Consider the following 72,089-nt stretch of genomic DNA (forward strand, 5'->3'; position numbering starts at 1 on the left):
GAATAAATATTTTGCCTTTTATCGTCGTATTTGCCGGAAATATCGTCCTCTTGAAAGTGTTCATGTTTACAGGTCCTTCATCTTCCACAAATATTCCAACATTACAATACAATTATTACTACAAAAACATCATTCGGATGGTTCCTGTGAGAATTTATCAGGATACTGAGCTGGATAACCCCAAGAAAACACGCACATTATTACATACAGTACTATCTCGATAATCCGGACACCCTTAATGTTAGGGTTCGTCCGGATTATGGGGGTGCCCGGATTATAGATGATTTTTGTTTTTCAACTAAACGTTGTTTTTTTGAAATGAACATAACGCAATTCAGATGTATGTATGTACATAAATAGTTTTATTAAATACAGTACAATCATACTTACATAATAATATGTACATCTGTACATAATCAAACATTTTTTTTATTTAGTATGTACTATTTCATTTCACATTTAGTCGCGAATTTTCTAATGGCATCACGTTTCTTTTTTATGTCAAAAACAGTAGATTTGTTGACACCAAATTCTGTTTCAAACCATCTTAATGATTTTCCTTTATCAAGGAGATCTAAAATTTCACATTTTTTCTGAAGAGTAAGGGTTTTATGAGCCCCTTTATTAAATTTTCCACTGCTCATAATAATAATGTCCACTCAATTCAGTTTGTCACTAAAGAATAAACACAACGCGTGATTTATGCTGTTGCATTTCGTATACATGTATTGTTGTTAAAGTACTGCTATTTTACGAAAAACTCACAAAGCAAATTAAAAATTAAAATACATATGTATGTACATATTGCGAAGCAAATTTGAAAAATGTCCGGATTATAGAGTAAAAAATGTTAAACTGTCCGAATTATGCAGTTGTCCGGATTATAGATGTGACCGGACTACCGTGTGTCCGGATTATCGAGATAGTACTGTACATTTAAATATGTACATGTCGGGGACAACCGCCGAAATTATTGGCCAAATCTAGTACTTCGCGCAATTTAGCATGTATTCCATCTTCGGGATCAAAATCAGGAAGACTCAATTTTTGAAAATCTGTTTTACGGAAGCACTTTTGGATTGCTGTCACTTCTATTTTATCTCAAGTTGTTCAGATGAAATTCACAGCCTCAAGTACAACAATGGTTTTTGGCAACTCTGAGGTTGAGCTTACAGCATCAATTTTAAGTATTAACTGCGTTAAAAGTAAGCCTCTATAAAAAATTGTAGCATTTTGGATCAAGGGGTTGGCTTACTGCCCTTTTGCCTGGAGATTAAGAAAAATATTTATATTAGTTAAGTTGAATGCCCTTGGATAAAATGCAGTGTTATTCCAAAAGGATAATATTTTCTTTTCTAGGCTTACATTTTCTTGCTTGCTAGGAATTTTTTTTTAATTTTTCCTGCTTATGATATCTCTTGATGAAAATGGCTTGAAACATAGTGTACGCGTTCGGTTATTTGGATAATATCTGTATGGAAGAGTTAATGAGAAATCTTTGTGCACGAAATTTGTTATCTCATTGAAGCTGTTCATTCATAAGAGCTGCTCGTAGTAAGGAAGTACTTCTAGTAGACATATCTTAAATTTTAATTTAGTCAACAATAGATTGAGCGTAAATTCGTTTTCAATTGAATAATTTGACCTTGAGCCCGCTTCTGAATTTGTACATAAATATTTGCATATGTTTTCATGTTTTTCCGTTTTCACAAAAACTGTTTGCACCTCCAAATACATACATTTGTATATAAACAAACACGTACGTATACATATTTCTCATATTCACCTGTCATAATTCTCCGCTTAGTTCCGGCAGCGGACGCGCCTTCTTCCGCTTAAATATACGTATGTTTGCATGTGCGCGCATAAGCGCAAAATGCTATCAAAATAGAATATTCATAAAGCGTGCAAAAAACAGCCATAACACTTCGCGCAGAGACTCCGCGTGAGCGCAAAAAAACGCTAACCAAACATACAAACAAAAAAGAATACTGCTTCCCGAAGCGAAAGAAAGCGTTGCTGTGCCATTTGTGTACTGGTATATACACACATACGTACATTAATGTTTACTAGCTACTGGGCAATTGGCAACTGGCGATTGGCGAAAGAACAGAGGAAAACAAAAACATTTTTTATGAGTTTGCAAATTTTTACAAGGCAACAAAAAAGCATACATACAAACATATGTACATATAAACTCGTGCAAGAAACGCGAAATACGCGAGCAAAACAAAGGCGGTATTGTTGTTTACAACGCAGACGCCGACGACGAAACTGCGCATGCCACAACCAAGTCGAAATCGAGCATGTTTGATAGTATGAGATGGGTACGAACATGCAACGCGTAGCACACAGCATGCAACATTCAAGTGTGCGACGTGTTTGAGCACAACAGTGATGTCGTACGCCGGCAGCGAAAGTGCCTCGGACACGCCAGCGCTAGCAGCGAGTGCACTTCTTGTCAGAGTAAATATATTTTAAGGTATTTTAAGTAAATTTTTTACTATGCCAGAATTAAGCAGTGATTAGGCTGAAACTGTATTTACCTGCATTTTATGCTTTTAAGGACCGAAATCACACAAGTACTGCTGGTATCCGCTTATTTCATGCCAGTAGCTTGCGCAACTCAGATTCGTATACTACTCTTCTATGTAACCCTGTGATGTGCGAGCGATAAGTACGTTGGGAGGGAGCGAGATACACATAGCAATGTCGGACGAACGAGTGGAACATGTTGGGTGAGACGTTTTGGAAAGTGAACACTTGGTCGGTCGGCCATTTGTGCGAAGAACACAAATGTAGATTTTTAGTTTTAGATTTTTCATTCGTGTTCGAAAGACCGATGAGTGTGGATATAATATAATAGTGCTGTCGTTTTGCGTTTCTGATAGAATTTTCACACACACACAAGTGACATGTGTGTACGCGTATGTGTGTGACTATATAAATTTTTATAATTGGCGCGTAGCAAACTCAAAGAAAATAGTTACATTAGAAGTAAGAAAAAGCCAAGTGACTAAAGCAAATTGGTCCCATAAACGTTCAAGTTAAACAACAAAGACGCGGCACAAAAACGCAATTGAGTGCAGTGCAAACGTGAATAATACAAAGTGAAAATTGCCCACGACCAGTGAAAATCGCAAAAGTACCTTCATATAACACATTGCTATAGCATCAAGAAAAAAAAAAACAAAAAGCAAAAAGAAAATAATTCAACAGAGTACAGTGAAAAATTTGGGAAAATCGAATTGCATGCATGTTTTATCAAAGTAATATTGAAATAGAAAAACTCGCGTTCAAAACTGTAGTAGAAATGGCACCCTGCCAAGTGCATCCAGTTATAATTCATACGAGCAGCAGTACCGTCAGTGCTAGGATTCCCCCAGTTCGTCCCAGTGGAGGGGTGCGCAGAAATCTCTTCGGTCAACCCGACCAGCGTGAAATGGTGCGCCATTTCGACAATGAAAATGCACGTCAACGTAAACGTTTGGATAATTACAAAATTATTGAACCGATCGCGCTGAGTAAGGAAAACAATAAGGAATCTGAGACTGGCAAAGAATCTTTCCCTGGCCTAGTCGCCACGGAGTTGGAGGCACATGAAAGAGATTTACAAAAACAAAAAGATAAAAATAATAGCGATGTGCTGTTATTACGTCGGGAGCAGCTCGAGACGACACCTACGTTGTCCGCAAAAAATAAACTAAGAACGCCGCTTACCAGCAACCGCATCACCACCGACGCGGGCACTGAAGATGCGCGTTACAAACCCTACACCAAGCAGTCATTAATCACTGGTGAGTCAAATTGACGAATCTAATTATTTTCCAAACCAAATAGTTAGTTTTTATACGACGCCCTGCGCGCCAATAGCAGTTAAAGGACAAAAAAAATAAATAGTTTTTATAGATTTCATCATAACTGTTAAATACACCGCGCTAGATTTCTAGCAATAATATGGCAACTCGCAAAACACCTGATTCATCATTTCATTCCCTTTTTCTTTGGCGCGCAGAGACTTCCTTGCAAGGACGTAACGAAAACGCGCAAAGAAGGTAGTTTTGTTTAATTTGTTGGGTTTCTGCTAAGATTTACCCGAAGCGTCAGCGGAAGGTGCGCGCACTCTGCTTGGCGGTAATTTTTTTCCATTTCAACCCTTGTTATGAAATCAATGTCGCAGTGTTGCCACAACATACAATAATTATTTTGTTTGAGTCTCAACTTGAAAATTTTTTTACTTAGCGCGAGTGAACGCATTTAGGGCGTGCGTTTATTCACCAATAGAGAAAGTTTATTTGGCGAAAGCTTTTTTTTCAGAATGTTTTGCTATGGCTTTTAGTCGCACTAAATTATTTATCCGAACATAAATTGTGGAAATAGTGCTGCTATTGAAAAGTACGAAATAAATGAGCGAATGAGTGTTTAATTTTTAATAACCTTTTTTTAATCTTATAAATTTATATTTATAATTTTTATGAATTAATAACTTTTTATTTATCTTATTTATCTTACAAATTTATATTTAATACAATTTTTTAACATTTTTTGTCGGTAACTTTCTTTTACTATTTTATTATACAATATAATATAGCTTGACATTTTTATTTTATTTATTTATTTATACAATAATAAATTACAGTACAAATTTGTATTTTATTATTATTTTACTATACAGATATAAGTTGATAAATGACCTATTTACCATACGTAGGCGCACCAGTAACACAGATCGTCAGCTGGCAGGTCACATTTTTTATTTTTAGTCATCATGCGCTGATAGCCCTGGCAGCTAATGATCATTAGTAAATTTTTAGCAAGTTAATTTACTTAATTTTGTCAATAAATTATAATAATAAAATAATATTTTTAGTCATATTCAGATATACTGGAGAATTGCCCTCAATCTAAATCGCACTACCTCGAGATGAATTTTTTTAGCCTTGTCAATACTAAATATTTCACAACCTTTACAAAGTTTTTACTCTCAACAATTTTTAAATATTCTGAAGGTATACAGTGTCCAAAGATATTCCTGTGGAGTTTTTTATTTTTTATAGTATGCAAGATATGTAACTTGTTATAATGCATTATTGTAGTTGTTGAATAATAATAATATATATTTTATTTAAATGCATTTAACTTCATATTGCCTCATAAAGTTTTATTTTGTTTAATTATTATTTTCTTATTAAATTCACATATTTGATATTCCTGTGTATGCATGTCGTTTTTTATATCAATATATGCATATACACATACAAATGCACATATGTATTTATAGTGTATATACACAGATTTCATAAGACTCACTTAGATAGATATATAACTTTTTTATATTTGTTTTTAATTTTTTTATATAAATATTTTTTTAATTTGTTTTTATGTATTAATTTTTTTAATTTGTTTTTATGTATTAATTTTTTTATATATTTTTGTTTTTATATATATATTTTTTTATTTCTATTTTTCAACGATTCTGAGACATTTTTGAGAAGCGTTGCATAATTGCAACTAATATATCGATAACGATTCATTTAATAATTGACCTTGTTTTAAGAAAGCATTTTAATCGTCTTTAAAAGAAGAATTCAGCCGAATTATGCTGGATGCTGCATCGTTGACATCCTTTTTTAATCGCTGTTTGTGAGCTAAGGCAAATTGCTTCATTACTTCACTCAAAGTCATATATAGAGTAGAATGGGGTAAGATAGGTCATTTTTTTTTGGAGAGCTCTTGCTACGGTGTTTTTGCATTGATTTTGAAAAATAAGCAAGATTTTGAAAGGTTATTTATCTGCTAACATTTTGGTTATACTGACTTATGTTTGGCTAAATATTTTGGAAGCTGCATTCAATAAGACAAAGGTACTTTTTTTTCGATATTTTCAAAATCGGGGGGCACGATAGGTCACTATATGTGAGGGGAAAAGAACAATGTACATGGCTTGGAAATTAACGTTTTAACTTTTATTTATAGAGTATGAATACTGCACATGTTATAAAAGTTAGGAATTTTTCTTTAATTCATCACGCGAGCACGTAATGTTTCGAACGGAATTTTAAATTGTTTAGAGGCTGATCGAACACTAGCGCCATCTCGGACTGCCGCGATTGCGTTTTTTGCGTCCTCTTCACTTCGTTTCGGCGTTTTTTGCACATAATTACGCACCATTTTGCTGCAAAAACAATTAAAATTTATTTTATTCAATTAAAAGTAGTGACCTATAATGCCCCCAGACGGCTGACCTATAGTGCCCCCAAGCACATGTTTTATGTTAGTGTCGATATTTTTTTTTAAAACAATAATATCAAAAAACTAACACATTATTCGTGTTCAGCATTATTTTCTACGTAAAATAAAACTCACCTGACAAATATTTACATGCATTAAATGCAGTGCACCGTAGAATAAAAAAAATGCTATGTCGGAGAAAAGCTCACAAAAAACTAAACGACGGCAGAACTAGGATAACCAATCAATGGTGACGGCCGAAATGACAGTCGCGAACGTTGTTCCCCACCACGTATTCAATTCACATAAGACGAGTTACCTCTGCAAAAACAGTGCGACGAAAACCCCACCTACCTATTGTGCCCCCATACCTATCTTACCCCATTCTACTCTACGTTTATACATACTCGTACATTAGTATGCCATTGAATATTCCTGTGAGTATTCATTATAAGAATTTTTTCGCATTAACATGTTTTTTTGCTTGAAACTTTTCTTATGTCCTTTATAGTCCTTTACAAAGGCTTAGCATTCAAAATACACTTTTATTAATATGCATATATTAGTTTAGGGGAAAGAAATGCATTATTTTTGGTTAAAATTTTTGCGCAAAGTCGATGCAAGTTGTTCTGCTAGAAATCCACAAATTCGATTCCCTCTTTTCAAGTAGTGAAAAGCTACGGGTTTAGCTAAAGTATTAAATTCACCCCACTCACCTCGAAGTTCCAATTGGTATGACTTAACCCTATTACCGACCTCGGCGATACCTTAACCAATACAAAATGCATGTAAATGAGCTAAAATAATCATAAAAATGTACTTATAAATATGTTTAAATGTATATAAGTTTCAATTTTAGTTCAAAATTCAAAAAAATGTATTAATTTTCATCAAAATTTCACATTTCATATTCAGAAATTGCACGTGGTACATTTATGTTATATAATTCAATTTTCATTCGAAATTTAGAAAAATTTTAAATTTTCCTCTAAATTTTTAACTTTTAAATCTTTATATTTCAAAAATTTTTGGGGTATGCAGTAACATGGCTAATGAAATGAAATGTAGCAAGATCTAGATGGTTTAAAAATCGTGTTGATTTCTAATAATTTTTTTTTTGTTTGGGTTCCTTCCCCTAATTTAAACAAAATATTTTTTTAACTATACTGCGCATTTTCTAACACAAGAAATTAATTATCATAAAAACAAAACCGTCACCTTAAATCTTGTACTTATTTTACCGAAATTTCATAACCCTTATACATAACTGCGTACCTGAAAATTGTTTAAAGCTTATATGGAAAAAATTATTAAAAATTAACGCGAATTTTGTGCCACCACAAACTTGCATTTTATTGCACTAAAATTTAATGGGCTATAAAACTGCACACCAAAAAATATCATAAAAATTAAAACAAAAAAAAATGTTTTATTAAAATTTGTTATAAAAAATTGAAAAGTTCAAAATTAGTAAAAATCGACGGGAATTTTTGCCACTACGAACTTGCATTTTATTGCACTCAAAAATTTAAGCGGCTATAAAAATGCATACCAAAAATTAAAAAAAAATACATTTTATTTTAGTTTATTATAAAAAATTAAAAGAATAATTTATTTAAATTTATAATAAAAAACTAGAAGCTTCACAATGTTGATGAAAATATATCGAATTTTTGGAAATCTTTAACAAATATTTTTTATGCTACTCATTAAAAGTATCAAATTTTAATGAAAAATTGAATTAATATGGTCTTTGTTATATATATATTAGAATCAACTATAATTTTATAAACCCGTAGCCGAATGAGTTGGTGCGTGATTGCCATTCGGAATTCACAGAGAGATCGTTGGTTCGAATCTCGGTGAAAGCAAAATTAATAAAAACATTTTTCTAATAGCGGTCGCCCCTCGGCAGGCAATGGAAAACCTCCGAGTGTATTTCTGCCATGAAAAAGCTCCTCATAAAAATATCTGCCGTTCGGAGTCGGCTTGAAACTGTAGGTCCCTCCATTTGTGGAACAACAGCTCGGCCAAACACCTAACAGAAGTGTACGCGCCAATTATTTATTTTTTTTATTTTTAATAATAATAAAATAAATTTAAAAAAATAATATAATAAAATTGTATTGTATAATACAATTTTTTAATATTATAGTAAAATTTTATATTTTAATTTTATACTTTTTATTATAATAATAAATAAAGTTTTATAATAATAATATTTTGATTTATTACCTTCAAAACTTCACTTATAAGTTTATTTTTTTGAGCATTGCCCAGTCGTTGAATTATCTATACACCTAATAATTCTCTCTTTACACGATCTACATATATTATATATTCCCAAAAAAAATCGTTTTAAAAGGAGATTTTGTGAAAACAATATTAAAAAATTATTTTTAAAGTTCACTTAAGAACTTATTTTGTGCTCCCACATTTTAATTCATTTATAAGAAGTAAAAATCTAAAAAATCTACTTTTCCTGAAACTAATTTTAACGCTTCGTACATGCGTCGAAAAAGTAGATTTTTCTATAAGATTCAAGAAAAATTCATAAAATATTGAAAATCGTGCTAAAGCAAAACAATTCGTGTAAAAAATGTTCATTTTTTTTTAACCGGTGTTAAATCAAATTCGTGTAAAAAGAGAATTAGGCGTACTCTTGTTATTTGCTCCCTATTAACATTGCGCAGGCTCTCTACTATTTTTAATAATTTCTAACTTCTCTTGTTTTTTTAAGGTATTCATCTACAGTTTATATATATTCAGGTTGTAAAATGTATCAAATTATATATTATAAAAAATATGCCAAACGAAAATTTTTATTTGCTGAATGTATGATATTACAGATCTTGTAAGACTGTAGAAAGAAATAAAAAATATTTGAATTAAAAATAAATATGTGGTAATGTTATAGCTCTGCTAAGTAAATATATGTATGTATATGTACGCGTATGTATGCAAACAGGCTAATGATTCAAATTCTTCGTATGCTTTTGGCGGGCATTACTACTACATTCGCCTTTTACATATTGCATCCATACATACATTTGCATTTACGCACATGCCCGTGTAAATCTTTGTTTATTTCACATTTGGAAATGTGTGCACATCAATTCATTTGGCTGTCATGCATTACACTCAATAGTACATATTCCTTTACAAGGTGCATTCACTGAGATTATATCTGCGCACATACATACATATACATACCTAGGGTATTTTCTTTTGGGCGCCAAAAATCGTAAAGCGTTTTTATGAGTGCGCTATTTGTGTGGTGGTGCTATTGGTTGTTGGTTTGGTAGTGCCTTTCCGAGTTCAGGTGTCCTCTTTTCATTTTCAAATATATTCTACATACATTTCAACACATTTACAATTTTGTTTGTATACGCGTAGTTTTGAAATTCTTTTTGTGTCCACTCAAACTAACATGTGCATTTTCGTACATATGTATGTACATACTATACATCTCTATGTACGTAAATAAACGCATGTATGCTTGGTTTTCGCGCCCGAAATAATTCCCGCCTGAAAATCTTGCCGGACACATGCTTGCCGCCACACAGCCTTTTTTACAGCTGTTATTGATGGTGTATTCCGCTGCCGCCACTGCAGCTCACCACTTGACATATGTACGTACACAAGTACACACTTCGCCAACTCTTAAGAAATTGTCAATACAAAATTTGGCGGGGAGATGAAATTCCCATACCATCAAAAAGTGAAACAAACACATACGAAAAGACACCGTAACGAATGTTTTGAATGTTTTTGTCACATTCTGCTTGTCCGACTATTCGCTGCGCTCTGTATACGTTTTTGTTACATTTATTAATTTTGTTTTGCTCGGCTGTTGCCAATTTTATTGGCGGTCCGACGATGCGTGGTCACATCTACATACATACATACATACATACATTATATGTATGTTTGAATGAATGTAGCGATGAATAGTTTAAAAATATGTTACAAAATACAGATAATTAAATTAGTTTGTATCGGCATACGGATTTGAAAGGGGAGTGAAGAAAGCGGACATAGGCGTAGATTGAATTTGATTAATATTTCGGTTATAGTTGATTATTTCAATGTTTGTATTACAATTCAGTAGAGAGTGACTAGTATTTAAAAAATTATATTTTTTTTTCTATTTTTAATAAAAAAAATATATATGTAGAGTAGAATGGGGTAAGATAGGTATAGGGGCACAATAGGTAGGTGGGGTTTTCGTCGCACTGTTTTTGCAGAGGTCATCCGTCTTATGTGAATTGAATACGTGGTGGGGAACAACGTTCGCGACTGTCATTTCGGCCGTCACCATTGATTAGTTATCCTAGTTCTGGCGTCGTTTAGATTTTTGTGAGCTTTTCTCCGATATAGCATTTTTTTTTATTCTACGGGGCAGTGCATTTAATGTATGTAAATATTTGTCAGGTGAGTTTTATTTTACGTAGAAAATAATGCTGAACACGAATAATGTGTTAGTTTTTTGATATTTTTGTTTTTAAAAAAATATATCGACACTAACATAAAACATGTGCTTGGGGGCACTATAGGTCAGCCGTCTGGGGGCATTATAGGTCACTACTTTTAATTAAATAAAATAAATTTTAATTGTTTTTGCAGCAAAATGGTGCGTAATTATGTGCGAAAAACGCCGAAACGAAGTGAAGAGGACGCAAAAAACGCAATCGCGGCAGTCCGAGATGGCGCTAGTGTTCGATCAGCCTCTAAACAATTTAAAATTCCGTTCGAAACATTACGTGCTCGCGTGATGAATTAAAGAAAAATTCCTAACTTTTATAACATGTGCAGTATTCATACTCTATAAATAAAAGTTAAAACGTTAATTTCCAAGCCATGCACATTGTTCTTTTCCCCTCACATATAGTGACCTATCGTGCCCCCCGATTTTGAAAATATCGAAAAAAAAGTACCTTTGTCTTATTGAATGCAGCTTCCAAAATATTTAGCCAAACATAAGTCAGTATAACCAAAATGTTAGCAGATAAATAACCTTTCAAAATCTTGCTTATTTTTCAAAATCAATGCAAAAACACCGTAGCAAAAGCTCTCCAAAAAGAAAATGACCTATCTTACCCCATTCTACTCTATATATTTTTTATGTCATGCATCACTTTTACATAGATAATATATACTTTTTCCACTTTTTAATAGAAAAAATATATATTTCTTTTACTTTTTAATAGAAAATGTATATATTTTTTTACTCCTTTATAGAAAATATATTTTTTTTTAGTTTTTAATAGAAAACAATATTTTTTACTTTTTAATAGAAAATAAATATTTTTTTAATTAAATATTTTTTTTTTTACTTTTTAATAGAAAATGTGTTGGTTTTTTTACTTCTTAATAGAAAATATATACTTTTGTTTTACTCTTTAATAGAAAATCTATAATTCTTTTTTTTACTTTTTAATAAAAAACTTATGCATTTTTTTTTTGCTTTTTAATAAAAATATATATGTTTTTAATTAATTTTGTTTTCTATTTTTAATAGAAAAATATATATTTTTTTTTTACTTTTTAATAGAAAATAGATACTTTTTTTACTCTTAAAAGAAAATCTATAATTTTGTTTTTACTTTTTTATAGAGAATCTATAATTTTTTTTTTTATTTTTTAATAGAAAATATGTACTTTGGTTTTACTTTTTGATAGAAAATTTGATATAAATATATACTCTATATTTAATAGAAAATCTATATTTTATTTTTTACTTTTAATAGAAAACTTCTATTGTTTATTTACTTTTTAATAGAAAATACATTTAAAAAACATTTTTTTTTTACTTCTTAATAGAAAATTTTTATTTTTTTTTTGTTATTTTTTATGACTTAAAAAATTAAAATTACTTAGACTGACGCGCTTTGTTAAACTCGGCCGAAATCACTTAAGCGGTTATCGCACCAATCAAAAAAAAAAATAATAATAAGCAGAAAATAAAGTAACTTAGAGTTTTTTCAAACCAGCGACCTCTGCTAAACTCAATTTTATGTATGTATATATGTAACTTTTTATATTTAACAGCAGCAGTAGCATGGAGAAAATAATAAATTTTTATTTAAATAAACTTGAAAAGTTATTTGGAATTGCAAATTTTTGCATTTTTATAATTGAATTTTTATATAATTTTATAGCATTATAAGCCTTGTACAACTTTTTCCATACCTCACTAATAATTGGCCGAATATCGGCTCTCAAGTCGACAATTGTAGCAATTGACAAACCAGTCTGTAATAGTAAACTGCTAGAACAACAACAACATGTGTCCAAAGTAGTCCCAAGGCGTCACGCCACATGAGCTAGGAGATATTTTTTCAATGTAATATTCAGCAAATTTTTTTTATTACCTGTTAAGATTGAAATGAAGCTAAGTCCTGGCTGCATTTCCTTATGTATTTCACCGCAAAAGTGTTGGTGTATGTAAGAACTGAATTCCCAAACTTTTACAAAAGCCTTCCTGACCGAATTTTTGTTTCCAAAAATTAATCAGCTAAACATCGACCACATTTGGTTCCAATAAGACGGCGCAACTTGCCATACAACGCTTACCATCCGATTTTTTGCAATATTCAAGCCACCATTGACGCCTTACGGCCAGATTTATTGGAAGAAGTAGTAAAAAATTGGACTAATCGAATGGATTAAGTATGTCACTAGTAGCCGCGGCGGACATACGTATCCCGGATATCATATTAAAAAAATTCATGCCATGAAATTATCTACCAGAGTATAAAAACAAACTCATTCCAACAATATTTCTGTCTTCTATTATCATTTTAAGTTTTAAGTTCTCAATCTCTTTAAAAACCACCCGATATAAAAGTATATTAAACATAATTTTTACAGATATTTCTAGGGGAAGTAGTTGCTTCCTAAAAGGCGATTGTTAGAATATTTCTATAATTAAATTTTCACCACCCTATATATAGTGAGCATATTGAGGAAGTTTTTTTGGCAGACTTGAGGTAAAAGTAGACTCTAAAAGAATATCGTCGATTTTTGAGTACTTTTCATGACCTGTTAGAACTTATTCAGCGAAATCGAGCATTTTTATTTCAAGTGTTTGGGTATGCAAACATTTTATTAAAAAATTTCCATTTTAGAACTGAATTTATATTCCAAGCCTTGATAGAGTTTTAATTTAATTGCCTGTAAAATTTAATTTGCATGCGCGCGTTCGCCACCGCCTTTGATAAAAAAATATTCCTTTGATTTAATGCACTGGCCCCGTAGTACAGTTGATCTTCAGTTAGTGGCGCACGAATTATTATTCATTAAGGGGTTAGGCCACTCTAGGATTTTCAAAATATCGAAATTTTTTTTTTGCTTAAAAGATGCTTTAAACTCTTTAGAATATAAAACAAAAAGTCCTATGCGTGAAAAAAATGTTTATCTCTAATATTTCGCACTTTTGCGCGAGCGCCTCTGACGTCTCTGACACGACTATTCAAATTTAAACCGTGTTTATCTCAAAACGTGATTTTTCAAAACTGCACGCAGCATAACACAAACAATTTTTAATATTTTCACTTGTAATTGTGCAAGGATCTTTAGAACATTATTCCGCACTGAAATACGTACGGATTTTTTTATTAATTAATTAGACAAATTTTTATAAACAATTAACGGTTCCATTTTAGATGAAAAATTCTACTTTTGACTTCAAACATCTGCAAAATACACAAATTTCAATATTTCTAAAATCCCGTACGTATTTCTACAGCTATACTCACGTCGATTGAGAAGAATTTTTTTAATTTGGTTTAGGTGGACATTTACGTCAGTTGTACTGCGTGCCGTGAAGTGCCTTTTTCGCAGGGCGCGTTCAGAGATTCACTCCAAAGGCGCCATTTTGTAATATTTTTCAATAAAAATATTTGTAATTACACTTAAATACATGCTTAATAATATACTTAAAAAGTTTTTTCCTAGCACCTTTCTTTCAATGTAAAAAAAATCCTTAAAAAACTGCTTTTTTTACAGTAGCTAGAGTGGCGTAACCCCTTAATAACTACTTGCCCGCTTCCAAACAGATATGTGTGTATGTGGTTTTATATGATTAATTTACATATATACATACATATATGCCTACATGCATACAAGCGTGCGTATTGATTATGTTTCTGTTTTAAAAATATGTGGCCTGACTTGTTGTTGATCTGACTGCGTCTTCGGTCTTCTGCTCTTAGTTTAACTGTCCGCAGCATTGTTGGTTTGCTCATTTGTTTGCATATCTCTTCTACATTCGGGCAGTATTGACGTCGATGAGTGAGCCCGCCTTTTTATCCAATGCCACTGTTGTTGCAAAGTGTTGTCACCAATAAAATGCGCTTAATTTTTTGGCAATCATTCAAAGCATATAGCAAAAAACAAATCATGAAAGAAATATATAGTATGTATGTATGTGTGTATAAAAAATAGAATAAAAAATGCATAACAAACACAAAACTCAAAACTCAAAATCGTTAAGTAAGAAAGGTCGAACAAAAACAGAAATTGCAAAGACTACTTCTGTGGGTATAAAAATAAAAGTTACTTTTTCGTTGGCTTCAAAAACAAAAACGTCATTACGAAGAGTGGCATAACGCGCTCGTCGCAGGTTTGCTGTATATGTATGTATGTATGTATGTATGCAAAAAACCACAATCACAATAACATCGAAGTGAGTATGAAAACAAGCAGAAAATTTGTCAAATGAGCGCCAAAATATTTGATAGCAATTCATTCTAGAGTCGCGTACACATGAAACGTAATTTTACTTTTTGCGTAAACAAGTCACAATTCCGCCAACAACAGCGTTGATAATCGCTATTTTTCGGCTTCACATTGACGCTACTATGGCTGTGCTGCCACGCCATGATTGCCTTAGTTATTAGATGCTTGGTTATAATTGGTCTTATCAGTTTCTATTTTGGAGACTTTCTTTTCAGAATTTAGCAATGTCTTCCCGCCACTTGGCAGTGTTTGGGCTCAATGCGAAAGTATGTGTGTATGTGTATGTATTAAGTGCTGTTGTATTTTTTATTAGTTGAAAGTTTATCAGTATTGTTTGACTAATTTTTTTATTTTATTTTTTTGTTTTTTAAATCGCAAGTAAGATGAAAGTGCCGAGTCTAGTAAAGTTTCAGGTAATACTGATACATACATCCATATGTATGTTGTATGCAAATACAGTGATGTATAAAAGTCTACATACGTTTTCGTTGATTTGATAGTCTGACACATTTTAAAAAAAGTTTCATTTTTTAATTGCAATGAACTACAAAATCCATTATTTAACATGAAATAACAAAGTTATGGAGGGAAAACGCAAAAACATTCTCGACAAAAGACTACTTAAATAAAAGAAAATAAATAATTGGAGCGTGCAATTTTGTTTAGGTGTTTGGCCGAGCTCCTCCTCCTACTTGTGGAATGCGTCTTGATGTTGTTCCAGATATGGAGAGACCTACAATTTTAAGCCGTCTCCGAACGGCAAATAGTTTTTTTTGAAAAGTTTTTTCAGAAATACTCTTGCAGGTTTGCTATTGCCTGCCGAGGGGCGACCGCTACGCACCAGCCATTCGGCTACGGCGGCCTACGTACAGTACCAAAAAAAAAAACTTACTTTTGTGTGAAAACTTTACTTAAGCCCAGATAATGTTGCTTTTTTTGGCATTTAGTTGGTCCGTTGTTTGCACCATTGCCCACTTGAAGCCGACATGACATCTAAACAACTGAATTTGTCAACTCTGTAGACGTTAATTCTGTTCCCAGCTTCTATTATGCGCTCTGTGAGTACAACAGTGCTAGAAACCTGGGTTTTGCGTTCCAAAATTTTCAGTAAATGTTCCAATATATTTAAATGTTGGCTTTGCTGTAGTGTGCATAATCGTCGTGGTGCATAGTAAAGCAGCCAATTCTTAACAAATTGTGTGTGTCTGTGTATATTTTTTCTTCCAAACTTTTGCTCTTCTATCGCTGCTATATTTATTAACCCCTTGCCTTATGAAAGATTTTCTCGTGCGTAAAAACAATATCGTATTTGATACGACACTTTTCGCAAAAAAAGTCATCACGTGTCTAACGTGTTTAATACGAAGCTCTCACTTTAGGCACGAAAGTAAGATTACGGCTGCCACACGTTATTTTAAAACAAAAGGGTTAGACTTTGACTCATTTCTAAGCAAAACTTTTTGCCAAAAACCTGTCCATTTTTCTTTATGTGCTTTGGCGAACTCCAAGTGAAGTTTACGGCCTTTTTTTTCAGATATTAGGGGGATTTTGCTTGGTGTTCTACTGTGGAAACCATTATTGTTTAGAATCCTTCAAATTGTTATTGGATGGGCATGCTTTTCTGATATGATTGGTACATATGTTTTGCTAATTTTGAAGTATGTATTAACTTTTGGATTTTTGTCCCCTTCCATGCGAATCAAATGGATGTCTCTGCGAGATAATTTCTTCGGGCGGCCACTTTTGTCCATCACTGTACGTCACACTTTTTGTTGTTGTCAAATTTCGATTTTCTGAGAAAGGCTAAACACGCGAATAATAGTCAGCCTGGTAGCTGACGCTGTAACCTAACTATTAAATTTTGTGAAATGTATTAATAAATTAAATTTAATCCATAATTATATTTAAATCAAAATTTAATTTAATTCAATAAATAAATAAATATTCCTCAAGTCTGTGCATCCCTACTGGCTTAAACCAGTTTGAGTGCACTTATTTTCCATCAAAAGTATACTTCTAAACGTAATGCAAATTGAAAATTTCATGAAGGAAGTGTTTTTCAAATAATAGGAAAAGTTTCCAATTATGGAAAATCGAAGGTAAGGGTTAAATTTTGGGGTTTTAGGGGCTTTGAGGGAAAAAACATTACCATTTTTATTGCAAATATTTAAACATTTTTGTAACTTGCAACTGTGTAGAAACTTGTAGCCGGATCGGAACGGAAGATATGTACGTAGATATTTTATGAGAAATTGTATAACAGCAGAAATACACTACATAATCAAAAACATATGTACGAATGCGTACAAGTAAAAATTCTTAAAATTTTTGTTTCAGCTCGATTAAATATGAAAATGAAAATTTTTGAAAAGTTGCGATTAAATGTATTTAAGGGGTTAGGCCACTCTAGGATTTTCAAAATATCGAAATTTTTTTTTTTTGCTTAAAAGATGCTTTAAACTCTTTAGAATATAAAACAAAAAGTCCTATGCGTGAAAAAAATGTTTATCTCTAATATTTCGCACTTTTGCGCGAGCGCCTCTGACGTCTCTGACACGACTATTTCAAATTTAAACCGTGTTTATCTCAAAACGTGATTTTTCAAAACTGCACGCAGCATAACACAAACAATTTTTAATATTTTCACTTGTAATTGTACAAGGATCTTTAGAACATTATTCCGCACTGAAATACGTACGGATTTTTTTATTAATTAATTAGAAAAATTTTTATAAACAATTAACGGTTCCATTTTAGATGAAAAATTCTACTTTTGACTTCAAACATCTGCAAAATACACAAATTTCATTATTTCTACTCACGTCGATTGAGAAGAATTTTTTTAATTTGGTTTAGGTAGACATTTACGTCAGTTGTACTGCGTGCCGTGAAGTGCCTTTTTCGCAGGGCGCGTTCAGAGATTCACTCCAAAGGCGCCATTTTGTAATATTTTTCAATAAAAATATTTGTAATTACACTTAAATACATGCTTAATAATATACTTAAAAAGTTTTTTCCTAGCACCTTTCTTTCAATGTAAAAAAAATCCTTAAAAAACTGCTTTTTTTACAGTAGCTAGAGTGGCGTAACCCCTTAATATATGTATATATTTTTTTTCAAATCAAGGATAACGCCAGTATTTATTTACATATATATATATATAACATAGTATACCTTCTGCTCAAATATGAACGAGACTTTATCAATAAAACGCTCCGCGGATGACATATGGCAAAAATAAATTTTTTGTTTTATGGTAGGACTGTTATAAGCTTACATGGCAAATTTCAGCGTGATATGTCACATAGTTTGTTTTCTGTGCTACTGTAAACAAGTCAAGCTCGAGTGTGTTCTTCGAATTTAACGATGGAAATTCAAGTTGAACAAAGAATTTGTTTGAAATTTTGTTATTCCAACAAAATTTCGGCTTCAGACGCCTTAAAAATGTTGCAGACAACCTATGGGGACTCTGCTCTATCGCGTGCACGTGTTTTCCAGTGGTACAAATCGTTCAAAGAGGGCCGTACATCAACCCAAAAAACCACGCCAAAGTCGCTCAAAAATTAAGGTTATGCTGACTGTTTTTTTCGATTTCGAAGGTGTGGTGCTGAACGCTGAATAAAGATAAAATAAAAATTGAACAATAATTAACCGTTTATGTTTTATTAAATCAGTCTCGTTCATATTTGAGCAGAAGGTATAGTGCCTGAATGTATGTTTCTATATCTAAATAAATATATTTGGATATGTGCCTCATACGAGTATTATAGGTGTGGTAGCATTCATTTAAGTTTAGTATAAATTTCTCCTATTAAGTATTAAAGCCGAAATATGTATGCACATGCATGTATGTATGTATGTACTATATGTACGTTTCTATGTTTTCGATCATGCCTATAAACGTCAGATCATTCAAACAAACATAAGAATGACGGACAAAGCCCATAAATGAACAAAAGCTGCACGATGGAGCAAATCTCGTCACAGTTTTCGGCGCGACTACGCACAGTTAAACTGTACCACCATCTCGTCAACAGCGGTCGCTCAGCGAGCCAGATTGTTTGTCTGTTGTTTTGTACGTACATATGAGATACTCTTCTACACCAGCACATGAAACGAAATTCTGTAGAGAAATCGAATGAATAATAGGAGTTATTTATTTAATTTATTTCATTTTTATTTCATCAATATTTATATTTGATTAGAGGTCGTTGAGACATTTGCGTATATTTGTAACAATTTACTTAAGTAAGAAAAGTAATACTATTCCATATCAAGTGCAGTGATTTAAATATTAATTTAATTCCACTTTTTGCCATAGGTAATACTGCCTTTTAAACACCAGTTTTTAAATACAAAAATATGCGCTGAAAGCTAAAGGTAAAATTGCAGAATTCACATTGAGAAAGAGAATGTATGTATGTATGTGAGTGAGTAGGAAGAACAAGAGAGAGAAGTCATAAAATATTCAAATGGTGCACTGGGGTTCATGCGTTTTTCGACGTGTTTGTCGTAGTCGACGTCGCCGTTTTTTTTCCTATTTATTTATGTTCTTTCGGTTTCAACTTTTGCTGTTATTCCTGCTTTTTGTTATTGCTATATAAATTGTATTTTAAATCGTTTTATTTGTGTGCTTTTTGTTCTTGTCGTCATCGTTATGCAGTCGCATTCGTATCTATATTTGAGTGATTATTTGTGCATTTGCAAGCACCACAGTCAGTATGGCAACGGCAAAGGCAAAGTCACTGAGTAGTGAGTGGCCGTTGCAGCGACGGCGGCAGAGGTAGCCGCACCCACAATACACCACCAGGCGCACCATAGCTAGCTATCAGACTCCACCACGTCTGTCACCCTCTTTCATTCTACTGCGCAGAAATATAATACACAATCGTGCTTTCATATTTATTTGTGCTGGCTATATGTACGAGTAGATATTCTTCGGGTATTGCGTTCGCGTGTTATTCCAACAAAATAAAATGAAGAAAAATACGAGTGTAAAAAAGCGAAAAGGCAACTCTCCACTCTGCTTGTGCTGGGTGCTGCCATACTGTGGAGTTTTCTGTATGATCAGTGATTGAATTTTATGTATTTTTTAAATAATAAATAAAAAATATTAAATATTTATAAATTTATAAAATATAATATTCATACATATTAAATATTAAATATTTATTTACTCTTTATTAAATATTATTATATTTATATAATATTATTTATTATTTATAAAATATTTAATATTATATATTACATATATTTTATTATCACGCATTTTAAAAATAATACTATTACATTAAATTAGAATAAAAGAGAGCGTTACTTTTTACTCTTAATCATTTGCGTTACTGTTATTTGTACACATAAAATATACAGTATGTATTTACATTCTTTACATGCATATACTATACCGACATATACATACATACATATGTATGCGTATCCAAAAAAAATGTTCTCGCTTACACCTGCTCCAAATGCCATTTTTACTCTTTCAAAACATTCATATAGCGACTTGGGTAGTTGTGATTTTTGGCGGGAAATCTTGCCGCTGACGACAATACGCACAATAGATAAACATGTTCATACATGCGCAAATATAAAAATATGTATGTATATTTCCACATACGCACTATTTGCGGGTACATATCTACATACAAACTTATCTACATATATCGCTAGCATACTGCTAGGTTGTGAGCTATGCATCTACATACATATGTATTTAAAAGATATATTTCCTCTCATGCTTTTAAACCCATCATTTCTCTCGCACGCTCTTTTGCCTGTTTTTGGTTTTTTGTTGTTTGTGAAATCGCACTTGTATCGCTCATTTACATAGGCACGCAGTTGTTTTGTATAATTTGTTTATTTCATCAATTGCTCCGTGTACTGTTTCTCCACTTCGAACGGCCTTCGGTCGATCTGTACAGTTTTTTTTATTTTTACTTTAATTTATTTTTTAAAGCGAATGTTTAAATACGATACGCATAACCAGCTTTATGCGTGAACATTCTAGTTAGATGTTTTTGTGTGGGTGCATGGATTATAGCTGAAGATCATACCGTATTACCCAATAGGAACTATTTACGATAAAACGTTTTTAATTCCACTGATTATTTTGAAAATCTGTGTGGACAAATACGTAGTTTTTAACTAATACAAAAACAAAAAAGTGGTTGATCGTGGTAATTCGACGCGCTCATATTATTTTGAACACAGTTGTGTATAATTTTCATAGCTACCTGCCACATTTTATTAAAAAATAAGTACCCATAAGAATTTTATTGACAAATTCCCTATATTTCGTAACCTCTCGACTAAATGTGTCTGTACATCTGTACATCTGTAAAATTTCTGTTTTGACTCTGCTCAATTTCCTTATGTGGGCACCTTTGCTGTCTTAATATTTCACTTTCAAAACGGCATCAAACAAACAATCTGTATGCGCGCATACAAATGGCACGGCAAAATGAAAATTGAGTTCTCAAACTAAGAAATAACAGCAGATGCTAAAACAGTGATGACAAGAAAATCTATGAAATTCGTCGTCTCCTCTTGACAATTCTGTTTTAACAGAGCCTTTTTAACACAATGAGATAGTGTAGATGATACCAAAATGTTCTTACATTTTCAGAACCTTTGCGAATACAAGTTTTCGTGGTTTCACTGTATATATAAACTGAAATGATAAATTAAATGACCAAAATCAAGCAATATAGCCTAGTGAGACGGTGGCGTTAATCGGGATTACAGGCCCAGTTAATTCTTATTAAAATTGTAGTGTGATAGTTTTGTCAGTAAAAGTTGGACCGCAGGCAACAAATACGGTTATTACTAACAAATAATTATTTATTTTACTGCTGCGTTAGTTTGTAAGTTTATATAATAATTGTATTCTTATGTAAACTTTTATAAAAATAAAAAAAAATATTTATTTAAAAAAAATTTTCTACTATTATTTCTCAAATAGCTCCTTAATATCAAAACTATTAATGTTATTTCGAACGTATTAGTGCAAACTAGCCCAGTCTTTCTTATTCTTCTCTTTAAAAGTTGCATTACTTTTCATTCATAATAGATATTAACTGTAATTTTTCGGCAATGTTGCCATCGAAAATTCCTCTAATCCGCTGTAATTATGAGAATTAAGTCTAGTTGTCAATCCGCATTAGTTACCCTTAATTCTTGAGATAATTCCGAATCAAGCCGTTAATGACGATTAACGCCGTCGTCTAGGCTATTAGTCTATTTCGCATGGGTAGTAACCCATCAAGGCAAACCTTAAAATTCTAAGCATGTGTAGGTATTCAAGTGTGTTTGTATTCGATGTTATAAGTTTTTGTTGTTTTTCGTTTATTTTGGTTTTAGCAGTGGTCCTATTAGTAAGTCAACCAGAAGATAAAAGACATCACCAGTCTGCTGTGAATGAATTGAATTACATCGTTTATTAGTCGAACAGAAGATGGCCTTTAAATTTCACCTTCAGACCAACACACCAACCGCAATATCCCTTTCTGAAATGCGCTTTTGAATAAAAACACCTATAAATGGATTTGTATGCATGCGGAAATGTATTATGCATGTATGTGTGTATGTATTTACGCGGAAATGTATACAAACAAACAAAGCGCTGACTGTAATGCTTTGCAAGCGATATCGAATGTTATAAGAGTTTGAGTTTGGCACTTCACTATTTTTATAATTTTGTGTGGTTTGTTTTGATTTTGGTTTCTAATTTCTTAATTTAGTTTACTATTTTCCGCTTGACTTTCGTAAACACTTATAATCGTCAGAATAGTAAAATTCGTAAGAAGCGCTCGCGGTCCATAGTACGAATGACCGCAATGTTGACGATTACGACAGCCACGATTATGGCTCGGTGGGAATGTACATACATACATACATATATGAATACATGGGTATGTGTATGCAGGTGAGAAATGACATTTCACTGTACTATTAACAGTAGTGAAGAAAGAAAGCTACGAACGAAAGCAGTTCGCTGTCTGTGCCAGTGCATTGAATCACAACAACACAGCTGTACGTATTCGCGTCGTTGTCGCCGACGTCTTGAACCCGAGGTTTTTGTGCAGCTTAAAGTGGTTGTTGCTATTATTATTATTAATATTATTGCCGTTAACGGTGAGTAGTAAAAACAAATGTTTTTTGATATTTTATTTGTCGGTCATCATTGTCTTCGCATATTTTGTGCATTAAATTTTTGAGAAGAGAAAAGGGAGAAGTGAGGTTTGCCTTAGTAGTGATGTTGTTATGGTTAAGGGTAAGGGGGCGTGAAAAAGAAAAACAGACTTTGTTTACCTTCATGCCAGCACGTTCATCATGTTTTGGTCGAGCATGGCCATCACGAATGCAAAAACAACAAAACCTACATACATAAGTTGCTTACCTACCCATCGCCTAACTGGCTCTTTCACTTTTTCGCTCGTTTAGTTCCTCAATTGTTTGAGTGACTATTGGTTGGCTTTTTAAGTGTGCCCCAGTTATGAACTTGTTGTTGTGTGTGTGTGTGCATGCCTGTGTGCCAGTCGTTGATTTGGATGGTTGGTTCAAAATAGCGTTTTGTCTGCAGAAATAATGGTGAAAACTGGCAACTGCCTGCGAATTTGAGGTTATATTGTTATTAGTTAATTAACTGTTTGTTTATGGTTTTATTTTTATTTTTGTAAATGGAAGTGAATTGCTAATTGCATGCAGAGAAAACTTGCTTTGAGGTCTTTGCGTTTTCGAAAGCAATAAGAGTTTTTACATTCGGTTAAATCCTTTAAGAAAAAGTAGTAAAGAAGTCAATACAAATAAGCCATTTTGAGGAGGTCTTACTTTTGATTTAGAGGCACAGTTTTTCGACTTGATGAAAACAAGGGTACCAATAATATAAAACTTGACCGGCAGTGGCCAAACCCGTTCGACGAAGTCTATTTTCCATTACCCTGCTCAGGAAGTTTGTTATAGAAATCTATTAGAGAATTGAGGCAACATCATATCATCCGATTCCTCAGAATTGTAAAAATGAGGGCGCAGAAGAACAAAGATGAAAAATCAATAAAAACCGAAGATTTCCTTATTGATTAAAATACTTTAAATTTTTATGTAGAATATATGGACAGGCCTAAATAACTAATAATGCGTTTTGGAAGTTATCTGAGCTGAGGATATATCCAAGAATTTTGGTTCCAAGATATAACTTAGACTTTTCACTTCTTGGAAAAAAGTTTAAAAAGCGAGCAGTCCATGTGTACTAATACTCCCATTTCTGAAGACAGTAATACCATGGCCTTAGCATATAACTTTTAAAACTGTTTTAGCACTCAAGGAACAAAGCCTCACTTCTTCTGGTTTTATTCGTCTCGAGAGCAAAATAATATTCCTTCAGAAATCAGGTTCAACTTACCGAACCGACCAGGCTTTATATCCGAAGGTCCGGATACACACACACCCGGTGCATTTTATGTGTTTTGGGCGAGCTTCTTCTATTGGTGGCATACATACGTCGCGCTGATGCTCCACAAATGGAGGGACCCACATTTTCAAGCCGACTGCGAACCGCAAATGGATTTTTATGAGACGCTTTTTCGTGACGGAAATACATTCGGGGGTCCCTGCGTGGCGACCGCTATTAGAAAAAACTTGGTCTATTATTTGGTGCTTCATGCACGGAGATTCAAACCTGCGCACTTCTGAATGGTAGTTGCGACGCACTAACCCCATTTGGTTATGGCAATTTCGGCATTATACAGAACATTTACTTCAACATTTTTTCCAATCTTCGACACATTTACTAAAATAAACTTCCAAAATGGCCTGGAAGATGCGATGCGTTTCAGACTTTATTCCTTAATCGTATCGGAACGGTGTCCCCGTCGCGGCTTCTTGAGCTTGAGGAATAGCCGGAAGATATTTGTTGTATTTTGAACAATATGCTCCATGAGAATTTATGACAAACGGAATGCGTTTTTTTCTAAAAATAAAACATCTTTTAGTTCAGTTCTCAGTCGTCTATTTCCTGTTCAATGCTTTTCGAGTGCTTTACTAATATTTACTTCCATTAAACCTCGAAAGCGTTTTGAGCCATTCGAATAGTTTCACTATGAAACAATTGGAAATAAATAAATGACACAAAGTAAAATTTTACATTTGCAGCAAATAGTTCCTAAAATAGTTCCTTGCTCAAATCATTTTTTTCGCTAAGTGTTGATCACTGAATTATGAATTAAAATTTGAAAATTGCGAAAATCTAATTAACATAGAAGCATACGAAGAGCCTTTCATTTAATTTTAATTTTTTTAAGGTAATTTCAAATCGAATAGCAAAAATTAAATACCATAGACGTAATTGCGTATACGCACAAATACTCATATTTTCTGAGTTTAAATGAAACATATTGGCGCGATCTTTTATTTTTTGTTTTTGTGTCCACTGCAGTGGTGAGATATCATGGGGTGAATTACATCATAGCAGCTCTTCTGTGTCAGAGTCCTCCCCTCAATGCAAACTACTTGCAGTCGCCATCGATCGATCGATGGCTAATTGCATTCTCCTATTTCTTCATACTCGGGCTTGTTTCGAATGGCGTAGTATTTATAAATGTATATACATATCTATTTAAATACTTATGAAAGTAAGTATGTATGTATGGTTGTATGTAGGTTCGTGTCTGTTTTTGTGTGTATGTGGTTTTTAGATTGCATTTCGATTTCGTTCGTCTCCTTATCAACAGCTGGCACAATGCTGTGCATTTTATTGCTATTTCTGCGTCGCAGGTAATGTGACATGTTTGCTCTACTATTTGTTGTTGCTCATCGTCCACTTAAACGATATTTGTGCAGTGTGTACTTTTGTGGAATGAGATGATAAGCGTTTGCATTTGGATGAATGTGAATGGACTTGCAAGCTATTATGAAGGTCATTTGCCGTACGCCATCACACAACATACGATTTTGTAATAGGAGAAGAAGAAAAGCGAAATAATAAAGTAATATACTTTAAGCATTATTAACCAACTATCAACTAATAATTATAAATAAACTATTAATTATTATCTACAACTGTTCAAAACTTCATTGATTAATACTGATTTTTTCTCTTTCTCTTTCCTTTATGTTTACTTTTAGATACAATGCAGAAGCGAAAATCAATACCACCACCATAGATGCTGATGCTGCTGCTAATGACGACGTCGACATCGACGTCATCGACGTTGACATCATTTCGAGCACCCATCAAATCGCTTGAAATTTTGTCGGCTGAAGTTTTTGTAAAGGGTGTCATGATGAAAGTGGTGCGTTAAGAGCGTTTGCAGTTTTATTTGGATAGGAGCGCGCGTTGATGCTGCTGCGAGTACAACGAGTAGCGGTGTGATTTGCACTGAAAGAGTGTTGGTTTTCTACATGGTGATAAGATGCTTAGAGGTGTGGCCACGATCAGAACGTGAACTGGCTCTCAGCGAATTTGATGGAATTAGTTGATTGGCTGACGTAGCAGGGGTCATGATAGCGGTTTGTTTACGAACAAAACGAGATTGTGTGGGTGATTGACGAGAAGCACCAACACAACCATCGCTCATTTTGCTTCGTTGCCGTCTAAACAACGATTGATTGCACGCATGGGTGAATATGTACGTGTTAAATGAGCGAGCAGCAATTTGCTGCCGAGTACCCGATGAGGTGGCAGCCGAAGTTGTTCGCACAGTTTTGTTGTTCACCATAGCTGATGGCCAATCCTGGTAATCTATCATCCTGGGTTTTCTAAAAGTATTTCTTATTTACATATCAATATAATTGAAGACAAACTTTGCGGCAAAAAAGGAAAAGCAGAGAAGTAGAAGAAATTTGAAAATATGCAAATATTGTTGCAATCAAGAATTATTTAGAGATCATTGAAAGTGTTTGCAATTATTATTATATCTTTTAAAACGTTTAGTAAATTTTATATGTTGGCAATTGGATGGTAAGCTGTCGCTATTAATTATTTTGAGTAGTTAACTAAAATTGGTTTCATATTTTCGTTAGCGGCTTTTTAGAAGATTATTGACTTAAATTACGGCACTCAGAACATTTACAGCACGCTACTGTTTGCTGGACTGCGGTATTCTATTCTAAAAATTTAGTTAAATATTAATAAATTATATAGATATTTATATTACTTTGAATGAATATGCAAGGCCTTTTTGATTCGCCAAGCGTTTAGCAAGTGGGGAATAGATGAAGCAACTGGTATAAATAAAATTATGTTCGTAGCGCAGGAGAAGAGCTGCCAAAAATATGAGTATTTGTAGGACTGTGTTCATAGAGGTCAACTTTTATTGCTTCAACTCGTTACTTGTGACTAAAAATGAACAATTCCAACTTGTGTGAATACGACGGGTAACGTCAAAAGAGAATTGCAAGGTTGAAGCAACAAAAGTCTCCCTGTATGAACGCGGCCTAATGAAACTCTCTTCAAAGAGAGTTGGCAGCATTGACAATAGTGAGTTATACCAGTTTTGTGAAGTGCAACCGTACTCGTTTACGGCGAATCTTGCTAGATAACTTTGTTGTTGCGTTCACGTGCAAATTTTTCGTCAGATGAGCGGAGCCCAGAGATAGCGAGCAGATTAGTGGCGAATCGAAGGCGCTAGTGCTGTAATTTAGTCTCTAGTTCAGCTAGTTAAAACTGCGGGCAGTGTACAAGTCTGCAAACTAAAGAAATTACCTAATACCGCTAATATTTTGAGGTTTACTTAGTTTTCAATAGTATGAAACGAATTTTAGTTAATTATGAATTCAGCAATATCTCGAAAATCACAATATTTGCTTGAAACTTTTTGCAAAAATCAAAATTTACGAATTACATACCTTAGCGAATATAAATAAAAGCATATGTTTTCAAAAATGTGACTAAAGTGAAATAATTACATGAAAATTTCTCACTTAATAGGACAATTTTCACGTATTTGTATGTATGTATAGCTGACAAAGTAGTCCACAGCCGAATTAGAGAAATTATTGTATTAATTTGCTTAATTTTATTATTATTTTTTATTTTTTAAACATTTTTATTTTTTATTTCTTTTTGAAATATTTTTATTTTTTATTTTGTTTTTATTTTATTTATTTATTGTTGTTTGTTTTACAAGAAAACCCTCCTTTCAATGCTGGAACCAACGCGCTGTTTAATATTAAGACAAATATTGACGCAATCACTTAGCATTACCTAATCATTACACAGGCCAACAAAGTGCAGCCGATCGTTCTAAATGGCTAAATGATCGATGGGCTGTAGAGCGCACATATAGAGTAGGTAATAAAATAGTAACAGAAAACAGCAATTTTGTGCCCAGAGCAGCTGGCCAGTGCAATTTTACTTTTAGCAGCGCCTGCACATTTTTGTTTTGTTTTTCGAATGTTTTAACATTTTTAAAATGTAATTTTAATTTTTTGTTACTATTAATTATATTTTTATTTTTTTTATTTTTACAACTTCATTTTTAATATACCAACGCGCTAGTTGTTGTTCTCCACCATGTCAATCGTTCGATTTGTTGGCCTGTGTTATTAACCAAAACATTCATACAAAACTTTGGAATGATCTCACTTATGCAATGATGTAGTGTGTGTATTAGAGTATTATTTTTCCCTTTTAATAAAAAATAAAAATTACCAAAAAGCACAACAAACACTACATTTTATAAAATCTAATTATTTTAATTGAACGTTAATCGAATTTGTATTTTTATGCGTAAAAAAGCTTACAAAATTTTTAATTAAATGAAATTTTGTTTTAATTTACTCACAATTCAAAGAATTTCCAAACATAGTTGAAGCAATAAAACGAAAAATTATAAAAAGAAAAAACAAAAACAAAGTATGTGAAAAACAACTTTGCATTGACATAACTAATAATTTAAAACTAAGCAAAATCACCCAAATTATTAAATATCCATATACTTTTTTGTGTTGTATAAAATGCACTGAAGCATATGCACGATTAAGTGCAATGACAATAGACAAAAAACCAAAATACAAATACAAACATTACAACAAAAATAGCAAACAAAGGAATTACAAAAATCCTAGCAATTATGTTTTTGTAGGCATCATTTTATTTACATAACTATATAATTTTGTTTTGCTGCTATGCATTAAGCAACTTCAGAGTCTTAAATTTGTTCATACATTTTATTATCGATCAATTACTATATAAATACTATTTTAGTTCTTTAGTGACAATTTTTTAAGGTATACGTATATTTTAAATTAAATTTAAATTTAATTTGTTTTATTTAATTTTTAAATATTTTTTTTTCGTTAATTTGTACATAGATACGACAAACTATGCTATGTATGTAGTAGTAGTGCATATGTATGTATATGTGTGTTTGTGTGCATATGAGCTGATCGTTTGTGCTTCAGTGTGTTGTGCAAGTGGAAACCAGTAAACAGCTTACAACTGTAGATATTCTTATGTATGTAAATTATGAAAATTTTAAATATAAATATTTGATCAACAATATGAGAAAATGTAAAAATTACTTAAGAATATATGTAATTGTAATTACAACATCTTTTGTTATTGGAAAACAAAAAATTTAATATAATGTATATTTGAAAAAACAAAAAAAAAAGCCATGCGTATTATTTGTATTCAATAAAAGAAGGTAAGTAAACACTCCAACCGTTGTATCAATGTGGGCATGTGGGATAAACGGCTACATCATGAAGAGTATGGTTGTACAACCGATCTCCATGTTGGTCCAACGATTGTATGAAAATTTAAATGTTTTCATTTTTGGTGGGTGGAGCTAGCGGTTGTATGATGAGTTGAATTTTCTTTTTAGTTACATATGTATGTACACAGAAAAAAAATTAAGAAAAAATAAATAAAAAAAAAACTTAATAAAAAAAATTTAAAAAAATAAAAAAAAAATTTAAAAAATATGTAAAAATAAAAAATAAAAAAAAGAAGTAAAAGAAAATTTAAAAATTAAACAAAAACAAGTTATAAAAACATGAAAAAAAGTTAAAAAGAATTTTAAAAAATTAAGAGAAATAAAAATATAAAACAACCATGAAAAATAAAAAAAAAAAACGGAAACAATTAAAAAAAAATAACAAAAAACGAATAAAAAGTAGGAAAAAAATAAAAAAGGAATTAAAAAACAAAAATAAAATAAAAATAAAAAAACGAAGAATTAAAAAAGAAAATTATTAAAAAAGCTAAAAAGAATTTAAGAAGAACTAAGAGGAAAAACAGAAATTCAAAAAAAAAAAACTATAAAAATTAAAAAACAGAACGAATTAAAAAGAAAATAAAGAAAAAATTAAAAAAAAAATAATAATAAAAAATTAAAAAAATAATAATAACAAATTAAAAAAAAATAATAAATAATAAAATAATAAAAAAAAATTAAGAAGAAATTAAAAAATAATAATAATTAATAAAGATAAAAAAATTAAAAACATAAAAATAAAATGTAAAAAATTAAGGCACAATTTTTTTTAAATACATAAAAAATTAAAAAAAAAAAATTCATAAAATAAATGCCATGAAATTATCTACAAGATTATAAAAAAAAATCATTCCAACAATATTTATGTTTTCTATTATCATTTTAAGTTCTGAATCTCTTAGAAGAGCACCCGATACATGCTACATGCTAACATACCTACATACATACTATGTGTGTATGTATATATGTATGTATGTATACTTAATGAGTCGATAAGTGAATCACTTATTTTAAATCCAAATTATTTTCATTGAAATTTGGTTCCTAGCGAACGTCTCTTAGTCTAGCACTTCACTTCTAAGCTTCTCCTTGATGGTGTGTTGTAGCATCGCAAGGAACAGGTCGGGTCGGATTAGTAAGAAGACCGCAGCCACTCTAGATCTGTATCTCCTCTCTACATCTGCTATTTCGTTTCCAGTAATAGCCCTGTGTTCTGAGCCACACGAGCCCCATATGCATAACAGGTAATATGAAGGCGCATAAGTCAATTATTCGCACTTTTCTATGTATATATTCGATGGTTCTCTTGGTAAACCGGACACCAATTTTTGTGTTATAAAGGGTGATCAAATTGGAGGTACTTTTTTCAATAGGGTTCTTTTGACAGATCACGCGTGGCCTATGGGCTGGAATCATCAGCCAATATTTTTTTGAAGACGAGACTGGCGCCAATGTAACAGTGAACGGCGAACGCTATCACGCCATGATAAACGACTTTTTGATGCCAAAAATTGAAGCCCATGATCTCCACAATATTCCCTCATTGGTTCCAACAAGACGGCGGTACTTGCTATACAGCCGGTGAAACAATGGTTTTACTGCGACATCAATTCGGAGCAATTGACCACGAAAATCGTGTGATATCATCCCTTTGAACTTTTATTTGTGGGGGTATGTAAAGTCTAAATGCTTTGTGGACAAACCAGCTTCAATTGAGGTATTGGAAGCCACCATTAGTTTGGATGAGGCTTGCACTTCGACCTCAAGATTTTTTGTGCCCTCTACTTATCACAAAACCTCATCCAGACCCAGCTCCCTTATTAAACTCAGGATGGAGCTGGGTTGGATTGAGCTGTGTGCCTTTCTTCTGGTTGCAGTTGGTCAAGATATCTCAACTTTCTCCGTGCTATAGCGTTGTATTCCAGGAGAAGTCTTGGAGGCTCCTGAGATTGGTCGCCGAAACGACAAGACAACGGAAGCCAATATTACTAAAGTTATTCACGAGCTACCGACCGAAGTGTTCCAACGAGTCAGTCAAAATTGGTGTTTACGGATGGCCGATTTACGGCGCAGTTGCGGTCAACATTATCTTTCAAAAATAAATATTGTGAACGGTTCTACACAAAAATATTAAGGATTGCTCAATCAATTTGAATTTTTGTTGTTTTATTTTAATTTAAAAATACAAATATGATTAGCCTTTATCCCTTATACATACATATCGCACCCTAAATACAAAAGGGGCACAACTCAAAATTTTCCACACTCGAGCTTGACTTGTTTACAGTAGCACAGAAAACAAACTATGTGACATATCACGCTGAAATTTGCCATGTAAGCTTATAACAGTCCTACCAAAAAACAAAAAATTTATTTTTGCCATATGTCATCCGCGGACCGTTTTATTGATAACGTCTCGTTCATATTTGAGCAGAAGGAACATTTTGAGTTGTGACCCTTTTGTATTTAGGGTGCGATATGTATAGGTGTTTATAGCAGGCTCGTGAAAAAATGGGCTTGAATAGTTTCCTTGATAATCGCAAGTACCGTTGGAGTTTCTCTTTATCTCCCACTGGGAATATATATATATATGTACATTCATACACACATACATATATATATATATATATATAATTGTATGGTATGTGTGTATGAATGTACATATATATATATATATAATTGGCGCGTATACCCTTTTTGGGTGTTTGGCCGAGCTCCTCCTCTTATTTTTGACGTGCGTCCTGATGGAGGGACCTACAGTTTCAAGGCAACTCCGAACGGCAGATATTTTTTATGAGGAACTTTTTCATCGCAGAATTACACTCGGAACTTTGCCTGCCGAAGGGCGACCCCTATTAAAGAAAACTTTTTCTTAATTTTGGTGTTTAACTGTGATTCGAACCTACTTTCTCTCTGAGTTCCGAATGGTAGTCACGCACCCACCCATTCGGCTACGGCGGCCGCCGTAATAACAGAATTGGTGATTAATTTTGCGCTACCTTATGAAAAGCATTAAATATAATATATGTAAATTTCGGACTTTGCGACTTGCGTTTGAAGTGGTTTGCTGCCGGACTAAGTAAACATAAATGATTTCTGACCATTGACAGGAAAAGTGACATACTTATAGATACACACATACTTACACCTTACCTTGTTGCATGAAAGCGCGTTAATGCTGCAGATATGTGGGCGCTTTCCAAGCCGCCAAACGAAGACTAGAAGTTATTTCTAAGCAGTCACACGATCATCTGTATTACATTACGTTGGGCAGATATGTTCGGCAGGTTTATATCTTCCGTAGAGGCCATTAAAAGCTAAGTGTTTGCTAATTCAAGAGGTTTTACTTCCATTACGACGATATTTGGCCAGCAGCTTTGGTCTCATTTTCATTTCCGACGCATAGCAAGAAGCTTTACAGAACATGTAAGTACACACACACATACACAAATGCTGCATATTTATGTATATTTCTTGGGTATGTAAGTTGAAATAACTACATATATGACTGCTTTATTACTTTTACCGTTATTTGGTAAAGAAAATATAATGAGATAATGGCCATGAAAGAGGAAAACGGCAGTTAAGTGCTGTAAGGGAACGAATGGAAATACACGCAAATGAGCGATATACGAAAAAATGTATGTATGTATGCGTGTATGTATGTTTATGCAACACATACTTATGTACATACATACATGCATGCTTAGGTAAACATAAGCTTCCCCACATGCATAACTATGAGTATAATTACCTTGTCTTGTGAAAGTTCAAAATGCTAGCTACGAAGGCCTGGAACAAAATTTCACACTAAATTGGGAGTTTTAGGGAATGCTTTCACTCGGCTCTCAGCCATTTATTACGACATGCACATATGTACATAGTTTATACGCTTGTTTTTCCAACATAAAAGCAAAGAAAAAATGTCTTTTAAAATTTTATTTCTGCAAGCGCAAGCAACTATGAAAATGCTTTAAAACTTGTATGTCTTTTTTTGTAAGGGCGAAATTATTCCCCTCAGTCCAGCACATCTTCTACAGGTAAGTAATGAAATAATATATTAAAAAACTATACGAGGGTTGCTATTTATATTTCTGGCCCTGGTCTCTTCAGAACGTTTTGCCTTGTGCGTCATATTAGTCCAACAGAATATATGTACTTAAGATATTCTCATTTCACCACAAAAAGTTTTCTCAAAGTCCAAAATCTTAAATTTTATCACACTATTCCTCAAGATGGTACGGCTCACGGAAGCTCAGGTATGCTGATTAAGAAAAAATCAACCACTTGGAATCAAATGCATATTCATCATCTTTTGGCTCTACAGCTTTTTGTGAGCTTTGGCCTGCTGCACGTGGGACCTCCATACGTCTCGAACGCTTGCGACTTTTTTCCAGTTCGTTATCCTAAGTTTCTTGATTTCGTCCTCTAGTTCGTCGGTCCATCTTGTTCTCGGCCTTCCTCTTGCTCTAGTGTTGAACGCTCTGGCTTCTACGATTTTCTTCTGCGCCCTCGTACCGTCCATTCTTGTAATGTGACCCAGCCATCTTAACCGCTGCGCTTTGATGAAACGTATAACATTTTCGCCCTTTATCAGCTGATCTTGTTCGTCGTTCCATCTTATCCGCCACTCGCCGTGATCTTTGATTGCTCCGAAAATTCTTCTGAGTACTTTTCGTTCGAAGGCTTGCAGTTTTGTTTTATCTGCTTCAATTAGCGTCCACGATTCAGCTGCATAGCATAATACTGGTCTAATAATGGTTTTATACAGAGTCAATTTGCATTGTCTGCTTAGTAGTTTTGATTTGAAGAGTTTCGTTAACGACCCATACGATCTGTTCGCTGCTAGAATTCTCTCATCGATGGTGAGGTTCACTGAATTGTCTCTACTCAGTTTGAAACCTAAATAGGTAAAGGATGCAACGATTTCAAAAGAAAGATCACCAATTTTCAGTTTGCCTGATGTTGGTTTATTTTGTCTGGACATCATCACATATGTCGTCTTATCTTCGTTGATTTTAAGACCAATTTTACTAGCAGCAATTTCAATATCAACGAAGGTTTTGGTTAGGGCGTGGATATTTTTGCTGACAACTGCTATGTCATCTGCGTATGCGCATAATTGGGTAGTTCTGTTTAAATGCATATTGCACAAGTGAAATACAAGCCACAAACATTGTAGTATTTGACCATTAGGGGCAATTGGTTATAACCTCTGTATACAGCCCACCCAAATATGCGATAAAACCAGACCTATACAGGGTGTTCTTTAGAACTCTTGGCAACAGATTTATAGCTGGCGCTGATTCAACGCTAAACACAACCAATTGGGATCCCGCCTTAAATCACAAAAAGGGCACCAGCTACTCTCAGCAATGCAAATACTGAGTCTTAACACAATCTGCACTGGTAAGCCAACTTATTGACCCTCTTATATAAAAGAGAAATCTGATAGATTTTTTTCTTTACTAAATGCACACATCTCTCCAATGCATTATGCAAGCCTTGACTTGTCATTATACCACTCACCCATAATCCTCACTCTCCAAATATCCTTGCACAATATGAGTCAAAAATGAGCTAACTGCAACAACAAAACTAATAGGACTATGAATAAGTTCGTGCGGTTTTTTTCGAAATTTTAAACTTTATTGACGTAAAATGGTTACAAATTTAATATTCAAAATATTGTCCATCGCTTACTACTACTTTTTCCCATCTTTCTGGCAATTCACGGATTCCCTTTGTGAAAAATTCGGTCGGTTTTGCCGCAATCCACGAATCGATCCATTTTTTGACTTCATCGTAATTACGGAAGTGCTGGTCAGCCAGGCCATGTTGCATCGATCGGAAGAGATAGTAATCGGATGGCGCAAGGTCTGGACTATACGGCGGGTGGGGTAGGACATCCCATTTGAGCGTTTCTAAGTATGTTTTGACCACTTGTGCAACATGTGGCCGAGCATTGTCATGTTGCAAAATAACTTTGTCGTGTCTATCGGCGTATTGCGGCCGTTTTTCTCGCAGTGCTTGGCTCAAACGCATCAATTGTCGTCGGTAGACATCCCCCGTAATCGTTTCATTCGGTTTCAGTAGCTCATAATACACAACACCCAGCTGGTCCCACCAGATACACAGCATAACCTTCAGGCCATGAATATTCTGCGCCGACGTCGATGTTGAAGCATGGCCAGGGTATCCATACGTTGCCCGACGTTTTGGATTGTCGTAATGGACCCACTTTTCATCGCCAGTCACAATTCGATGCAAAAAACCCTTTCTTTTGTGCCGTTGAAGCAGTTGTTCGCATGCCATAAAACGGCGTTCAACGTCTCTTGGCTTCAATTCATACGGCACCCAATGGCCTACCTTTCGGATCATTCCCATGGCTTTTAAACGTTTGGAAATGGTTGATTGATCAACTCCCAAAGTTTTTGCAACCTCTTCTTGCGTTTGAGCCGGATCTTGATCGAGCAATTCCTCCAATTCGGTATCCATGAACTTTGGCGGCGCACCCTCGCGTTCTTCGTCTTCCAAGCCAAAATCACCACTTTTAAAGCGTGCAAACCACTTCTGGCACGTTCGCTCAGATAGAGCATGCTCACCATAAACTTCCACCAAGATACGATGACTTTCGGCTGCTTTTTTCTTCATATTAAAATAATGAAGAAGAATTCCCCGCAAAAACACATTATTTGGCACGAAATTCGACATTTTCAAGTGTGGTAAAAATATTGTTGTTTACCCTTCAAATAAAAAACTTATACTGACGTTTGTGCCTTACGACAGTAGCTCTCCAATGAATGTTTGGAAATGTGGATCGATGGAATAATAATCAAGTTACGCCATCTGTTGTAAACCCGCACGAACTTATAAATAGACCTATTAATTGGTTCAATTTCAAAAAACAAACAAGTCGCCAACTCTTTCAATACCAAACTCCCACTAAAAACGGAACGAATGGAACACTTCATTAATCTTGTACAATACTCTGCCTGGACTTGCGCCCAAATGCAAATACACTTCTTCTCCATTTTCCTCTTCTTCTTGATTGGCGCGTTAATCGCTTAGGAGATTTTGACCGACAAAGCGCGCTAGTCATTTCATTCTCATGCTAACCGGCACCAGTTGAACGGACTAAGTGAAGGCAAGTCTTTCTCCACCTGATATTTATAAAGGACAGGAGAACTTTCTCTTCCTCTGCTACCACCACCTAGTATCGTATTGAATACTTTCAGAACCGGAGCGTTTGTATCCATTCGGACGACATGATCTAGCCAACGAAACCGCTGGATCTTTAATCGCTGCGCTATGTCTATGTCGTCGTAAAGTTCATACACCTCATTGTTCCATCGCTTGCGATACTCGCTATTACTAACGTGCAAAAGTCCAATAATCTTCCGAAGAATCTTTCTCTCAAACACTCCAAGGGACGCCACATTGGATGTTGCCATCGTCCAAGATTCTGCGCCATACCTTAAGACGAGCATGATGAGAGCCTTGTAGTTAGATTTGCTCGTCGAGAGAGGACTTTACCACTCAATTGCAAGCTCAAAGAAAAGTGCCGAGCTCGAAAAAAATGGCAACACTCTCGATGCACAGAGTACAAAAAATGCCTGAACTCGCTTACTAACAGTGCCGAAAATGAAACGCAAAGTGTTACTTCAAAGCTTTATTATAAATGATTATAGACTAACAAAATGCAACAATAGGAAAATAGGCAAGTGGGCAATACTTTTGAAGTGAAATAACTACTGACCATTTGAGAGTGACCAAGCAACGCAAAAGTATTTAGAAGAATTCGATATTACTGCAGCAACAGACTACTTCTGCGGAAGGCCAACAAAAGCCTATAGGGCCAATTCAAAGAAACCCTGCCGTTATCAAGCCAGATGGAATATGGGCGAAAACGAACGCTGAGAAAGCGGACTGCTTTGCTAAATATCTCCCTCAAAATTTTTGTTTCCAACCCAGACGAAGCACCTCCAAATATCCAACTTGAAGTTTCTTTACTTTTAGATGAAACTCGCCAATTGGATTTGCCAGTAAGGAAGTGCACAAAAAAAATAAAAAAAAAAATGTTTTACACAAAAATGGTCGAAATAAAGCTTTCCATCACTCAAAATCATTTTTTTTACTTAGTAAAAAAGTTATGCAAAAACAAAATTGAATGATTAATTTTGCGCCTAATTTTTGTACTAAAATTGAATGGGCTTTAAACACCCAGAAGGTTTCTAAAGATTTCAATTAAGAAGTTGAAAATTTTGACGAGAACTTTTTTTGATTTGTTAGAATTTTATGAATTTTCCACAAAGTTGGTAGGTTTTAGTTACATGGGTTTTCTTAAATGCGCTAAACTTTTATACATAATAAAAAACATTAATAGCAAAAAAAAAAAATAAACCATTGTTAAATTGTACACAGGTGCACACACATACATACATTATACACTTCTCTCGTCCACTTTCCTACGCGTTTACTTTTCCATTCTCGGTCGCCAATTAAAATGTGTACACTATTGTTAATTGAAAACGTAGGAAAGTCTTGTTGCGTAAATTGCAATTTAATATTCAAACAAAGGCAACTACACATTTCAACATACATATGTACACATATACATACATAGTATAGCGTGGCTGCCCAAAATCTTTTATTTATCAGCTCATTTGTTGCAGTTGCAATTTTTCTCCACAAATGGTTAATTGTAAACAGAGCTGCACTGCCAACAAAAAATTTGTGATTTCCAAGTAAAAAAAATAGAAAAAAAATTGCACAACAAAAGATTTTATTTAGTGCAAATGCCAATAGAATTTATTTATTTTAAATCAGACTCGTAAAGGCTTAGCGAAAGTTGGTGTACTCATGTGTACCTTGCAATGAATGCATACATACATACATACATACATGCGCTATTACTTACAAATATTTGAAATTATAAATGCATGCGCCAGCCTCTATTTATAAAGGGTGTTATTTTTAGAGACGGGGAATTTCGAATTAGTCAATTTGACAGCTCGGAATTGTTTTGAGGTTAGTTTGGCTTGGTAATTTATTATCAATGGACTCGTGGAGCAGATACATTTGCAATTTATTCAAATATATTAAAAAAAAGGTTCCATACATAATGATAATCCCCTAGCCATTGTTGGCCTGCTTGGCGTGCTTTATAGACCAATGGGGTCACTGGTCACCTCGTTCGTGCGTTTTGACTCGTTTAGATTACAGCCAACTCTTGTTTTACCCGGTAGATACAAGGAGGATAGATTACTACGTTTGGCCAATAACTATGGGGAAAAAGAAAATTGTGAGGTGAACTTCAGTTGCCACGCAACGTAGCTGATGCGCCAGCTGTAATCTGCACGATAATTTCACACATATTCACACACTCGTCCAATCAGTCGTTGTTCAGAAGGCAACGAAGTGACCTTGTGTTATTTTTTTCCTTTTATTTCCAACACATTCTTCGTGTTTTCGTACACGAACCAATTCGTAATGCTGAAAACAGTGAAGCCCGTAAACGCAATTCCGACCCAGCTGTTTTGATCAAACTAATGAGAACCCCATGTAAACGAAAAGTTCCTTACTTCCGTATCGTAGTACCGTAGATTTTATTTCACGATTATTAAAAAAATTCCGTAATTCCGACCCAGCTGATTGCTCTCTCACCACACAGTGTTGCCAAGCAGTATATTTCGAAAACATTTCCAAAATAAACTTAGAAAAATGATAATTTTTGTTAAAATAGCTTAAAAATACTGTTGAAAAATGAACTATTTGCATTTCTTGGTTTTTGGCTTTGGTTTATTAAACAATGAAAAATTGTAACTGATAACGCGGATGTGTGAAAAAGTGTGTAAGCAAAAATATCAATGGCAACATTGTGTAGATACAACCAAACACATACACACACAAACGATGTATTGAGTAAATATGTAATTAAAAGAACGCAGTTGTTCTCGGGGGTGAGTTTTTGTTCACGGTAAGGGCATGCGGAAAGGGATTCCGTGCGGTCTTCACTGTTTTCAGCATAACTCTTGCCACGTCAGCCCAATCGCTGATTCGGTCAAATTCGCTGAGAGCCGGCTCACGGTCTTTTCCCCATGCGATAGATACGTTCCTTAGAAAAGCATGGGAAAACAAAAACAAAAAAACAATCGTGTAAAAAAATATATGCGGCATATGGCAAATTTAGGGATATGTTCCACAACTTTAAAAAAAACCGTGTAAGACGAAAAAATTGTATATATTTTCCCAAAAATCAAAGCAAAAGAAGTAATAATGAAATACATATTAGATAAGTATTTATAAAACAAAAACAATTTATTTTTATTACAAAACTAGCGGACCCGACAGACTTCGTTCTGTCAAATAGATTTTGAATGTGGCAGTTTATATTTCGACCTTAAGACGTTTTTACTCTGCTGACCCTCACCACCGCCCTATCATCATGGTGCGGTTCTGTTCAGGAGAATTAAAGAAAACGGTCAGCTCGGGTGGCCTAAGTATCTTCGCTTCCATGAACTTTGGCCACCCTTTTGGGACCCACTAAAAACCCCGACTGGGATGTTTGCCAGAGGGCTTCAAACTAAGAGGGGAACTTAAGGTTCAAACCTGATTGAAAAATAATCTAAAGGGATAGTGGGAACCTAAAGGTGACAAATATTTATGTAGTGGGTGCTTCAATGACAAAACGTAGAGATAATTAATTATTTATTATTATTGTTATTAACATAGGGTTAATAACCGATATAATAAAGAATAATGAAATAAAACGTATTTAAGTATTTTCAGTAATCACTTTATTGTAAATCAAGTGAATGATTATTATTAACAAAAATCTGTTTTATTTTGTAGTGCTTTATGATATACAAAGTTTTTTGTTTGATTTCCGGGTAAATATACAAACAAATCCCTGGATGACGGGAACAGGCAGCATACAATTGACCATGTGAGAAACATGGGTTTTCTAGATTAATTAATAATGTTTCTCTTTTGTTCTTCTTCAAATACATATGTTTACCTTTTGGTATTCTTAAAATATGTTTGGATTTGTTCAGCCCTGCCTGATTATTATTAGAATTTACTTAACTATTTTTATTTATTATTATTATTCGTTAACTCGTTCTGACACTAAAACAAAGGAAAGAATATTGCGATGACAATCAAACCTATAGCTCTCACATTTGTTTACTTTTTAATTTGGCCAGGTCACGATATTATAACTTTTGTATGAACGCATGAGATCCTCCAACGCGGACACGTACACACACGAACGCGCAATATTTGTATGGGAAAAAGAAAAGGGCTGTTTTAGGGGTTTACCGGAAATTAGTTGAATTTTTCTCGCCGTACAAACCATCCTTGGACTTCAAGGAATATTTTAAAATAAAAATTGTTAAGATTGGTCCATGCGTTGTTGAGTTATGCCCTTACCAACACATTTTGCGATTCATTTTTATATTAAAGATTAACATTAGTGTACAGTGAAAATTCAAGGAAAAAAATCAATTTTGCAACTATGCATCGCTACTTGATAACCAGCGCATACGTTTATTGCGAACTGGATCGAAAATGCCATCATCAGCAGATATGTCCGATACTATGTAAAATACGTTCAGCCCATCTGTTGGGTTTTATTCATATTATATATTAACGGCTTCTGTTGGCTTTTTCGCTGTAACGAAGTATGTTATTAGCGATTGTTTTTTGCTTTCTCCGTTCGTTTATACAAGGTGGCGTAAAATTATTCACCCTATCAGCTTCAGTATACAAACAGACAAGCTTTGGAACACGTAAAGGTCACATACAAATTTCCATCACCCAAAAATATATATTCTTTTTTTCATTAAAAAAATTATCAAAAAAATAGATGATTAATTTTGCACCACCTTGTACAATTGTTATCCAGATACAAGCGACCTGAAAATTATTTAAAGTTTTAAATTTTAATGCACAGCCCGACTTGGTTCTACTTTTTTACTTAATACGACGTTCTTTTAAGAATTATGTTTTGTTTTGAAATTCGTGCAAGAATCAAAATTCCGTGTAAAAAGTTTATAGTGAACCGCGTTATTTCAAAACTATATAAAAAAGATCGTGTTAAACGAGAGTTGGGTATATTTTCTTTTGCTGTGCCTACGCCAGAACCAGAAATAATGTAAGACGTGGACTGAAAGGTCCAGGGCCTAACACATAGATGACACTCGTTTCATGGCATTCACCTCTTTTTCACTTAGTACTAACCTTAAAAAGGCAGCTGTTAAAATTTCATGATATTCTATTAGTTCGTGAGTTATTGTGCTAAGCGTGACGCTACTTTTGCTATTTTTTAGTTTGGCTCGGGACATTTCAGCCCATGTGTTAGCACTCAGAAGGCAACATTCCATGCATTATTGCCGAAAATTTGCCTCATTTACAGCAAAGAGTGTGGGCAAATTGGAACTTCACAGTATCAAATTACAAATCTTTTATCATATTAATGCCGAAATATCAAATATTAATACCATAAAACTAACTGTATTTTATTATCTCTAAAAAACAAAAACACCCTTTACATACACACTTATGTGTACATACATAATATATTGCATATGCGCGCTTGTGATTTTAAAATCAGTATCTGTTTTTTTTATATCTACATTAATGTGATAGGTATTTTGGCAATTTTGACATTTTGAAATGATTGCACAAATGTTATACGCCAGAGCATTTTTCATTTACCTTGAACTTTCCCAATTTTCTGTATTCAGCAAAAATTTAGAGATTTTCTATTTTCGTGCAATACATTTGATTGTGTGTGGAGTATTTTTGGGAAAGCGAGCATTTAATGGAATTTTAAAGCCCAAGTACTTAAATAAAGGGCACCCACATGCGTACAAATGTATGAAGGTATATATATTTTATGTTATTGGGGATCTACGTGAGCAAGCACCTGATAATAAATTAATATTTTTATTTGTTTACCTGATATGCATACCCACATACAAGTGGTCTTTTATATGTGCATACATAAATATATAAACGTAATAATAAACAATAAATAATAAATAGTGACGTAAAGACCTCATCGTAAATGCACTCGTTAAAGTGACTAGGAGGAGTTTTTTATTTCTGATTTTATACTCAATGCATGAATGTACATATGTATGCAGCAGTTGTTGTTAGGCCGACACAGTTAGATATTGTATATTTATATATGTATTACAGTGATTAAATCGAATCTCAATCTTCTAGTTTAAACTTGGCTGGTACGGCTGTGACAAATTTCATCTTCACTTCATTGGTTTCGTTGTAGTTGTAGCAGTTCATCGAGCCCTGCTGGTGCATTGCAATAACCGCTCGTTATCGTCTAACTCATCTAACTTCCTGGATGCAAAGAGAGAGAGAGGGGGGTTAATATCGTGAGGGGTACCTTCACATGCCGGAAATATATTGAGTATATCGGGGTCGATTTTAGATATGTAAGTAGGAGTTTAACCAGAACGTATAGTAAATGAGCCAAAATTACCCGAGTTGCACGAAGCAACTGAAGCTTTTCGTCTGCAATGGGTGGCGGTTGGATAACCGCGTTGGGGGCTTGGGAGTTTAGGGGGGTAGTATGAGACTAGCAATAAATGTCGTTTAATGTTTACTACAATAGGAACTGCTACAACAACAACTGATTTAGCGTCCGTGTGGCTTTTAGCTATCCAATAAGCTAAAAAAATGACAAAAATCACTTAATTTGTAAGATAATCGCATTTCTATGAATTTTTCCAGATATTCGACTTTCTGTGGCGTTTTTCACGAAAAAATCAAGTTTCGATAAGCAATGCAGATCTCGGCGTATACCCTCGGTAATCTTTCCAGCTCATTGGAGATTCAATGCAGTTCCTTGACTATTCTATGCCTATCGTAAAAGACGAAGACATCATACCTCTGGTGAGACTGATAAACGGGAAATTTATATATGTAAATCATCTACAGAAATTGGTTCATAGATGGCGTAGGACGTGAGACTGTTGATAAGCAAAAACCTAGTTGGGTCAAATGTGACTCAAAGTGTTCATAAGATATGTATGTATATATCTATCCTATATAGCTATCCTCTTTGTAAAACCCCATTTTCAATTCAACTACGTTAGGGCAAGAATTAACAGGAAATAATATAGCTGATATTTAGTATTTAAGAGTCTGTACGTATAGGCTGATGTTATGTATATTGAGCTATAGCAGCGGTGAATAAATATCATAGAATACTTTATCGGAGGTTTAATAAATAATATGCATATATGTATGCACGTACACTAAGTGTCATAAGTCTGCGCTCATTTGTGGGTAGTTGAAAAAGTAACACGAAAAAGAAAATTTTAATTTTTTAAGGATTTGTTTTTTGTTTTAACTATATAACGATATTAAACTTACTAAATAAAAATCAACATTCATTCTACATCACACCGGTTAACAATTGCATAAAAGATTTGGTTTGAAACGCTAAAATGACAAACTCTAAAAAGATACGCTCACTTAATCACAAATATTTAAAATATTAAAAAAAATAAACTCTCAAAAAATATAGACTTTTTAATAGCTTGTTGCAACATAGAGTTTACTTTTCCTCCACTTTTACGCAAAAGTTCTAGAGTTAGCAACCCAGTGCCTTGCTAAGGTAGCCGATTTGTCAAAGGAGAACAAGAAATCTGTCTACTAAGCAAACTTTTATTATTGAATCATGAAGTTTTGGTAGTATCTTCGCCAGTAATCTTCTTCTACTCCTCCCCCATAACATTTTTGATGTTTCATCATATTTCTTTTTTTCTTATAAATCGCTTCTACCAGAAGCGCCCATAAGTGTTCAATGGAGTATAAATTGTATAATTGTAGAGGCGTTGACAATAGCTTGGTTATATTTTATTACAGAGAAGCCATAAGCCATAGCTCTATACAAATACAATTTTCTTTATTTAAAAATGCAAAACTTCTTTTCATCAAAAAATTAAGCTTTTTCGGAAATTTTGGAGTCTTGTGTAAATGCTCATTTCCGAAAGCAATTTGTTTTTGCCTATTTATTAGGAATATAAATGGACTCTACCTAGCAACTCTTCCATGATAGCTGGCTTTTCTGATGACCCTTCATTCAATTTTCTTCAATTACAACACCGATTTTCCCGGTAGGTCTGCATAAGACTGCTCAGAATGAAACTGGGAACAACACTCTTCTTAACTAAAATTCTGTACACCAAACGCTAACCCTGGATCAATAATGATAGAGAAAGAGATTGCGCCTTACGAATTCGCTGTGTCATATAAGTCCCTCTATAAACAAACGAAAGGAAGGAGAATTACTTGTTTGTGAAGAAGAAGAGTAGGCAAAAGAAACAACCAAGCACAAGAAATTATACGCACACACACATACTTTCTAGCCTAAAAACGCAAACAAACTGCATTTGGCGGCTTTATATTATTATATTATTGAGCTTTCACAATAAAGCACACGGCACATCGTTTTCATTTGTTTGATTGGTTTAAATCTCACAAATTATAATATTGCCAATCCTTTCACTGAATTTTCACAATCATTTCATTTCTCCTATTTTTGTTTGTTTTGTTCGTTTGTTTAGTATTGCGAAGGGAGCTGACGTCAGAGTAAAGTAACTGTTTTTTAATGGCGCCACCTTCAGTGAAGTTGAAGTGATAATTTCGGTATTTTCGAAGTTTTCCATTACTGTCCAAACTCATGTTCATGCCTTGCCTGTTGCTCCTATATTTTTTGTGGATAGTTTTGGCCTTCTTTCCACAATTTTACTATAATTTTTCTCTCGCCATTTTCAATTTCTTTACTTTTTGCTTCCATTGCAAGGCTAAATAAAAATAATAAATTTATGTACAAAAACAAACCGTCTTAACAAAAAAAAGCGAATCCGGAAATAATGAGGGCATACTTTTGACATTTACCTTACTACGTATTTCCGAAAATAAGTAACATTAGAATCGGTGGCGACGCATTGCGCTGACAATTTTTTGTCGCCAACAAGACTACTACGATAGCAAACAACGAAGATGATGAATTTGAATTTAGACTGAAACTACCGTTAGAATTTTATTGACAAATAATATTTAAAAATAGAGGATCGTGGAATTGTGACACCTAGTGTATGTACGGTCAACATCAAACGAAAGTGTACACCAAATATTGACAGGCTTTAACTATTTATTTAATTTTTAATTTTAATTAATTCCATACAAAAATATAATTCATAATACCACGAAAACCATATAATGCTAAGTTTCAAACTTTGTACAATTTTCATCAAAATTTCTGAAAAAACTTTCAAGTATGCATTCAATTTTGGTATAGTAAAAAGCAGGTTTTATGCTTAAGTTTGGAACATTTTTGTGCATTTTCTCTCTTTAACGCCTACATAGACCATAGTTTTTTATATGGAACAAAACACCCGACACTGTCATCAAAAATAAATCCAGTTGATTTTTTAACCACTTGAAATTTGCACTTTATTATACCAAAATTCAATGATCTATAAAACTGGATATCCGAATTTTTTTTTTAAATTCTGAGTAAAACGTTTGAAATTTTGTTGAAAATTCGGCGAATTTTTACAAATTTTAAACAAAGTTCGAAACTTTGCTTTATATGCTTTTTGTTGTAGTATGAACTATAATATTATGAAAAATAATTGAATTTACAAAAAAAATGTATAAATAGTCAAAACCTATGAATATGTGGTGTACACCTTCTTCTGACGCTGACAATATACCTACATATATACGCTTTAGGCATAAAATGTTAAATTCTAAACAAATTTAGATTAATTTTCCTGCTTTAAAGTAGTTGTTGTTACATTGTTGCGTCGCATTGCTTGTGTTGATTTTCTCACTAAGCTAAGATAAAATAAATAAAGCGTGATTTAAAATGGGTACCGCTCATTGGGACGGGGGGTCGAAACTGTAAAGCTGTTTTTTTAACAGAATCAGGTTGTTTTTTCTTTGCTGTGTTGGCAAGTGCAAAGTATTGCACTAGAACAAAGCATTACACTGTAGTCATTTCAATAATCCGATGCACATATGTAGACTTGTGTGTGCATTGCGCTGCCAAGTTTCCATTAGATCATACGTTAAAAAAAAAAAAAAACAGTTCGTGATGTAAGTGATTTGCCCGAACGTAAGTACATTTTTGTATACATTCACCCACGCGAACAATCCGTAATGCATTATTTAATCTTTCTAAATAAAACCTTCACCGTTTGGGTCTTAATGTACCGTATTCTAAAGGGTATTTCAAAAGTGGCGCCTAGATGTCAGTAGTGAATAATTCCTGGACGGTACCTTTCATCTTTTCAATTTTACACGATAGAGTAACCCGCCAAAATTATTAAAATTTATTATGAAAGTGGTCGATCTTTAAGAACAACATATCGCAAAATTCGTAACATTTTTTGTGCAAATAATCGTGAATAAGTCGACAATTCAAAGGTTAGTGAAAGAATTTCAAGAAACTGGTTCTGTCGAGGTTAGAAAAGGGACTGGCAAGCCAAAGACCAACAACTGGACGTTCGGTTGAGAATATTGCTGCTGTAGTGCAAAATGTTGCTGAACAACTTGCAAATTGGATATCTCGACGTTATCGATTCTCAACAATTAGGAATTCATGAATTGACTGATTGGCGGATTTTACCTTTCGACGTGCTCAATTATTTATTATTATTATTTTTCACATATAAATAGTGAAACCTGAAAGAATCAACATTTTTAAATGTTTAATTTTAAAACAATATTGAAATACTCTTTACTTGTAATGTAATCACGATATTCCTTCAATTAGAACCTTTTAAAATCGCTGCAGCTAATGGGTCGCAACTTATGTAACGAAAGAAATAAACCTAAAGCACCCATCAACAATTATTTTAATATATTAACTCTTTCCCGTCCGCACGGTTCACAAAAATGTTCTTGTCTATCGCCGAAGCCTTTTGCAAAGTTGTTTATTAAAATGTTCAAATATATATAAATATAAAATATACAATTCATTGCGACATAATAAACTTCGCTGCCTCTTATTAAATGATAAAAAAAATGTTATTTATCGAGGTTATTGAAAAGAAAAACATTAAACTATTAATTATAATATTTTTTTTATTAAGCTACTTTTGAAAATAAAATATCTCATTTTTAACAAAATTTATTTTGTATTTAATTAATATTTTTGTACATTTATTTTATATTTATATTTATTTAATATTAAAAAAATGTGTCCTTGTGGTTTAAACAAAGATTTCGATCTTTTCCATTTTGCATTTTTTAAAGAAGCTGGTAGTCCTCGCTGAAGCCTCATTGTTCCACATACTCGGATTTGCTTTGAAATTATATAATTCTTTTGCGGGTTCAAAACTGTTGTATATATTATCCATGTAGAGATGATGGCATTTTCCAAACGAACATTTATTTAAAGTTTGTCCAAAGGCAACTCAAAATATATCCACTAGCAGAATCGTTATCAGGGAATATTTTTACAATATTACTAAAATTATATACCCATTACACTTCTAATATTCGAATCTTCGAAATTGTATATTAGAGAAGGGACGAGGATGCGAAATGCAAGGCGGTAACAGGTTTAGTAAAGACTGCATACAAAGTCTGTATGTCCCTCCAGCACTCTTGTAATTGGTGAAAAGATGTAGAACTGTGTTGGGTAATGGTGAAGAGGTGCCTGGGAGACAGGCATAAAACGCTATGGTAAGAGTCCCTAAACAATAAAACCAGCATGGGGTCGAGGAAAGAAGAAACTCGGGCCGGGATATCGGTCCAAACGTCGGTGGGAGTAGTGGCTGGTTACAGGCCCCAGCACTCGAAATGCTATAGCAAAACAATCGAAGTGATCAGTGTCAAGAGGTACTGCGGTCGAATCAGACTCGGACGTATAAAGCGTGAGCAGCGTAACAGCCATAAATACAGCTGTGGAAGAGGAGCGGCTGACTTCTCCAAAGGCTAACTTTTCAGGTACAGCTTGCGAAGGTTGGAACGGACCAAAGAAGAAGCCGAGTAGCGAAGGACAGGAAGCAAGGCGGTAATTAAAATCAAAACGAGACTCGGAACCAAGAGCTGTCTTACGACTACGGAGCGGGACGATCTTAGGTGGGTCAGCCAATGAAACTATTACATGAGGTAGAGAGCTCTTCTCTTAGGCGAGAGGTTCGCGACGACAAATCCAAGCTTCGCCAACAAAATAGAGGAGAATGTGGCAAAAAACTTATCGGAGCAGAAGAGGCTAAGATCCACTGAGGAAGAAAAACCGGCGGCTAAGCGTCCTCGTACCAATACCCCTGCAAATCTAAAGGGTAACGTTGTCGATATCCTATTTTTAACGTTACCATAAAATATGTATACCGTGAAATACAACAATTTTCGTCATTCTTGCACGTCGCATTTGGAAAAATGTTGAAAGAAGAAATTGATTCTTAAAATGTATTTTCACCGAAAATTTGTTAGTTTTTCTTCTCGGTTTGATTTTAATGCAGAATCGTTTTTTTTTTTTTTGTTTTGTCATTTCGTTTTCTCATTGAACATACTCGCAGGGTTGCATAGAAAATCTGGCACACATTTAATATTAATTAACTATTAATTGGCATTTGATAACTTGAATTTTTGTATGGTAAATTGGGTTACAATTAAGGCTTAAAATGTTAAAATTTTCCGAATGGCCGAATTAGGTGCTTGGTGGACATAGTTTAAGCATTTGTTTGTTGGGGTAGCAGACTTGGCAATTTTTATACTGGTGGTGGTACTGCTACTAGCTGTTTGCTGGTCGCTGCTTATTCAAGTTTTCATATCCACACTGATGAAACTCGTAACACACACCAATACTTAGGTACATTTTACATATTTTATTTTCTATTATTTACATTTACCACTTTACCGGTAGTAGAAGTAATAAAGAAAAACTCATTAGCGCGAAAAACAGCTACCAATACATGCAGTGAAACCTGATTTGCCAGATTAGCAAAAATAAGCCAAAAAGGACGTTCGTAGACAAACTAATTTCCAAATACCAGCGAAAAAGCACCCGTACGGAAAGGTTCATTTAATTCAATTCAAATAAAATATTGATTACAAATATAGGAGCATATTTTTAAGTGATCCTTTGAAATAGCATGACCAATGCTCGGATTGACCAAGACTGATTTTAGGCATTACAAATTTTGGAAAAGTAAAGATTCTAAGAATCCCAAAGATTATTTAAAACAAGGAAAGCGTGGCCGTCCTTCTATTGGTCGGAAGAGTGGCTTAACGTCATTTTTGGTGATGAGAAAAAGTTCAACTTGGACAGGCCAGATGGAAAGATGAAGTATTGGATACACACGCGCCGCCAAAGGACAACATGATATGCTCGGAATATTGGCGGTGGCTAACTTATGGTTTGGGCAGCTTTTGGGCATCACCTATTTGTTTTATTTCAAATTGCATGAATTCTAAGATGTACGCAACGCTTCTTGATAATGTTTTAATCGAATTTGCGGAAAGGTTTTGGGGAGAAAATTGGATATTTCAGCAAGATAATGCTGCATTTCACGTGTCTCAGCGGACTCTTTCCGAAGAGAGATAAATAGACCGTTTGCATTGGCCATCCCCACTGAGATTGTTTGGAGACTACTATCTAGTAATGCTTACTAAAACGGACGACAATTTGAACGGTTGATTAGTTTTACAAAAGCAATTGTGGAAGAATAGGACAAAAAATGGGATAGCACACACTTTTAAATATTTTAAAGTATTTGTTACATTATTTATTTCGTGTGGATGCATTGTTTGATTATGTTCGCTTGTATATACCTATACCTATATATAATTGGCGCGTACACCCTTTTTGGGTGTTTGGCCGAGCTCCTCCTCCTATTTGTGGTGTGCGTCTTGATGTTGTTTCACAAATGGAGGGACCTACAGTTTCAAGCCGACTCCGAACGGCAGATATTTTTTATGAGGAGCTTTTTCATAGCAGAATTACACTCGAGGGGCGACCGCTATTAGAAAAATGTTTTTCTTAATTTTGGTGTTTCACCGAGATTCGAACCTTATGTTTCGCTTATGAAATATAAAACGATTTTTATAAAATCGTCCTCAATTAATGTACATTAGAACTCCAAAAATAAAAATGAAGTACCTATTCTGATTTCTTAAAAAGAAAAACAGTTTGCTTCATTATCGCAAAATCCTCAGTTTTTCAGTGTTTTAAATATCCGCTTATTGCATTAATTACTTAGTGCACTATGTCCAACTCTGCTTGTCTGTTTGTATACTGCAGCTGTCTAGTTCACAAATGTGAAATATGATTGGCGTGCGATGCCATTTGCAAAAATTATAAATCTTCCGATAGGCTGATTAGCTTTGCGCCACCTTGTATATGTATGTCAGACTACGAATTCCTTTGCATCTCCAATGCACTAAGAACTATCACCAAACATAATGTTGACCAAGGTAATTTTATTTTTAATCATTCTTCATAGCGAAATCCATTTATTTCTTGAAATGTTTTGCCATGTCAGCCGTCGGAAATTAAAAACTGTTGTCAATCATTTTCAAATACATTCGGCGTTATCAGCGTGGTGTCAGTTTGCGGTATTTAATGAAAACGAGTATTGAAAAAGTGACATCGCCGACAGTTATGAGCGTCCGTAAAGATGAAATAATGAAAACCAGCCTTTATGCTTATTGCCAACTTGATACGAAGCAAAGTGCCCGGGTTGAACTCACTGAAATTAAGTGGACGAGATCGACATTAAATTCGAAATACCTACAAAATGAAGTCCAAAATAAACAAGACTGGTGTAAAAAAATATTTTTAATGGCGCCATCTTTTTACTGAGTTAGTGCGTTGGAAGTTACATCCCTAGCTGACTACCAGTGAAAGCTTGGTGACATTCGGTGGAAGAGAAGTTATTGCGTCTAAAGTGTCTGTATGTCTGTGTCGTCGGTACAACAAAGAGGTACTATCGAATTTTGTTTCAAAATCGATAAAACGTTTCAATTAATGAAATAGTTTAAAAAGACCGTGAACATAAATCAGTAATCACCGAAAACTCTATCGAAATTGTTTGTAAATTTATCAAAAATGAACCGAAATCATCGTTGAAATTCATGGAATCGGAGTTGAATATCTCCAAAACATCGATTGATCGCTTTTTAACTGATCATTCGGACTTACGAAAGGTCTGTGCACGTTTCATTTCGCACAAGTTAACTGAGGACCAAAAATTGCTCAGAATTCAACATTGGAAAGTCCTCATTAAAGAGGCGAGAAAAGACGAAAACTTCCTTTACAACATTGTAACTTGTAATGAAACGTGGTGTTTCTAACATGAACCTGAAACCAAGCGTCAAAGTACCGAATGGGAGCCCTCAAAAAATCGCGTTTGGAGAAGTCAAAAATCAAGTCGATGCTTTTTTGGTTTTACGATTCCAAGGGAAGTGTTCACAAGGAGTTCGTGCCAACGAGCCAAACCGTCCATGCAATTTTCTATCTTGGCGCTTTGAAGCGTTTGTTCCATCGCATTCGGCAAATTCGCCTTGAATACCGTGAAGGAGTAAGCTGCCTCTTACTGCATGATAATGCACCATCTCATTGATCCCCTCTTGTAACAGATTTTTTGACTGGAAATCGCATTTTAAACGTCAACCACTCACCGTATTCGCTTGATATGGCTCTCTGTGACTTCTACCTATTCGGAAAACTGCATTTGGACATGAAAGGAAAACGTTTTGCGTCCGTAGAGGCCATCCAAAAGGCTTGTACCGACATCCTAAAGGATATTCTGGCTAATGGCCTGAAACACTCTTTCGAAAACCTTTTAGATCGCACAAAACAGTGTATCGTTTCTATTTTAGCTCAGTCTTGTTTATTTTGGGCTTTACCTTGTATGGTATGCAGCATGGGGGTTGACGGTGGTTATCGTTAGAGTTATCCTTTGCTCCATCCTTTCAGTTATGTATGTATATTTGTTTAACGTCGTATTTCATTTTGATTTTTTGTGTGGTTGAAAATTTTATAAAGTTTTTTTTTATTAAAAATTTTACTTAATATAATTTTTCAGCACACATTTTATTCAATTCTAGGGAAACGTGCAAACAAATTCTCACACTTCTGCCGCTTCGGCCGCAAAGCAATGTTGTGTGTTTTCTGGGATCAGCGTGGTATGATTCGGTACGAGCTATTAAAACCAGGTGAAACAGTTGACGGTGCACGCTACCAACGACAATCGGTCGATTTGAACAGCGCTATACACCGAAAACGCCCAGAATATGCCGATCGGCGTCACAAAGTAATTTTTCTTGATGACAATGCACCGCCGTATCGAGCAAGAGTGAACCGGGAATTGGTGGAGACGTACGATTGGGAACCGCTACTGTATGCGCCTTACTCACCAGACTTGGCGCCTTCCGATTATCATTTGTTTGCGTCGATGGGCCACGCACTTTCCGAGCAGCGCTTCAATTCTCACGAAGAAGCCAAAAAATGGCCCGATGATTGGTTTGCGGCCAAAGACGGCCAATTTTTTTGGCGCGGCATCCATAAATTGCCTGAGAGATGGGAAAAATGTGTCGCTAGTGAGGGCTATTATTTTGAAGATTAAATTTGTAACCATTTTGAACAAAAATCTCATTTCATAGGTATATACCTGGTATTCATAATTCTCTACTTACATATGTATGTGCGTATGTATGTATTACATATACTTGTATATAAAGTGAAACCTCCTTTGGGGGGACACTCACCGTCAGTCAACTTTTGCCCGTCCAAGAGAGGTGTCCACTCAAGGGGATGGCAGCATATTTTATAAATTTTTAATTTTTTAATTAATATAATTGAATATTATTTCTTATTTGAACAAAAAATATATTGATATTATCTTTCGAACAAGAGTGTGTATGTATTTTTTCAAAAGTGCATTTTTCATTTATGTGCATAAGTGCATTTAAGGTTATTATTACGAATAATATAATATTATTATATTTCAGTTAATAAACTACATAAAACCAGAGATTGGCTGTGGCTCTCAATCTTTTTTACCAATTCTAATGCAATGAAGTCATCGCTGCAAATTCGCATTTAGTTTGGAACTATTGTACATTCAAAGCCGTTTCGTTTCAGAAAATTTCATTAGACTATTCGATAATACATACTCTCAGTGTCAGTACTATTATTGGCCATAGTTTTCATGTTTTCATCATTAACAAAACCCAACTCAAAATTTAGGTTTTCAGTCCATGAATTACTCTATTGTCATATATAAATTCATCATTCCCAAGGACTTTTTATAATTCAAATAATGATGCCGGTGTTGCTAACGGCAAGTCATCTTCGGGCGCGCATTCAGTTGACACATTCCTATTTTTGTCAAGCCCTTCTTTTTGGAAACAGTTTTTTATGGCTTCCGTTTGAACCTTTGTACAGGCAGCCTTTAGAAATTTATCGCCTCTAAAGCATTGATAATTTTTTTAGTTGAGTCTGTCTCTAAGCTTATCCATATACATATGATCCACTTGAAGGTTTTAATAATAAATTTTTAATTTAAAATTTCTAATCACTCCCTGATTTAAAAGCTAGCAAACTGAGGACGTATTACTAAGTAGGTAAATCATTTTGATATTCTTTAAACGAATATCACGATAGAGAGTTTCTGCGCTGTCCGGAAATAATAGTATTTTTCTATTTTGCAACTCCATTTTTCGGTCGAGTTCCTTCAGCCTCTATGCCATCATTTCACGTGTCATCCATGCCTTCTTATTTTATTGCCAATTTATAGAAAGTTTTCGTAATAATAACTGCCGCAAACGCTCTTGGACGAGCAGCATTACCAATAACAAGTGGTTTTTCTTTTTTTCATGCCATAATTGCACAAAATGGGACAGTAAGCCATTCCTCTGGTAACACGGGTCAACACAAAATTTGACTTTGACTTCAAAGCATTAAATTTCAATTCTTTAGGTCGTAATTAGACGAAAAATATGGCATGAAAAAGTTTGCTTTTCTATTTAAGAAACAATCTATGATTCTAATTTTTATTTAAGAATGAAACTATTCAATTAAACATTTTTAATCATTTTTATTAATTTTTACTATTAAAATAACTTACAAAAAAGTAGAAAATAATTTAAAAGTGTAAACTTTTACTTTTTCTTTTATGTTCATAGTTTTCATTATATTGACCTTGATAACGTTGTTCAAAGCTCATAATGTCCTGATGAAAACGTTCTCTTTGCTCTTCTGAATACGCTCCTATGTTGTTTTTGAATTGATCTAAATGAGCGTGCAGCATATGTACTTTCAATGACATCCTGCAGCCCATCGCCTTAAAATTTTTCAGCATATTTTTAACTAGCTTTTCGTAGTTTTTAGCTTTGTTATTTCCTAAAAATCCAGAAACGACTGGTTTAAAACGGTTCCAACTCGCTTTCTGAGTACGATTCAGCAACGTTGGAAATTTTTCATCAGCGAAAATTTGTCTGATTTGCGGACCAACAAAAGCCCCAGCTTTAATCTTTGCTTCTGATAACTTCGGAAAAAAATTTCGTAAGTCCTCAAAAGCTTCTGAGGTTTGATCCAGTTTTTTAACAAATTGTTTCATCAACAATTTCACTTCAACAATTGGCTCAAATTTTACGTTTTCTTTCCCGACACAAAGTTCTGTTCTTTACGACCGTTGAGTATAATGCTTAGCATCCGCTCTACTGTCCCATAAGCACAAATAACACGGATACTTTGTATCAAGAACTGGTCGTGTCAGATCATGTGTGACTGGAGCAGAAGTAGATTCTAGATCAGGATATTCAATAGGTTTCTCGGATTCACAATGCAAAAGTAGCAGTCTTTAATGTGGTCATTTGGTTCTCGCCAGATTCTTGGTATGGCAAATTTTAAAGACCTTCTCTCACCTCGATACCAACCTAAAATATAAAAACAAAAATCGATATGTCTATTAAATTTAATTTACTATGTAAATCAAATAATTTGATTCCGAACAGGATACCCAAAGTATGATTCGTAGGCTTCACAGAGGACGTGAGATGTATTTTCTCTTCGTTTTTGTTCATAATAAAGCAGATAATCATAAAATAAACATTAGGACAAAGAACTAAAATTATTTTGTAGAGTCGTGTAATTTACCACAATTTTTTAAGTTGATGTTTTGTTTGGCAATGCTCGGAAGAAAATACCTCTCCTGTTAGCATTATACAGTGATGATATTATACCAAACGTACTGACTTAACTATTTTTTATCTAGAGAAATTATGTTTGCAAGATTTGATTATTAAAAGTTACCTACTCTGCTAATTCCCGGCCGAATAAATTGTTTTTGTCGTAAGCGTAAATTATTTTTCAATTTTGTCCTTCACACTAAGGTTTTGATTGTTTTACGTATATCCGCTATAACTGAACACAAATCACTGCCCGAACCAAGCTAAATGTCAGCATGAAAAAACATCACACTTTATCCTTTGAGGATTTCATGTCCGCTTAACAGAAGTTTTTGTTTGATTAATTCTAAAAAAATATGAATGCCTTTTGATAAGAGTTTCGCGTCCTGTACCAATTTTATGAAAAATAACTACTCGCGCCCGCCAAGAGAGTCCTTGCTTAAAAGAGCTTGATTTGTTCCGAAATTTAAACTTAAAACTTGGTATAGGAAAAAGTGTCCACCGAAAATTCAGTATTCAAGTATTCAAAAGAAAGCAAGAAAGAATAAAAAAAAGCGAAACATGAGCAGTAAAGAAAAATGGAAAATTTAACAAATACAAATTTTTATATTGTGACTACATCATCCTAAAACAAGCTTGACATTTATATTCTTAAGTCGTTGCCATATCACAATTTTATTTACTAAAACATGCGGCGCAAAGGTCATTTTTTTTATTACAAAGTTATGTAAGCCGACATAAACCTTTAAGTATTATTTTTTCAATAAATTTCCGTTAAGTCAGAAATTGTTGACAAAGTTTACAACCTAAGAAATACTAAAACGGCACTAGTAAATCAATTTCAAACACAACTTGAGAGACACCAGCAGTTATTGTAAAAAGTGGAGAAGGTAATCTTGTAGCATACCAGATAGGCGTTTTATGTTTCCAAATGAATTAGTTCTTTACTTAACCAACTGACACGCCTATTAAAACAACTTTCGAGCATTCGCTGATATTAGCAGGAACAAATGAAGTAATAAAAATTTGGGATGTGCGTCGCGAAAATAAAATTTATAGGTCGTCTGATTTACGATCGCGATTTTCCAGCGGTTGACATCACTTTTTTCTGCAATACTGTTTTTTATCTTTCGTTAGAGGGATGAAACGAATTTTCGTAGCTAGGTGTGTAAGTGTTTAACGGTTAGTGTAACACTTTGTATAAAAAAAGAAACTGTAAGAAATTCGCTATAATTTAAAAATGTTCTTTTTATTCAATATTTTCCAATTTTTTAATTACGCCATTCCTCATTGAAGACCATAAATGTCAATGCGGATACAGTTTTATGGCTTTGAAATAATTCGTACACTCACACACGTACAACTATAAGTACGAGTATTCCTTTCACTATCGAACATCACTCAAACTTTCAACCACCAGAGTTGTAATGTAAGTATTACAGCAAATTCAAGCGAAATATTCGCTATTGTGTGTATATTTGAGGTATATTTTCCCTGCGCAATTACAGCTTTAACCAATCAAAGAAATGAAAGTTTCGAAAGATGCTCATTATCGATTTTTGTGTCAACTAAGTATTGCTGAACGAACCTAACCAAATATGCTTTGCTCAATTCGGAAGTGCACCGATTCGAAACTACGTGCAGGAAATATCAAATAATAGAAAACGTTTTTTCTAATAGCGGTCGCCCCTCGGCAGACAATGACAAGCATCCGAGTGCATTTCTCCTAAGAAAAATTTCCTCACAAAACAAGGAGCCGGCGTAAAACTGTAGGTCCCTCCGTTGGTGGAAAAACAAGAAGACGCACACCACAATTAGGAGAAGAAGCTCGGCTAAGCACTCACAAGGAGTGGAAGGACCAATTATTATTTTGCCTCCAGCAACCAGTTTATTCTTCAAGTTTATCCCTTCAAACTACTCCCCATCAACTGTAACGCGTCCACCAGTTGTTTTCCCACAAATCCTTTCTTTTTTGGTGAATTGTTACGCGTAATAACACCCAAATAATAGTTCTTATTAACTATCTGACCAAAGATTTGCTCTTACAATACCGTTTTAATCCAAATTTTTTTTTTAGGGCGTGGTTTGTTTTAGTCCTGGTTCATTCGGAGTTCTCCACTTACTCGCGGATATCTGGATTGCCTGTCGTACTAATAAACCAACGTCGCATCTCTTGTAATGATACGTCTGATGAGTGTTGGGTCGAATTCAGACTTGCAAATCTGGTTTATGGCTATAGCAACGCACTCCCTTTTTTGCATGAAATTCAGGTCCTTTAGGACCAACTTAGCACCAACAAGGCGCAAACACAAATCATTAACTACAATGCCCTGAACGGATCCATAAACAATGTTCAAGTCTTCTGTCAGCACTCTGATGGCAAATTTGATAAACTTTTCCTACACTTTATTGATGTTTTCATCAGTTTTCGATGTCAATAGCTTTCCAGTTCGTTATCTTTTCGTCATCCTCGATGGGTTCCCGATCTCTTCTAAAGCGTTCGTGCTACTGGTAAATGGCTGTTTTCCTTAGAGTTTGCCTACTGAAACAGTTTCCCAATATTTCTAATGTTTTTGCACCATTGAATCTATTTTTAACGCAAAATTTAATAAACACAATCTCGTTGTTGCAAATTTAAAGCCATTTTTTAAATTGTGAGAAATAGAAAACACGTTCTGAGGTATATTTACTCAACACGGCGTAATTTTTACAAATGCAAAGCAATAGCGATACAATTTTCGGGAGATTGTTAATCAAAGATGTGGCAACAACAAAAGCCAGAACTCAAATCATTTAATTAGAGCGTCTCCTGACGGTTTTTCCGGAAACTTGAGCTCTTCTCCCCTTATGTATTGTAAAAGTAAAGAACGTAAATTCTTCCTTAGACTGAAGAACATCAACAAGTTTATAGAAAAAAATATTTAAATGGGTAAACTTGAATCTCCCAAAGCATTCCGATTAGGTCTATGACTCTTCAATCATCGCAATCTCACATCTTGGAGTAGTATATCGGGTTCGAGCTACTAATATACATACACACACAGATACCTCTAACACATTGAGTCTAAATTTTTTAACAAATAAACCCAATAGTGGAACAAAGTTCGGTTCCCGGTGGCACCCCAACACCGTACACTTACTTTGTAAGCCGCGTTTGCTCCTTACATTTACGCCCGGTTCTATAATTTTTCCTGCAACTTAATTGTCATCCCACATATATGATCATACGTACGTACGTATGTCTCTCTATAATATGTATAAAGTATTTAGGTGTCATAAAATCATCCATTCAATCACGAATTGGTTCATTATATGTCGTTCACGTCAACGCAGTTAGCGATCATTAGCTGAAATGAACTGTGAGATGCGTGAGGTCAAACTGCAACGGTCACCTTCATATATAGTATGTGTGTGTGCATGTGTATGTGAATGCATTTAAAGTCATACACACCGCATATGCAGCCGCATGCCTGCCGCCTTTATTGCAATCTCGCAGTTTCATTCTGATGATTGCCAAATGTAATTTTACAACCGCATCGGTGCTTAGCTTGAATCGGCGCAATCACAATCACATTCACAACCACAAAAGCAACCACAATGGGAGCACACATGTGCGCCTTGAACTTTGCCACAATTGGTTTTTGCATATATTTTTTTTTTCTATGAACATTGGTGTTTGTTGTTTCTTTTGTTGCATTTGCAGTTTCTGTTGCACGATTCACTGATTACACACGATAATCATTTGGATTTGTTTTTGTTGTTGATGTAATTTTTTAAGTTGATGCAATGATTTTCAACAAAATATTCCCACAATTTCTTTACGCGCTTGGAAAATTACATTTAAATAATGATTAGCTTCAGCTTCAGCTGCAGCAGCAGCAACATTATCACTATCATTATCATCATTTTCATTTTCATCATAGCCATCATGATCCTTTGTCCCCCAGCTTTATTTGGCTGATTGTTGCTTTTATATGGAACGTGGTTTTGACGATTGCAACGTGTGGCAAAGGTACGACTGTGTGGAAGGCCCTCAGTGGTTTGCTACTTTTCGAATGGCAGGAGGTATCTATATACATATGTATATGTGAATATGCATATGTATCTGTGTTTAAAAGACTGAAGCTTGAAAATTTCAGAATCAGACGGCAGGCAATGAAAATTCTTCGTAAATTGTGTTGACGTGAATTCGTGATAAATTTCTAATTGCATTCAGGCAATTTATTGCAATTGTGAAAATTGGTCATCCTTACGTACTGTATAGGTATACATACATTAGGGTGGGCTCATATTTAGTGTGTCCCATTGGTTGTTAAACGTTGTAGCTGTGATACATGCAAACAAAAAAAAAGAGTTTTTTAAGCTGTCTTCACTAGAGATTTATACTTCTATTCTGCACGTTACCAGAAATTTAGAAACCGACAAATTTTCTTACTAAACATTTAAAGTTATATTTAAAACTTGCTATTGACGCTGTAAAAACACTTGAAGGTTAAATATTATATTTGTAATTTCAAAAATATACGTTTTTTTGTTTTATGTGAAAAAAAGTAAATTAATATCATCTTTTTTGCCGTTGTTGCTGTAATCAAATTCTCAGGCTATACATTCTTTATTTGTCTTATTTTGTGTTTAGAAAACTTTATTTTGTTTTGTATTTTGCCTTTACTTATAATTCGGAAGACATTTTACAAATATTTGATACATATAAAAGTGACTTCGATTGCATTGTCAAAGGTATACTCGTATATAGGTACCATGGAGCGTTGACTAAGGTACCTAGGGTCTTGGATTGCAAACGCTGCAGGATTTCCAGATTTGAATTTGATGCTCTGCCCCACAGTTGGATTCCATAAGCACATACTGGTTTTGTCATACTTAATGCGTGTATCATGGAAAAAACTGTTTTTTTTATACAACCGATGTTAAAACGTATAACTTTAATTGCCTATGAGTTCGTTTGATTCCAAACATTAAGAGGTCTGTCTGCTCAAATTAAATTTTACTGAAATATGCGTGGATGTACCACCTTGATCAAAAAGTTTCATGAATATATTCAGAAAATTCAAAATACAAGTTTATTCCTCAAAAATGATTTTATCGGCTTAAAAGTACTTCTCATCAACTGCAACGCACCTATGCCAGCGTTTGGTCCAGGTCTCGAAACATATCTGGAACTCTATTTTCGGTACAGTCGGTCTTCGAATTTTCTATTGCTTCCTTTCAGCTGTTATAAAGTGTTCGCCCACTACGGAGACTCGATCAAACAGAATAAAGTCACAGGGAGCCAGGGAGCATATCAGGTAAATTCGATGGCGGGTGGGTGGTATTTGTTCTGGGCGAAAAGTTCACGGATAATAAAGGGACTGTGCGATAGTGCATTATCTTGGTGCAAAACCCACGAGTTGTTTTGCCTCAAATCCTTTTTTTTTGACGAATTGTTTCACATAAACCGTAAAATGATTTATGATGCCCAAATAATAGTCCTTATTAACTGTCTAACCTTCTGCCAGGCAATACCGTTCGTGGGATACAATACCATTGTAATCCATAAAAGTCGAGAGCATATTTTTCTTTTTTGGCTGAAAATGACATAGTTTTTTTGGTCTTAGTTCATTTGGGGTTCTCCACTCACTCACCTGATGTCTGAATTGCGTGTCGAGCACTTAAACTCTCGTCTCGTCTGCAATAATGTTGCGCTTGATGAATGTTGGGTCGGATTCAGCCTTGGAAAGTATATCTTTGACAATATCAACGCGGTCCTTTTTTGCCGCTCTTTTGGGACCAATTTTTCAGCAACACGGAGCAAACCAATATCATTAACTACAATGTTCCGAACGGATCCATAAGCAATGTCCAAGTCCTCTGTCAGCTCTTTAATGGTTGATTTGAGGTTATTGATACACTTTTCTTTCCCTTTATTGATGTTCTCATAAACTTTTAATGTCGTCGGTCTGCCACTACGCTCTCTCTTATGAAGCGTTCCTGCCACTTATAAATGGCGGTTTTCTTTAGAGTTTCTTTATTGAAAAAGTTTATCAATATTTCTTAGGTTTTCACGCCATTGAAAGTCTTTTTAACGCAGAATTCAAGGTAGCCATGAAATTTCGCACATTTCTTAACGAAATGGCTGAGTCATTTCACCTGAAGGTAACATGGGTTCCTGGCCATTGCGACATTGGGGGTAACCGCAGAGCCGATGAATTAATGAGACTCCGCACCAAATTGACCGATGAGTATATAGACAATGACATAAGCATACTCTTACAAACATGTAAGCTACTTTTCCTTGAGGAAATCGTAAGAGGAACGAGTGAAAGATGGTGTAATGAAACCACACGCAGAATCGTCCGACAATTGTGGCCGACTCTTAATGCTAAACTCGTATCATAGTTATAACGGGGTACTGCCTATTAGGCAGGCACGCTGAGAGCATAGGTGTGCAAAAAGCTGTCTAGATGAGAAAGCGGAAGAGACGATATCGAATCTTCTGTGCCATGGTCTTGCTCTATTCAGACGCAGATTTACGATAAGTATTTTAGGTAGACAATTCATTAATGAATTGGGAGATATTAATACCATGGAAATCGGGGATCTTCTAAAATGTTTGAAAAGTGCACACTGATTTTAGGAGAGATAAGGACAAGTTCCCCACGCGGCATCACAATGGGCTACGAGTCTGAGTGTGACCCACAGTGAACAACCGATTCAACTTAATCTAACCTAGCCATTTCATCATTGAAAGACTTACTTATAAACAACGTTTTTAAATTATCAAAATTCACTTCGCAAATAGATCATTAAAACATAAAACAAAAAGAAATGGCTCATGGAGATCCTTTTTTACCGACTCACTGATGTATTTTTATGTTTTTTTTTGTATAATTGTGGTCAAAAATTGAAAGTTATGGTGAAAATGTGAATAATTTTGTGTAATGTTTGAAAATTTGCGTTACATGGTTTTTGTTGTAGTATGCACTATATTAACACAAATAATGGTGTGCGTATAACTTGCAGCGGGGTGTATATGCGAAGAAATCGTAGGAGTGGTTTGGGCAAGTACATAAGAGCATTATCAGATGATACTTAGGGTTTCTTTTAGGCCCGAAATTCTAAGTATAGATTGCAGCAAGGCAGATTTATTAATAAATACGTCTTAAATCGTAGTTTCTTTCAGACTTTTCAGCTTTTGCTCGACATTAAAAGTGTTGACAGTGGCTGTTATACTATTTATTGAAGCTAATGCTTCTTTTAATTTAAAAATGTGAACAGGCTTAAGAAATTATGTTTGGACATATGGACACTAAAAGGCTGAGCTCTAGGGCCAGTCTACTCCATGAAAGGTATTGGTGGCTAGAATCATGCAATTATAACTATTTTATTTTTATTCTTTACCATAACCAGACGATACGAGTTCTCTATATCCGCCCAATCGACTGACCAAACGATTGAATAATGTTAAACATCCGTCTTACAATCTTAATTGGACAGCAAACGATTTGTGTTTATGTTAAAGCATTTGAGCTCTAATATACATAATTATTCACTTTCATTTTGATTGCTTAGCATTAATTATTTATGGATAATAATTTCTAAGTATTGTAGGGCTTATCATCTTCATGTTTCGTACTAAAAGGAAGGACTTCTTGAAATCATATCGAAAAATATAATTAAGTAATTAAGTGTAAACAATTAATTTCTTCTACGTTTGTTGGTAATAATATCATATAAACTAAATAGAAGTAAAGCCAACAAGTTTGCTGAGTTGTTAAATGCAATAGTGAAGACTTCAATCAAGGGCTTGCGATAATAAACTTGTCTGCCAATATAAATACCAATGAGCAAACCAATTACCTAATTTGTTTGACATAATAACAGTGGCGTATTTTTTCCCATGCACAGGAATTTACTTTGAAATACCCAAATCGTTGCACTTTCACCAATTTTACTTTAGTATTTTTAATTATATCGGCCATCGAGTTACAACCTAAGCCTCGCTACGACGCATCATGGCTAAAAAGTGGATGAGCATAGCAATAGAAAAACTCATCTTCATATTTTATTATTACGCGCTATTTTATGGGATTTCAACATTTACTTATCGAAAGGCTGCAAAGCGAACAAACGAGCTCCGCGCATTCAATGTAATATCGAGTTCCAACTCTACACCGTTTATCATAATTCAGTGGAAATGGCTCACGTGGGTCTGTGGCATTGCACGAATATTTATTTCAATCGGTTACTTCTATGGCAGTCTTATGATGTGGTATACCACCGACGAATTTTACAACCTCATAACCTTATTGCAGTCAAGTATCGCAGTTACCGGCTCCATTGCCCTGGGCATTGGTTTGCTGCGTTCGGGTGCACGTTTTGTTGATATGATGAATTGCTTTCTTCAGTTATTTCAGCGAACTGGCCGCCTAACACCAAATTCCAGTATAATGGGTCAACAACAATTTGTATTCCTTCTGATGATAAGCATTTTTAATATCAATGAAGCAGCAGCCTTAACCGTGCTTATGGACTATACAGACTGGAGGGAGTTTGCTTTGGCTTCAGCAAAAATCTATATGGAATCTGGCCTAACTATTAGCCTGTATATAGTCATCGTCGGATATATGAGCATTGGCGCACTCTTCACATCCATGAACAGATATATGCGTGAAGAGTTTCAACCGAGAGCCAAATGTCTGGACTATGTTTTAAGGCGAAAATTTAATTATCGCTCACAACATTATAGGCGCAAGCTCATTCGTATGACTAGAGAGCTAAATGAGTGTCTAAGCATTTACAATGACATTTATCAAGCAGCTGATAGTTTTCATTATAATTTTCGCTTTCATATATTCTTTGCTCTCTTATATGGCTTCAGTGCTCTTGCTATAATAATGTACAGTGTCCTATATACGCAAGCTGTTACTGAAACCTTCGAATTGACAGGATGGCTCTATTGCGTTAAGATATTCCTGGAAGAGCTAATAATAATTTTATCTGCATACTCGGCGGTTCAGAGCGGCATTGCTGCCAACAAATTGAGTTTGGACAGCGTGTATATGGGTGGCAATAAGGAATGGAATCGAAGTGTAAGTACCAAGCTAAAAATATGTAAGTGTACTAAAAGTTTAACCCTAAGTTAGCGTGAGATTTTAATACGCAATTACCATTTTTGCTCACAATAGTAGACAGGTAGGTGATATAGTTAGATGCGGTACCAACTGGTGGTAGCAGAGGAAGAAGAAGGCCTCCTCTGCGTTGGAAAGATCAGGTGGAGAAGGACTTCGTGCTTCTAATCGGCGCTGGTTAACATGAGCAAGAAACGACTGGCGTGCTTTACGAAACTCAGCCAAAATTCGTCAATCAAGAAGAAGAAGAAGGTGAAATAGTTGAAGTTCCAGACTGACACCCCCGAGTAACACTTAAGAGCCATTTTAACACCATTATGAGATCTCCAACGGACTGTTGATACAATGGAGAAGGTTGATGGTCTTTTGGTTGGAGCACTGCCCCAGGCTATCAAAGAAAGGAGCAACCAGTGACCTTAATCGTCTAGCTGTCAAGCCCGAACATTTACAGAGAAAGTGCTCAATAATCTCCTTGCCTGAAAAGCCCCCACAGCTACTGCAATGTGAATTAATGGGACACCTATCTTTTCTGCGTGTGTGCTGATCGTTCAAAGACCATTAAGCACAGCTACGAGTATGGAAATTGAATGGCGTTTAGTCCTCAGGACTTTCGGAGTCTTCTGTCTATTGTACTGGAACCAAAAGGTTTTCGAAATAGCACACGAAGATATGGAGCTCTATCTGTTCTGCGCTTTTCTGGGGAAAAAGTTGTGCAATTCCCTTTTAACAACAGTCAGGAGGATGCCGATGATCTCTGAGACCAACCCAGTCAACCCCTTCTCGACAAGCTCATCAGCAATATCACATCCCTGTATGTTCCTACGTCTTAGAACCCAGATGAGAGAAATGTTACCTGCATAGCCAAGAGATTTGATCTGCTCCTAACAGGAGTTGACCAATTCGGATCTGCTCCATGGCGTCGTAGGAGCGTTGATAGCAGCTTGACTATCGGAAAAATGTTAATATCTCTCTCGTTTCCGCGTTCCCTAAGCATTTTGCTTGCCTACAGAATCACAAAGAATTCTGCCTGAAAAACAATAGCAGTATTCGGCAGTTTAAAGGAGATAGATAAATTGGTTGATTGGTAGCCTCGACTCCGACTCCAGATTCCAGATTCCATCAGTGAAGGCAAAGGTACCAGCCGCGGTACAGATTTTCCCCTCGCTCGAATTCTACCTATTTGGAAAGATTGCCCTAGTATGTCCCTCAAACTCCAGTTTGTGGATAAAGAGATCTGTTCGAAGTTCAGAAAATGCGTAAAACATTAAAATTATATTTGTGCGGCAAAAATGGTCTTGGCTTGGACATAGCTAAGGGACGCGAGCGGAAGGGCTCAAGGCTGACTTTATGTTCAAGGAAGGTACGAATCAGGACAGCTTTTTTCTTAGTAACTCACCAAAAGTGACTTAGAATGATGTTAAAAACGCATAAAATCATATTTTAAAAGATTCGAAATAGTTATCTGCTATCTATTAATAACTTTCCTCGAAAAATATATGCAACAAATGGATATTAGTACCAATAGCAAGCAACCTTTGTTATGGAAATTTGGTCCTTGGAATGGCTATGACAAGATATCGGAGCGCCCAATTGAAAAAGCTGAGTTCTGAATGAAGGAAGAATGAAGTTCGCAGTACATACTAAAGCAATTATAGATTGTGGTAAGGCACAATACTTGAGAAAATCTATTAAAAATCGTGGCTGAACACTTGCTAGTGGTCTCCTCAGAAGTTCGAGACTTTATCACGGCCAAATCAAAACATTTTTCTCGGGTTGACCCGATCGATTGTAATGTAACTCGAAACTCATTGTTATACTCGTGAGGAATAGTAACTGTAGTAACGTCGGATAAAACTGTTTATTTGATTACACCATATTGGGTTGAGGTTGATGTGGCATCTGTTATTCATTCCTAATTATGCACACTGTGAATTCTTTATTATTATTTTGCTTCTGAAATTAATTGCACGACCAATGTTCGAAAACGACCGATATAGCCAAAATGCGTTATTAAGGAGTGTCAGGGAAAATTTAGAATTTTTATAACTATGGTAAAAGTTTTATGCTTTTTAAAGTAGTGATTATAACACATTGGCTTAAATATTTTGGACCCTTTCAGACCCTGAAATTTTTACCTAATCTTTTCTATGTAACTTAGGCGAGTCTGACCCATATACTCGTTTGTGTGTGCCCAGGTTGTTGTAACAGTTGAATTTTTATGTATTGGCCAGAAATTGTAGAAGTTTCATAAATATATAAAGGGGTTTCCAATAACAGGTGTTAGGTGTTAAGGTGGAGAGATGATTAACGATTTTTTATGGCCGGAATTGGATGGTAGTGATCTGGACAACGTTTATTTTCAACAAGACGGCGCTACGTGCCACACAAGCAACGAAACCATTGATCTTTTACTGGACCGTGTTATCTCTCGAAGAGGTGATCACAATTGGCCACGGAGATCTTGTGATTTAACACCTTGTGACTTTTTTCTTTGGGGCCACGTGAAAGAGAAGGTCTACGTCAACAGCTCAGGGTGAATTGAAGACCTCAAAGATGGAATTCGTGAGATTATCGAGAACATAGGGTATGGAAAATTTAATTAAAAGGATGATGTTATTTTCCACTATTAACGGCATACCTTCCTCTTTATAATGAAATAGGCATCCGATCATTTATATTAAAAAATATCATTTTTCTTTGACTATCAAAATAACACCTCTTAAAAAAACCCTTTAGTTTAGACATGGGTCTGATAGGGTTAAAATTGCACACGATTTCTGTGTACATATACATAAATATATTTGGTTTGCTTATACTTTTAGGTGGAAATATTCATCAATCGTATTAATTTGTACGAATTCAAGCCGAATATTTTTGGTTTATTTGACGTTTCAAGCGATATTTTGCTGATGTTCATATCTGGTTCCGTAACATATTTAACCTACATCCTGCAAAATACCATGCTAAGCCAACAGTAAATTTGGTCCGAAATAATACAGCGATACGGACAATAAATACTGACTAAGGGAGCCATTTGTGGTACCGTTGCGGTTGTATGCAACACTCTATGCACGAAGTTAAAAGGGGACCCCGTCTCACATGTCTACCCACGAATATGTACACAAATATCCGCTCTACATTAAAATGCATATAAATATCGATGTGATTTCAACCCTATTCTTCAGTATTATTATCATCCGACAATGGCGTCAACCCGCAAGCTATTCAACTACGAGCCGAACGTGTCCACCTGTCTCACAGAATGATATGTTGTGTGACTTACTTGCATGCGCGTAATGCCTGAAAATGCATATATTTGTGTATAATAATGTACATATGAATAAACTTATAAACGAGCAGGGTTGGCATTTCAATTACAAATATATGTACTTTAATAAAACAACAACTATTCTTCGCTTTTGCAATCCTGCACGCAGAAATGGTGCGCCATGGAGTAGCTGAGTTTGCTGTACGCGACCGTGTCATGTCCGAAAATGCGGTTAAGCGGGCAACATATTCGTTCAACCTGCGTTCGAACCGTGACGCCGGATTTTCTGTGAAAATCCGATGGGAAACAGTTGTGGCACGTTGCACAATTTCATGCAACATATTACAGTTGTCATGCTGTTTACCACAAATTGTACGTTAAGCTCGGTATATCTGTGACCACCGTCTTTGCTTTAAAATTACTTAAAAAGTAAATATGTGTAGGTATGTGTGCATACGTGAGTTGGTGTCTATATTTGTAAGTACCCTGCAGGGAAAAATAATTGTTGTAAACTAGAATACTCCGGCCAAAATCGCGTAAGCGGTTATCGCTGCAATTAAGAAGAATAGTAGTAGAAAAGTAGTTCGTACTAGACAAAAAAAGATTCCATTCCAAGGTTTCAAATTCTTATATTTCATATTATTGGGTATGGGAATAAGTTTTCGCCCTCGTAAAAGAGGTGTCGCTGCTGATACTATTTTTATGTTCGCTCTACGAATATGCTGGTCATTGCAAGGTGTATATGTGAGGTTTCGATCGCAGTAGTTGATATTCGATTGAAGCGTAAAGATACTTTTGTGTCTGACGTCAAAAATGTCTACGTTCGTTCCGAAAAACCGCATTTGCGGGAAGTCATGCTTCATTATTACCTTTTAAAGAAAAGTGCAGCTGAAACGAGTCGTATATTGATCAATATTTACGGTAATCACGCTCCATCAAATACAACTTGTAAAGAGTGGATTCGAAGCTTCCAAAGTGGCAATTTCGACGTGATAGATAAAGATCGCGAAGGGGCACCGAAAAAAATCGAAGATACTCAACTACAACAATTATTCGATGAAGACGCATGTCGAACCTTTGATGGTATGTCTAAAGATTTGGATGTTGACAGATCAACCGGCGGTAAACGTTTGCACCCGATGGGAACGCTGGTAACTAGGTGCCACATCAATTGAAGGAAAGTGATATCGAGAGACGTTTGGTTACGTGTGAAATGCTCCTTGAACGGCAGAAAAGAAAAGTTTTTCTGCATCGCATCGTTAATGGCGACGAAAATTGGATCTATTATGATAACCCTGTGTGGAAAATGTTGGAGCCTGCCAGGTCATTTATTATGAGCTCCTTAAACCATCTGAAACCATCACTGGCAATCTTTACCGACTGCAGCTAATGCGTTTGAATCGATCTCAAAAAGAAAAGCGGCCGGAATGAGACGGTGGATTTTGCTAATCAATGCAGTGAGCCCTTAGTGAAGAGCGGATCACTTCTTCTTACGATAGCATCGCAAATTGACTCAATGAATGGATCAAGTCGAAAGAACCCGAATTTTTCGTCAAAGGAATCCGTTTGCTGCCTGAAAGATGGAGTAAAGTTCTAGCTTCCAATGGCGTATACTTCACATAAAATCATATATTGTTTAATTGTTTAAATAATTCGCAACTGTGTCTAAGAAAGGACCTAAAGTGTATTTCAAAAGTGACGCCTAGATGTCACAGTAGTGAATTCCTAGACGGCATCTCTTTTTATGCCATCTTTAACATTAGTCAATTTTATTTATTTATTTATTAATCAAAAAACAGGATGCTTACAGACCATCAGATAGATACTATAGACACAAGCAGAGACTTCATGACAAGAGTATTATAAGTAACTTCTTAAAAGTAGACTTAAAAAATAAAATAAAAATAAAAATTTGGCGCGTACACTTCTGATAGGTGTTTGGTTGAACTCCGCCTACTGCCTAAGGGATCTAAGCCGACCCCAAACGGCAAATGGTTTTTTATGAGGATCGTATTAATGAGAGTCGCGGAAGCTTACCATTGCCTGCCAAGCGGCGACCGCTATTAGAAAACAACGTTTTCTTCCTTTTAGTGTTTAATGCACGGAAACTCGAACTTACGTACTCCGAATGGTAATCGCGTACCAACCCACTCGGCTACGGCGGCCAAATAGACTTAGAGTAAGAAAAATCAAAGTTTCCGGAAGAAGAATAAGCACTGAATTGTGCTATCGTCTTCCTAAAAGGAGCATTCGTTCCATAAACAGTTTTAGCAATACCCACAAAAAGCAATTCGTTGCCACGGAAAAATGCGTGAGGGAACATTAAAAGAATTTTATTGAGCTCCGTATCTGCAACCTATTGACCCACACAAATATTATATCAAAGACAAAACACATCGATAACTGAATACGCCTAGACTCCAAGGACATATTTATTAGCAAGCAACGGGAGCGATGGGATGAAATGATATCACTGAATTACATTGAGTGCAAAGCAAAGCTCTCTGAACAGACTCCAATCTATTAATATAGACTGCAAGAAAGTGTTTCCAAAAACCTGGACCGAACTAATGATGGTACGCGTAAAAATTATTGAAACTTATTAAGGGAATGATCGTAGTCGATCTTCAAGAACAACATAGCGCAAAACATAGACCAAAAACCCAAAAAGTGGATGCTCCATTGAGAATATTGCTCCTGTAGCGCAAAGTGTTGCTCAAAAACCTTCCACATCGATAGCTCTACGTCATCGATTCTCAACAATTAGGCATTCATGCATCGACTGTTTGGCGTGAAACCTGAAAGAATCTAAATTTTAACAACATCTAGGCGCGTATTTGGGAATACGCTTTAAATAAGTTTTTTCTTAAAATTGAATGAAACTTTTTTCAAGTACAGTAAATAGTAAAATATTGAAAAATTGATTCATAATTATACTACAAGTAAATCCTTTAAAAAATGTAAAAAAAAAAATCGAAACAAAACAAAATAAATAAATAATTGGTGCCTACACTTCTGTCGGATGCTTGGTCGAGATCCAAAAGTCTTCTCGCATTCCTCTTGCTACTGATTTTTGCTAAAATTTTTAACTCGCATCTTTGAAGCAAACTTTAAACACAATTATTAGCCTTCAGTAATCTTTGTAATATATACAAATTCAAATAAATTTATCACCAGTACCTAGATTTAAATACTCTTTTAATCATCGCGATGTGTTGGTGCATCTGAAACATTCATATCTAAAACACAAAAATCCACCAATTTCCAGACAAATTATTAATTTCACCACAGGTATTATTTTAGCCAATGACGCACGAGAATGATTTCTGCTATTGATTACCAGTGTCTGAACTAGAATGTTTCTCTACCAGGTTGGCTTTTCCCTGCAGGTTATTTTTGCCCATATACTCGTACATAAGTGTTTGTATGCCACCAATTCTGCATCGCGGATATAGCGCATGTAGTGTAGTGGCAATCGCGTGCGACCAACAACCGTTCATTCCCATAATTACTAAATTTGGTCAAAGTTTTCATTATTTGTTATAGCAGGAAAAAATGGACGTGCACTTACGGCACAACTATTGAATAAATGTACACACATACAGGGTGCTTGGTTATCAACTACAAAGATTTCAAGGTTACCTTCTGTATCAAAGGAGACCTAAAATTTTAGGTCCAACTTGAATACCCTAGCAATGACAGCAATGAAACTAAAAAAAATGTTTTCCTTATTGCGCTGATTATTAACAAAAACAAAAGCATTAACCATGATTCCATTATTAAAGGTTTGCTCACTTCTGACATTATATTTTT

At 34.6% G+C, this 72,089-nt stretch overlaps 2 protein-coding genes across 2 annotated transcripts; both read left to right on the plus strand.

The window, feature by feature from the left end:
* Positions 1-2,797: 2,797 nt before the first annotated feature.
* On the plus strand, positions 2,798-28,007 carry LOC128855255 (uncharacterized). Its single transcript, XM_054089988.1, has 2 exons — positions 2,798-3,797; positions 26,101-28,007. The coding sequence occupies exons 1-2, from the start codon at positions 3,257-3,259 to the stop codon at positions 26,136-26,138; spliced, it is 579 nt and encodes a 192-aa protein (XP_053945963.1). The 5' UTR covers positions 2,798-3,256; the 3' UTR covers positions 26,139-28,007.
* Positions 28,008-64,144: 36,137 nt separating this feature from the next.
* LOC128854778 (putative gustatory receptor 93c) lies at positions 64,145-68,022 on the plus strand. Its single transcript, XM_054089166.1, has 2 exons — positions 64,145-64,969; positions 67,831-68,022. Exons 1-2 carry the CDS (start codon positions 64,145-64,147, stop codon positions 67,984-67,986), a joined length of 981 nt encoding a protein of 326 aa, XP_053945141.1. The 3' UTR covers positions 67,987-68,022.
* Positions 68,023-72,089: the final 4,067 nt, after the last annotated feature.

Source organism: Anastrepha ludens, chromosome 2 (assembly GCF_028408465.1).
Source record: "Anastrepha ludens isolate Willacy chromosome 2, idAnaLude1.1, whole genome shotgun sequence".
NCBI lineage: Eukaryota > Metazoa > Arthropoda > Insecta > Diptera > Tephritidae > Anastrepha > Anastrepha ludens.

Coding starts and splice junctions, on each gene's coding strand:
- LOC128855255 (XM_054089988.1), top strand. CDS start 3,257: ATGTTTTATCAAAGTAATATTGAAATAGAAAAACTCGCGTTCAAAACT. Junction 3,798..26,100: donor CAAGCAGTCATTAATCACTG/GTGAGTCAAATT, acceptor GTTTACTTTTAG/ATACAATGCAGAAGCGAAAA.
- LOC128854778 (XM_054089166.1), top strand. CDS start 64,145: ATGTGGTATACCACCGACGAATTTTACAACCTCATAACCTTATTGCAG. Junction 64,970..67,830: donor ATAAGGAATGGAATCGAAGT/GTAAGTACCAAG, acceptor TTATACTTTTAG/GTGGAAATATTCATCAATCG.